The sequence below is a fragment of the Nicotiana tomentosiformis genome, chromosome 8 (genome assembly GCF_000390325.3).
Source record: "Nicotiana tomentosiformis chromosome 8, ASM39032v3, whole genome shotgun sequence".
In the NCBI taxonomy this organism is placed as follows: Eukaryota; Viridiplantae; Streptophyta; class Magnoliopsida; order Solanales; family Solanaceae; genus Nicotiana; species Nicotiana tomentosiformis.
In genome coordinates this window covers 9,178,965-9,251,053 of record NC_090819.1, presented here as the reverse complement: position 1 = coordinate 9,251,053, position 72,089 = coordinate 9,178,965, and the positions used below count along the sequence as shown (strand labels likewise).

The 72,089-nt window shown below is 38.4% G+C and overlaps 1 protein-coding gene and 1 long non-coding RNA gene across 3 annotated transcripts; both read left to right on the top strand.

The window, feature by feature from the left end:
- The first annotated feature begins 42,001 nt into the window (after positions 1–42,001).
- Positions 42,002–43,720, top strand: LOC104089835 (uncharacterized). The gene is made up of 2 exons (XR_011410185.1): positions 42,002–42,291; positions 42,960–43,720. It is a non-coding gene; the product is annotated as an uncharacterized lncRNA (long non-coding RNA).
- Positions 43,721–59,126: 15,406 nt separating this feature from the next.
- Positions 59,127–63,173, top strand: LOC104090352 (uncharacterized protein At4g15545-like). Of its 2 annotated transcripts, none has more exons than XM_009595415.4 (10): positions 59,127–59,554; positions 59,650–59,718; positions 61,267–61,320; positions 61,515–61,578; positions 61,724–61,795; positions 61,878–62,135; positions 62,390–62,435; positions 62,525–62,603; positions 62,686–62,800; positions 62,891–63,173. In XM_009595415.4, exons 1-9 carry the CDS (start codon positions 59,237–59,239, stop codon positions 62,776–62,778), a joined length of 1,053 nt encoding a protein of 350 aa, XP_009593710.1. In that variant the 5' UTR covers positions 59,127–59,236; the 3' UTR covers positions 62,779–62,800; positions 62,891–63,173. The 2 variants fall into 2 exon arrangements, with proteins under 2 accessions (XP_009593710.1, XP_009593711.1); XM_009595416.4 differs by having other exon boundaries at positions 62,902–63,042.
- The last annotated feature ends 8,916 nt before the right edge of the window (positions 63,174–72,089 follow it).

The window sequence follows — 72,089 nt, the reverse complement described above, 5'->3', positions numbered from 1 at the left end:
CTTAAAAATTAGTAAAAGCTGGAAACACAAATCCTCATAGTCTCGTACAAGAGCCAAAGCCAACACATTACAACAAGAAATACAAACATACAATAAAATCAAATAATACATCGCGGAAGAACACAAGGATTTACATATCACGGAAAAATAAAATAATCAAAGACAAGTGCAACCATAGAAAATATCAACAAAAAGAGTACTCCCGAGGTACCGCCTCGTAATCTCAAAAGTAAATATGCAACATCAACAATGCCCCCAGGCCATCACAAATCAATCCCCGACATAGCCCTCCTTGTCTCGCCACGTGTACAATAGTAAAGTGAATGCCCGCCTTGTCTCGCCACATGCGCACAATAATATTCCCACCTTGTCTTGCCACATGCGCAAACCCACATACATATATAAATAGCCCGCCTTGTCACGACGTATGTGCATAAATCAATAGTAATAATAGCACGGCAGAAACCTCGTGCAAACACCCGAACATAACTCCCACAATATAATGTGCCAATATCACATCTCATAAACTGCACCTCAAGTACTCAAATATTAAAACATAGCATAGATTGCATATCAAATGCTCAAATATTACAGTTATCACAGATTGCACCTCAAGTGCTCAAATATCACAACTTGCCACAAAAATCAACAATACCTTATTTTTCACAATAAGGAGCCCATGGCTCGACCATAATGTGCACAAAAATCTTAACAAAATATCCGAAAGTGAAAAACTCAACAAAATAATATTTCACATAAAAATCAAGGTGGCAATCACACCAAATCATCATGTAAAAATAATTTCAACAAACAAGGATCTAGGCATGACAAATAGAGAATTTAATAAGTGCCAATAATTTTCTATTTAATACATAAGGGTGTCTAAAGATTTTTAACCAATGTAATTTGCACATATAACCCAAGTACATACTCGTCACCTCGCATACATGGTTTTCAATTACACAAATTGCACATAAGACTCAATGCCTAAGGGGTAATTTTCCCACTCGAGGTTAGGCAAGATACTTACCTTTACGGAGTTAGGCCAATATTCTAAAATAGCCTTTTTGCTTGAATTGGCCTCCGGACAACTCAAATATATCCAAATTAATTGTATAACTTCATTAAAATTTATCGAAAATAATTCCGGATAATAATACGTCGACTTAAAATTTTATTCCAAAAAGTCAACAAAAGTCAACGCGGGACTCGCCCCTCGAAACCCGACATAATTTTCATGAAATCCGAACACCCATTCCGATACGACTTCAACCATACCAATTTTATCAAATTCCAATAATAACTCGACCTCCAAATCTTAATTTTTTTTTTTTGGAAGATTTTGTAAATATCTTGGTTTCTTCCATTTAAATCCGAACTAAATGATGAATATAATCATAGATTCATGAAATATAATCACCTTAGCATATAGAACACTTACCCCAACCAAGATTGTGAAAAATCCCTCCAGAATCGCCCAAATCCGAGCTCCAAAAATTCCAAAACGAAATGCCAAAAATGACCAAGTTTAATCCTTATGTTTCTGCCCAGTTTCGTACCTGCGGACCATTTTATCGCACCTGCGAGCTCGCTTTTGCGAGAAAATTCTCGCTTCTGCGAATGTCCATTGACCACTACCCTCTTTCACCTGCAGAAAAGTTCCGCTTCTGCGTCCTCGCAGGTGCGGAAAAATGTTCGCACCTTCGACCACTACCCATGCCTACTCCTTTCGCTTCAAGGAGCTCAACCTCGCATCTGCGATCGTGCAGGTGCGGAAGGTTGTCTGCATATGCAACCTTTGCCCAGTCCTACCCAGGCTGTATCTGCGACAAAATCCTCACTTCTGTGAGGTCGCACCTGCGCCCAAATTTCCGCAGGTGCGAATCCAATAGATGCTGCCATTTTCCAGCAGCTTCTTCCAAGTCCAAATAGCTCCGTTAACCTTCCGAAATCCACCCGAGGCCCCCGAGACATCAACCAATTATACCAGCATGTCCCAAAATACAATACGAACTTAGTCGAGGCTTCAAACCACATCAATTAATGCCGAAATTACGAATCGTGCATCGAATCGAATTATATGTTTTCAAATCTTCCAACTTCTATATTTTGCGCCGAAACGTATCAAATCAATCCGGAATTACTTCAAATTTTGCACACAAGTCATAATTGACGTAAGGGAGCTATTCCTATTTCCGGAATCGAAATCCGAACTCTTTATCAAAAATTCACCCTTCGGTCGGACTTTTTCAAAATCTTATATTTTCCAACTTTCGCCAAAATATGTCGAATTGTCCTACGGACTTTCAAATCAAAAGCCGAACATACGCCTATGTCCAAAATCATCATACGAAGCTATTGCCATCATCTAAATCCCATTCCGGGGTCGTTTTCTCAAAAGTCAACTCCCCTATTAACTCTTTCCATTTAAGCTTCAAAATGAGAATTTTTCTTTAAATTAAATTCCGAATCTTCCGAAAATCAAACTCGACCATACACGCGGGTCATAATACATATTGCGAAGCTTCTCAAGACCTTAAGTCACTGAACGAGGCGTAAATTCTTAAAACAAAAAGTCAGGTCGTTACAAGAGTACAGTCATTCAATTAAGAACATCAAAATAAGAATATATTAATTGAACATGTGAATGCAAAATTTAACTATTAATAGAGATATATTAATTCAACTCAACTACTAATACAAATACGTGAAGGAAAATTCAACTACTAATACAAAAGAATTTTGCTCAAAGAAAGAGAACATGAGAATCCTTAATTTGATGATCAAAATATAAAATTTTAGCCTCTTTCATTGAAGTACTCAGGTTTATAATTTGAAATAAAAAATAATTTATATGAGATAAAATTGCGTGTAGTTTATATAGTATTCCTAAACCGAAAAGTTGTGCAAAGTGCTCGATGTTACCTATTATTTTTATAAAGAATTAATCTATCAAAATTTTCGTAACTGAAAAGGTTCCCTAATCCTAAAGAGAATCTAATATTCCTAACCAAAACTTTTTTAGTTTTAATTGAATATGCAAGGAGAAATTTAATACTCCACGAAACTTTCCTAGAACGAAAATTTCCTACTTTTAGTTGAAATTATTTGAAATTCCATAATTAAAGGAATTGAAAATTTTAAGTTTTATATATTAAGAAAATAATTAATGAGTTTAATAGTTGTTAATGAGCTTAAATATAAGAAAAATAATGAAATGACTATTTTATCCAATGTGAACTCTATTTTAAAAGGACAAAAAAGGCGAACGATATTTCGTTAAGGGCCTTCGTGCTTTTAACATAATATAGATTACTAACTCACCCTTAATGTGGTATAGAATAATACTCAATAATGCGATTTTTTAGTTGTTGGTGTAGACAATAAATTTGTGTCGAGAAAATAAAATCAAGACCGAAAATATCGCAACAATCGTAGTATTTTATTTTAAATAATTGAGTGTTACAATCTCTATGAATCCTCTGATTATTCTCTTCAATAGTAAATAAATTTAAGGGCCTTTGAGCTTGATCTTGAATATATAGTTATTGCCACGAATGGTGATCTTGTCCTTAAGCTTGAGCTTGATTGCTTGTACTTGACCTTGATTTATTCTTCGTTCTTGAGCTTGAACTTGATTTCTTGAACTTGAACTTGATTGCTTGAAGCTTGAAACTTGTAGAGAAATTTGCGGCGTTTGATCCACGAGCTCTCTCTTGCTTCTTGTTATAACTTCTGGTGTCTTTTTTGGGATATGAAGACCCCTATTTATAGTTGTGGGAGGGAAGAGTTATGATAAGAACAAACTCTTTCCGACCAATCAAATTGAAGGATGACAAGGCCGCATTTGATTGGCCAGAACATGTCACTTGCATACGTGGCGCGGTTTCATTGGCCTTTTAATATGACTTGGCATGCCTTGTTATTTTGACACGTGGCATGATCCTATATGCTCTTCCGTTTGACTTGGCGTGCCACGTCATTTGACACGTGACACCAAATTGGGCCTCTAGGATGATGACATCTTGGGCTTAATGGAGTGGGCTCATCACTTTAGCCCAATTAAATGGACTAGCCCAATCGATTAAGGCTTATTTATTTAATCCATATATATTGGGCTTATAATTAATCCAATTATATTAGTCCAATAAATTTATTTGCACTGATATATCTTAAATTTTAAAATATAATCCCAATTATTTTACGGATTTAATTTCAATAAAATTTATATGCCTACAAATGCCCCCTACTTCAAGACTCGTTAAGATCTTTAAACTTTTGAAGACTAGGCTTGAAGTATTTAGGTAACAAATGTCTTTATTTATTTTACCCATTTTTTCAAACATCCAATTTATCTTCACGTAAAAAGAATAATTGAAAAGAATCCAAACTATAACTTTGAGATTCTAATTGAAATTCACGTGAGATATTACTGAAAGAATCAAAAATATAATTTACTTCTTGCCTTCCGAATTAGATGGACTTCTGAGACTTTGCCGCTTATTACTTTTGGCCTTATACGGTTTAGTCAAAATCCGTAAGTGTCCAAATTGATTAGAAGCCTTCTGCTTGTAGCTTTCTTCATTAGAATTGAATTAGGAGAACAAGTCCATGTTGGAATCTAAAAATCTCTAATCCCACATCGCAATTGACCCATCAACTGGCATCTTTGAAGAATCTATAAATAGGAACGTGCCTTCCCTTCAATTGGTACCAGTCGCAGCTCGCTAGCCTGTCCAAGTGAATTGTTGTCAGATATTGTTATTATTATTTTTTGCGTTTTTTTTTTTTTTTTTTTTTTTTTGTAGGTCAAACGAGAAAGATGTGTTCTTGTTTAACGAGATGATTCATGCATGAAGAAGACGATTTTACGGTGTGAAAGGATTTACATTCATCCCCACCCGAATATCGGAGAGATTATTAAAGAGATTACTCTCAATATGGCTCGACTACCGGAGAGATTACTCTCAAAATGACCCGACTATCGGAGTGATTACTCTCAATGTGGCCCGACTACCAGAGAGATTACTCTCAATGTGGCTCGACTACCGGAGAGATTACTATCAAAATGACCCGACTATCTAAAAGATTACTCTCGATGTGGCCCGACTATCAGAGAGATTACTCTCAAGGTAGCCTGACTATCGGAGAGATTACTCTCAATATGGCTCGACTACCGGAGAGATTACTCTCAAAATGACCCGACTATCGGAGAGATTACTCTCAATATGGCTCGACTACCAGAGAGATTATTGGAAAATATAGTTTTTTTAAGGACAAACCCATGAAGAGACCAACTTGAGGTGCAAAGGGACTCATATGTCCACCTTAAGATTGAAAAATTATAGTTTCTTTTTAAGGAAAAACCCACGAAGAGGCTAACTTAAGGTGCAAAGGGACTTATATGCCCACCTTAAGATTGGAAAGTTATAGTTTCCTTTTAAGGACAAACCCACGAAGAGGCCAACTTATGGTGTAAAGGGATTATATGTCCACCTTAAGATTGGAAAGTTATAGTTTCCTTTTAAAGACAAACCCACGAAGAGGCCAACTTAAGGTGCAGAGAGACTTATATGTCAACCTTAAGATTGGAAAGTAATAGTTTCCTTTTAAAGACAAACCCACGAAGAGGCCAACTTAAGGTGCAAAAAGACTTATATGTCCACCTTAAGATTGGAAAATTATAAAGCTTCAACTCGAAGACTTCGTGGACTTGACAACATTGACTTGAAAATTTGGAAACTTTGAAGATGTGACGGACTTTGCAAACTACAACTTGAAGAGTGGCAAACGTGAAGACTTCAACTTGAAGAGTGGCGAACGTGAAGACTTCAACTTGAAGACCGACAGACTTGAAGATTTCAACTTGGAGACTGACGGACTTGAAGACTTCAACTTGGAGACTTGGATGGTTTAAGCATTTCAACTTGAAGAGCAGCAAATTTGAAGACCGGGGGACTTAACGATTTGGTGAACATAAAGACATAGTAAATCCCTGAACTTCAGTGCAAATACTTGGTAGCCTCTTAAAAGACTATAATCGCCCTATTGAAGACACTGGTTTATCATGAAGGCTTGCCCCCTCTAAGTCATATGAGATCCAAAGTTAAAAAGAAGAATGAAATTTCAGCCTGATTTTCAAGTGTCGTTTGAATGAATTACTTCCATCATACTTCATTTGGACAACGACTAGGGCAATATGTATCTTTTGAACTTATGTGACTGAACTCAGAATGAAACTCTAAGCTGCCTACGTACCTCGGTGAAGAGGATCAAGTCATACCGTAGTTCAGAATGGGTGATTTGTTTTTATATATTTTATTTTTTTATTTGTTTTTTTTTATGTCCTAACTTTTGCCTAGGCCGCCCCTTTTGAGGTTTTCAACCTAGAAGACTTTTTTTTTATGTCCTAACTTTTTGCCTAGGCCGCCCCTTTTGAGGTTTTCAACCTAGCAGACTTTGTTTTTTGGGTCGTACACAGTTTAGACTTATGCGAGACAGGAGTGTAGGAACATGCAGTTTAGGCTCATGCATTAAGGAGCGTAGCAACTTCAAGGATAATACTTCTTCAAAAACTTGCCATTGATAGGGCTGATTCTCATGCCATATGCATCAACTAGCTTGTTAGCCCCACTTGAGTAAGCTTCTTGTACGACATATGACCTATCCAATTTTGAAGTGAACTTCCCTAAAAGTTCATGGGAAGTAATTATGGGTCTTCGTATGGCAAGGACTTGATCTCCTACTTGAAAGGATCTTAGGCGAACTCTTTTATTGAAGGCGCGAGACAATCGAGCTTGATAACATTCAAGACTCTGTTGAGCTTCCAACCTCTTCTCATCAAGAGCCTCCAACTCTGCTAATCGAAGTCAAGCATTTTCTTCATCAGTGATCCCTTCTTGAATAGCCAGTCGTAATGAAGGTATTTGACGCTCGAGTGGCAAGACAGCTTCGACTCCACAAACGAGTGAATAAGGAGTCGCTTGTGTTGGCGTGCGATGAGTCGTCCTATATGCCCATAGAGCTTCTTCCATACGGTCATTCCAAACTCATTTGGATTTGGAGACGACTTTCTTTAACAAGTTGCATAGAGTTTATTGAATGCCTCAGCTAGACCATTGGCGACAACATTATACATCGAAGAGTTACATTGCTTGAAGCCAAAGAGATCAAAAATCTTGTTCATTAACCTATTATCGAATGGCTTTCCATTATTCGTAATTATGTAACGAGGAATGCCAAAGCGATATATTACGTTTACTCGAATGAAACTTACAACATTTTCCTTCTTTATCTCCTTAAGAGCAACAGCTTCAGCCCATTTTGAGAAGTAGTCAGTTGCAGCCAAGATGTATAGGTGCCCACCAGAGGACTTTGGCAGTGGTCCAACAACATCCAATCCCCAATTGTCAAACGACTAGTGTCACGACCCCAAATTCCCTCCGTAGGATGTCGTGATGGCACCTTGTCTCTAAGACTAGGTAAGCCTATCAATACGGAATAATAATAAATATGTGAAATAATTAAACTACAATTCAAACAATTTCAACTCCCAAAACCCGGTAGAAATAAGTCACAAGCTTCTAAGAATTTATTCTCAATGTCTCTATATATCAAGGTCTAAAGAAAAATAAGGAAGCAACATAAAAATAAAAGAAGGGGACTCCGGAGTCTGCAGGCGCTGACAGATATACCTCGAAGTCTCCGTGCGCAGGTAACTCAGTGATGTCTAGGCTGGTAAGAAGTACCTGAATCTGCACAAAAAGATAAGCAGAAGCGTAGTATGAGTACACCAAAGCGGTACACAGTAAGTGCCAAGCCTAACCTCGGTAGAGTAGTGACGAGGTCAGGTGAGACCCTACTGGAATATAATAATGGCATGGTAAAATATTTAACAATATAGTAAAATAAAATAAAATTAGAAATGAATCAAGTAGTGTGTCACCATTTAATTAAGCAAAATAATGGCAAATAATATCTCGTGGAAACAAAACAGAATTTCCTTTCAACTTTAAGAAAATCACAACAAATAATCAAAGCAACTGCGGCCATAAATCAATATCAACAAGGGCACTCCCGAGGTACCGCCTCGTAGTCCCAAATCATAAACAATTCACAATATCTCTTTTTCTTATTTCACCGCGGGAGCCTTCATAATTTATTTGAAAGAAAATATTTTTTTTCCGAAATAGCATCCCGCGTTTTAGCCATCCTTATCACACTGCATGACTTCTAGTAGTTCCCTACCACGCGTATCAAGTCGTCCTTATCTCACCGCATGCGTATCAATATCACAATATATCATAATTTGCACCTCAAGTGCTCAAATAATGTAACTTGCCAAAATAATTCAACAACAATATTTTTCCACAATAAAGAGCTCACGGCTCATGCCAAAATAAATCATCAATAATATTTTTCCACAATAAAGAGCTCACGGCTCCATCACAATGAGTACGAAAATCTTACAAAAATATTCAGGAACTAATAATTCAGGAAAAATAATATTTTAAAATCTTTGATACGTTGTTTCAATATCAAATTAGAAAATAAATGTCAAATATTTCATATTAATAATATTTAATTTAAAGAAAATCAACATTCAAATAATGCATAGAATAAAAGAAATCAAGTTTCAACTAAACAGGTAAAACAATTAGCAGAAAAAGGTCAAACAAATTTAAAGTATATATCTGAGATCAATGATGAAAAATATAACAATATAAAATAATTTAATAAATGCGCAGCAGTGATCTACACAATTTAAAAATATAATCTTTCATATTTAGCCTGTGTACACACTCGTCACCTCATGTACATGACTTTCAACATATTTCAATAATCACATCAATATCAATCCTAGGGGAAACTTCCCCCACACAAGATTAGACAAGTCACTTACCTCGACTTGCTCCAATTTAACCAAGTATTATGCTTTTTCCTCAATTTTTCGACTCCGATCAACTCGTATCTAGTCATAATTAAATCGATACAGTCAACAAAAATTTTAGGAATCAATTTCACAAGAAAATACTACATTTTTCAATAAAATCCGAAATTAGCTTAAAAATCGCCCGTGGGACCCATGCCTCGGAATCGGGCAAAACTCACAAAATCCGACAATCTATTCAATTACGAGTCCAACCATACCAGTTTCACTCAAATCCAACTCCGGATCGACACCGAAATCTCAAAAATTCATTTCTATGAGATATCTCAAAAATGGTGAAAACAATGATATATTCGTGTATATTGACCAAATCCGAGGTATAATCACTTACCCCAATATTTTTCCTTGAAAATATATCAAAATCGCCTCTTCTCAAGAACCAATTCGTCAAAAAGGCAAATGGGACGAAGTCCCCTGTTTTTATAACTTACAGATTTGTCAGGGAGCTCGATTTATCAGGGAGCTCGATTTGTCGGGAGGCTCGATTTGTCAGGGGGCTCGATTTTGTCAGGGAGCTCGATTTTGTCAGGGAGCTCGATTTGTCAGGGAGTCCGATTTTGACAGGCATCCCGATTTTGACAGGCAGCCCGATTTATGACAGCATTTCCAGCAGAAAAGTTGCAACAACTTTTGCAGTAGCTAAGTCCCACTTTTGATCCGTTAACCATCTGAAACTCACCCGAGGCCCTCGGGACCTCAACCCAATACACCAACAAGTCCTAAAACATCATACGAACTTATTTGAAACCTCAAATCACATCAAACAACGCTAAAATCATGAATCATGCTCCAATTTAAGTTTAATGAAACTTAGAATTTCCAACTTCTACATTCGATGTCAAAACCTATCAAATCAAGTCCGATTGACCTCAAAATTTGCACCCAAGTCATAAATGACGTAACGGAGCTGTGAAAATTTTCAGAACTGGATTCTGACCCTGATATCAAAAAGTCAACTCCCCGGTCAAACTTCCAAACTTTAAATTCCTATTTTAGCCATTTCAAGCCTAATTTCACTACGAACTTTCAAATAAAATTTCGATTACGCTCCTAAGTCCAAAATCACCACACGGAGCTATTGGAATCATCAAAACTCTATTCCGGGGTCATTTGCACATAATTCGACATCTGGTCACTATTTGAACTTAAACTTTTAATTTTTTTATCAAAATTCCGTATCTCGTACTAGGGACCTCGAAATTTGATTCCGGGCCTACGGCCAAGTCCCAATTCATGATACAGACCTACCAGAACTATCAAAACCATGATCCGAGTCCGTTTGCTTAAAATATTGACCAAAGTCAACTCAGTTGAGTTTTAAAGCTCTAATTCATATTTTAATCCATTTTTCACATAAAAACTTTCCAGAAAATTTTACGGACTGCGCACACAAGTCGAGAAATGATAAATAGTGTTTTTGAGGTCTTAGAACACAAAATTAATTATTAAATTTAAAGATGACATTTTGGGTCATCACACTCTCCACCTCTAAAACAAACGTTCGTCCTCGAACGGAGTTAGAAAAAGTACTTGAGATGGTGAATAAGTGTGGATAACGGCTCCGTATATCAAGCTCAGTCTCCCAAGTCGCCTCCTCGACCGGATGACCCCTCCATTGAACCTTCACGAAAGCAATGTTCTTTGACCTCAGCTTTCGAACCTGCCTATCTAAAATAGCCACCGGTTCCTCAACATAAGATAGATCCTTGTCCAACTGAACCGAACTGAAGTCTAACACATGAGACGGATCACTGTGATATTTTTGAAGCATAGTAACATGGAATACCGGATGAACTGCAGATAGACTAGGTGGTAGCGCAAGTCTGTAAGCCACCTCTCCAACTCTTTGAAGAATCTCAAAAGGCCCAATATACCTAGGGCTCAACTTGCCCTTCTTCCCGAATCTCATCACACCCTTCATAGGCGAAAATCGGAGCAATACCCGCTCACCAACCATGAATGCAACATCATGAACCTTCCGATCCGTATAACTCTTCTGTCTAGATTGGGCTGTACGAAGTCGATCCTAGATCAACTTAACCTTTTCCAAGGCATCCTGAACCAAGTCTGTACCCAATAGTCTAGCCTCGCCCGGTTCGAACCAACCCACTGGAGACAGACACCGCCTACCATACAAGGCTTCATACGGAGCCATCTGAATGCTTGACTGGTAACTGTTGTTGTAAGCAAACTCCGCAAGTGGTAAGAACTGATCCCAAGCACCCCTAAAATCTATCACACAAGCACAGAGCATATCCTCCAGTATCTGAATAGTGCGTTTGGACTGCCCGTCCGTCTGAGGGTGAAATATTGTACTCAACTCTACCCGAGTACCCAACTCACGCTGTACTGCCCTCCAAAACTGTGAGGTAAACTGTGTACCCCGGTAAGAGATGATAGATACTGGTACACCGTGAAATCTGACAATCTTGCGAATATATACCTGAGCCAGCTGCTCTGAAGAGTAAGTAGTAATCACAGGAATGAAATGAGCTGATTTGGTCAGCCTATCCACAATCACCCAAATTGCATCAAACTTCCGCTGAGTTCGTGGGAGCCCAACAACGAAATCCATAGTGATTTGCTCCCATTTCCATTCTGGAATCTCCAACTTCTAAATTAATCCACCCGGTCGCTGATGCTCATATTTCACATGTTGACAATTTAGACACCGAGATACATACTCCACTATGTCTTTCTTCATCCGCCTCCACCAATAGTGCTGTCTCAAGTCCTGATACATCTTTGCAGCACCCGAATGAATGGAGTACCGCAAACTGTGAGCCTCATGGAGAATCAATTCACGCAAGCCATCTACATTGGGTACACATAGCCTGCCACATCCGTAGTACACCGTCATCTCCAATAGTGACTTCCTTGGCATCACCGTGCTGAACTGTATCCTTAAGGACAAGCAAATGAGGGTCATCATACTGGCGCTCCCTGATACGATCATAAAGAGAAGACTGCGAAACCACACAAGCTAAAACTCGACCCGACTCGAAAACATCCAATCTGACAAACTGGTTGGCCAAGGCCTAAACATCCAAGGCTAAAGGCCTCTCTACTACCGGTAAATATGCTAAGCTACCCAAACATTCCGCCTTATGACTCAAGGTATCGACCACTACATTGGCCTTCCCAGGATGATAGAGAATGGTAATATCACAATCTTTAAGCAACTCTAACCACCTCCGCTGCCTCTAATTAAGATCATTCTGTTTAAACTGATATTGTAGACTTCGGTGATCGGTGTAGACCTCGCAATGGACACCATACAAATAATGCCGCCAGATCTTTAAGGCATGAATAATAGCTGCTAATTCAAGGTCATGTACAAGATAATTCCTCTCATGCACCTTTAACTGTCTGGACGCGGAGGCAATCACCCTATTGTCTTACATCAACACTACACCGAGACCAATATGCGATGCATCACAATACACAGTATAAGCCCCTGAACCTGTAGGTAATACCGATATTGGGGTTGTAGTCAAAGTTGTCTTGAGCTTTCGGAAGCTATCATCACATTCCTCGGTCCACCTGAAGGGAGCATCCTTCTGGGTCAATTTGGTCATAGATGCAGAAATAGAAGAGAAACCCTTTACAAATCGGCAATAATACCCTGCCAAACCAAGGAAACTCTGGATTTCTGTAACTGAGGAAGGTCTGGACCAATTCTGCACTGCTTCAATCTTCCTCGGATCTACCTTGATCCCCTCGCATGAAACTATATGATCCAAAAATCCCAGCGAATCAAGCCAGAATTCACACTTTGAAAATTTTGCATATAACTTCTTTTCTCTCAAAATCTGAAGCACAGTCCTCAGGTGTTGTTCATGATCTTCCCGACTCCGGGAATACACCAGAATGTCGTCAATAAACACAATGATGAAAGAATCAAGATAGGGCTAAAATACACTATTTATTAAGTGCATAAATATTGCTGGGGCGTTGGTCAGCCCAAAAGACATCAGAAGGAACTCGTAATGACCGTACCGAGACCTGAAAGCAGTCTTCGGGATATCCGGCTTCTGAATCTTCAATTGATGATAGCCTGAACGTAAGTCGATATTAGAGAACACTTTGGCACCCTGAAGTTGACCAAATAGATCATCAATACGTGGCAATGGATACCTATTCTTCACTGTAGCCTTGTTCAGCTGGCGGTAATCAATACACATCCGCATAGAACTATCCTTCTCAACCAGAAGCATCCCAAGGCGATACACTAGGCCGAATGAAACCCTTATCAAGCAACTCCTGTAACTATTCTTTTAATTCTTTCAACTCTGCTGGGGCCATACGATATGGTGGAATAGAAATGGGCTGAGTACCCGGTAATAAATCAATGCCAAAGTCAATATCTCTATCGGGTGGCATACCCGAAAGATCTGCTAGAAATAAATCAGGAAAATCCATTACTACAGGTACTGACTCCATAGTACGAGTATCAATACTAATATTTCTCACATAGGCCAGATACGCATCACACCCCTTCTCAACCATTCGTTGAGCTTTAAGAAATAAAACAACCCTGCTAGGAATATGATTCGAGGTACCTCTCCATGCTAGCCGCGGTAGACCTAGCATAGCCAACGTCATCGTCTTGGCGTAATAATCAAGAATAGTGTGATAGGGTGACAACCAGTCCATGCCCAAAATAATATTGAAATCCACCATACCGAGCAATAATAAATCAGCTCTGATCTCAAAACCGTTGATAACAATTAAACACGACCGATACACGCGGTCAACAATAATAGATTCACCCACGGGTATAGATACATAAACAGAAGAACTCAAGGAATCACGTGATTCGCCCAAATATGGGGAAAAATAAGATGACACATAAGAATAAGTGGAGCCTGGATCAAATAAGATTGATGCATCTCTATGACAGACCGAAATAAGACCTGTGAAAATAGAATCGGATGCAACGACATCTGTCCTAGCAGGAAGGGCATAATATCTGGCCCGGCCTCCCCCCTCTAGAGCGACCTCTACCTGTCTGACCTCCACCTCTAGCTGGTTGTGCAGGTGGAGTGGCAATTGGAGCAGTAATCATGGCCTGAGAAGCCTGAGGGCCCTGTGGAATAGGCGGGGCCTGAGAAATCCATGAAGGTGCACCCTTCCTAAGTCTAGGGCAATCCCTCATGATATGACGAGTGTCACCAAACACAAAACAAGCCCTCAAAGGACGTGGCTGCTGGGACTGGCTCCGACCTGATCGACTAGGCTGCCCGCTGAAAGCACCCCGTATAGGAGGTACATAAGACACTTGCGGTGCATAATATGGAACCTGAGGTCTGGGAGTAGCCGGAATACCACTGGAAGCTAGAAGTACTGAATGAATAGGACGGCTCACATAACCTCTACCATGACGGGCTGCAACTGGGGCATGAGAATTATTATATGTGCTAGAATCTCGGGGTCTCTTAGCTTCCCTCTCTTCCCTCTCCCGAATCCGCATACCTTCCAATCTCCTAACAATTGACAACACCTGTTGGTATGTGATGTCCATCTCTGGCTCTCAGGCCATACTGTATCTGAGATTAGGGGGGAGACCCTCAATAAATCTACGAACCCACTCTCGAACAGTAGCAACTAAGGTTGGTGCATGCATAGCCAAATCATTGAATCGTACCGCATACTCTGACACGGTCATAGAACCCTGGTACAGCTGCTCAAATTCTACGCGCCATGTATCTATAAGACTCTGAGGAACATGCTCCCTTAAGAACATATCTGAAAATTGAGTCCAAGTAAGTGAAGATGCCTCAGCGGGACTATCCAACTCATATGCCTGCTACCACTGGTAGGCTGCTCCTCTAAACTGGAATGTCGTAAAAGAAACCCCACTGGAATCCACAATACCCATAGTACGAAGGATACTGTGACATTCCTCTAGAAAATCCTGAGCATCCTCTGAAACTATACCGCTGAAAGTGGGAGGGTGGTACTTTTTGTACCACTCGAGCCTGAGCTGCTCCCCTTCTGAAACTGCTGGCCTAATCTCAGGCCGAACTGGAACAACTGGCTGCATTGGTATAACCTCTGAGGCATGGTCAACTTGGGCACGTGGCTCTGGAGTACGAGGGGCGGGAGTTTGTGCTCCTCCCCCGGTCTGAGATGTGGCAGGAGCAAGTGGAATTAACCCTGCCTGAGCTAAAGTGCCAAATATGCTCAAAAACCGGGCAAGCGTCTCCTGAAGTGCAGGAGTAGTAACAGGCGTATCAGGTGTCTGCTCTCCAACTGGAGCTACTGGTGGCTCTGGTGCAGCAGCTCGTGCAGGTGCTCTGACTGTACCACGTGGTCTTCCTCAGCCTCTGGCTTGGCCTCTGCCCCGACCCCGGACTCTTGCGGCTCCAACAGGGGGCGCGTGTGTCTGATCATCGGATCCAGTTGTGTGTGTCCTCACCATCTGTGAGAGAATAGAAAGACAATTGTTTAGAACTTTGAAATCAACAAAGGCGCACGATAAGGAATCAAAGAAGTGAATACTTCATAACAGTTCCATAGCCTCTCGAAGATAAGTACAGATGTCTCCGTACCGATCCGCAAGACTCTACTAAACCTGCTTATGACTCATAACACCTATGAACCTAGAGCTCTGATACCAACTTGTCACGACCCCAAATTCCCTCCGTAGGATGTCGTGATGGCACCTAGTCTCTAAGACTAGGTAAGCCTATCAATGCGGAATAATAATAAATATCTGAAATAATTAAACTACAATTCAAATAATTTCAACTCCCAAAACCCGGTAGAAATAAGTCACAAGCTTCTAAGAATTTATTCTCAATATCTCTATATATCAAGGTCTAAAGAAAAATAAGGAAGCAACATAAAAATGATAGAAGGGGACTCTGGAGTCTGCAGACGCTGACAGATATACCTCGAAGTCTCCGTGCGCAGGTAACTCACTGACGTCTAGGCTGGTAAGATGTACCTGGATCTGTACAAAAAGATGAGCAGAAGTGTAGTATGAGTACACCACAGCGGTACCCAGTAAGTGCCAAGCCTATCCTCAGTAGAGTAATAACGAGGTCAGGTGAGGCCCTACTGGAATATAATAATGGCATGATAAAATGTTTAACAATATAGTAAAATAAAATGACATTGGAAATGAATCAAGTAGTGTGTTACCATTTAATTAAGCAAAATAATGGCAAATAATATCTCGTGGAAATAAAACAGAATTTTCTTTCAACTTTAAGAAAATCACAACAAATAATCAAGGCAACGGTGGCCATATATCAATATCAACAAGGGCACTCCGAGGTACCACCTCGTAGTCCAAAATCATAAACAATTCATAATATCTCATTTTCTTATCTTACCGCGGGAGCCTTCACAAATTATTTGAAAGAAAACATTTTTTCCAAAATAGCATCCCGCGTTTTAACCATCCTTATCACACCGCATGACTTCTAGTAGTTCCTCCTACTAGCCACACGTATCAAGCCACCCTTATCTCACCGCATGCGTTTCAATACCCAGACCTTATACCACCGCATGCATATCAATATCACAATATATCATAATTTGCACCTCAAGTGCTCAAATAATGTAAGTTGCCAAAATAATTCAACAACAATATTTTTCCACAATAAAGAGCTCACGACTCATGCCAAAATAAATCATCAATAATATCTTTCCACAATAAAGAGCTCACAACCTTCAAATAATGCACAGAATAAAAGAAACCAAGTTTCAACTAAACAGGTAAAACAATTAGCAGGAAAAGGTCAAACAAATTTAAAGTATATATCTCGATCAATGATGAAGAATATAACAAGATAAAATAATTTAATAAATGCGCAGCAGTGATCTACACAATTTAAAAATATAATCTTTCATATTTAGCTCGTGTACACGACTTTCAAAATATTTCAATAATCACATCAATATCAATCCTAGGGGAAATTTCTCTCATACAAGGTTAGACAAGTCACTTACCTCGACTTGCTCCAATTTAACCAAGTATTATGCTTTTTCCTCGATTTTCCGACTCCGATCGACTCGTATCTAGTCACAATTAATTAGATACAGTCAACAAAAATTTTAGGAATCAATTTCATAAGAAAATATCATATTTTTCAATAAAATCCGAAATTAGCTCAAAAATCGCCCGAGGGTCCCACGCCTCAGAATCTGGCAAAACTCACAAATATGATAACCAATTCAATTAAGAGTCCAACCATACCAGTTTCACTCAAATCCGACGCCGGATCAACATCGAAATTTCAAAAATTCGTTTCTATGAGATTTCTAAAAGTTTCTCAAATTTCTATTTCAAAACACTAATTAAATGGTGAAAACAATGATATATTCATGTATATTTACCAAATCCGACTTAGAATCACTTAGCTCAATGTTTTTTCTTGAAAATATATCAAAATCGTCTCTCCTAAAGCTCCAATTCGTCAAAAAGGCAAATGGGACGAAGTCCCCTGTTTTTATAACTTACAGATTTGTTAGGGAGCTCGATTTGTCAGGTAGCTCGATTTTTCAGGGAGTCCGATTTGTCAGGGAGCCCGATTTATCAGAAAGCTCGATTTGTCAGGGAGCTCAATTTTGTCAAGGAGCTCGATTTGTCAGGGAGCTCGATTTTGTCAGGGAGCTCGATTTGTCAGGAGTCCGATTTTGACAGGTAGTCCGATTTTGGCAGGGAGTTCGATTTTGATAGGCAGCCCGATTTTGACAGGCAGCCCGATTTTTGACAGCATTTCCAGCAGATAAATTGCAGCAGCTTTTGCAGCAGCTAAGTCCCACTTTGATCTGTTAACCATCTGAAACTCACCCGAGGCCCTCGGGACCTCAACCCAATAAACCAACAAGTCCTAAAATATCACATGAACTTATTTGAAATCTCAAATCACATCAAACAATGCTAAAATTACGAATCATGCTCCAATTCAAGCTTAATGAAACTTAGAATTTTCAACTTCTACATTCAATGTCGAAACCTATCAAATCAAGTCCGGTTGACCTCAAATTTTGCACCCAAGTCAAAAATGACATAACAGAACTGTGAAAATTTTCAAAACTGGATTCCGACCCCGATATCAAAAAGTCAACTCTCCGGTCAAACTTCCAAACTTTAAATTTCTATTTTAGCCATTTCAAGCCTAATTTCACTACGGACTTCCAAATAAAATTATGATCATGCTCCTAAGTCCAAAATCACCACACGAAGTTGTTGGAATCATCAAAACTCTATTTCGGGGTCATTTGCATATAATTCAACATCCGGTCACTATTTGAACTTAAACTTTTAATTTTTTCATCAAAATTTCGTATCTCAGACTAGGGACCTTGGAATTTGATTCCGGGCATACGCCCATGTCCAAAATCACGATACGGACCTACCGAAACTGTCAAAACATTGATCCAAGTCCGTTTGCTCAAAATGTTGACCAAAGTCAACTCAGTTGAGTTTTAAAGTTCTAATTCACATTTTAATCCATTTTTCACCTAAATACTTTTCGAAAAATTTTACATTTCATCACCAATTAGTCAACATAGCATTCAACATTCTTGTGGAGAAAATCATCAAAAATATTCTGCATAGCCCTTTGGTAAGTGGCACCAGCATTTTTCAAGCCAAAAGGCATTACCTTGTAGCAATAGACGCCCTTGGGGTACGGAATGCAGTAAGCTCTTCATATTTTGGCGCCATGCGAATTTGGTTATAGCTCGATGAACCGTGCATAAATGACATTGCCTCGTACCCAGTAGTAGCATCGATCATCAGCTCTGGAATAGGAAGCGGGAATTTATCTTTGGGACACGCATTGTTGAGATCCCTGAAGTCGACGCACACTCGAATCTGGCCATTCTTCTTTCTTACAGGGACAATACTTAAAACCCACGTTGGGTATTTAACTTCCCGAATAAATCCAGCTTCAATGAGTTTGTTAACTTCGGTTTCAATCAGGGGAACCAAGTCCGGCCTAAAGTGCCTTTTAGCTTGCTTAATAGGACGAGCGCCATTCTTGACCGCAAGGTGATAGACTGCTACTTTAGGGTCCAAGCCAGACATTTCTTTATAACTCCAAGCAAAGACATCCCTAAACTCCTTGAGTAACTCAATATAAGTGTTTTCTTCATCAACTTCTAGTAAAGCACTTAGGTAGGTGGGTCTTGGTTCTTCATTAGTTCCAAGGTTAACTTCTTTTTAAGGCATCAATTGTTGCCTTCACCCCTTCTACAAGTTCCGGCGGAGCATCTTTTGCATCTTCATCTTCTTGAGGGCCCCCATCATTGAAGGATATGCGATAACATGGTGAAACATCCTCCAATTCTGCATTATCCTCCATTGAAGATGGAACACCATTCTCGCCTTGTACAGTAATATGATACAAAGAAACCACACTTTCTTCATCTTCGTCACGTTCCTTAGTGTAGACGACAGTATATGGATTTACCTTCAATACTTCTTTACATGAAACCACAAGTTTTGTTTGTCGCCTTATTCTAGAAGGAGCCAAACTTTGGAAATCCTTAGAGATCTTCTGGATTTTGGGCAAAGCGGGTGTTCTTATGCTTTGAAAATTTCTCTGGAACTTGTTCTTCTTCTTTAATAGACCCAATATCTCAAACACGGAAGTCCTCACAATTGATTTTTCAAGTCGATCAAAGACATAAGGCTTGTTAGAAGTGGCAGATTCACCTTCTACGATGATATAATTGTTGCTCGGCCTTCTTATGGAGATGCACACTGGTGACGGTTGCTTGTATCCCAAACCTTCACGTGGTTGCCTCGTCGCATCTTCTGATGGTAGCTTCCATAACTTTGATGGCTTATTAGGCTTGTATCCAGCTTTTGCAAATAGCCTGTAAGCTTTAGGATCAAAACCTTCATATGTTCGCTTTGTAGGGAGTGCCACATTCTGCAAACGATTTTGGGCCACAAACCTTGCAGGAGGCATTGAGGACGACTTGACTGCCTCAATTCGTTTGACCGGAAGAGTTAACCCCTTTAGCATGTTAGTTTGGAGATTAGATGATTCACCTTCATCTTTCTTCTTTTTAGGGACTTATTGGAGCGGAGGAGTTACTTTCTTGCCTTGAGACACAATGTTCCCTTTATGAGACTTATTTGGGTTGGGGTGTACCTTCTCAGCAACAGCTTTGGTTTTGCCAGTAACCACCTCAGATCTCTTAGCCGTGGACTCATCATCCTTGTCATTCATGATGTCATTAACTTTTAGGTCCTTCACAATGCGGTTCTTCAAGTAGAACTTTGTTCGGCTAAGTGTGACTCAGCCTCGGTGAATGGCTCGTCATCAACAATTATCTTCTTCTTGAATTCACCTTTGTAGTATTTCAAACATTGATGGTAGGTAGATTGAACCACTTTATTCTCATGTATCCAAGGCCTTCCAAGCAAGACGTTGTATGAAGTCTTTGCATCGATCACATGCAGCCATGCACTTGATTGCATATCTTCAATGATGATTTCCAGCCTGATCGCACCTATGGCTCTTTGCCCCCCTTGGTTGAATCCTTGGATCATCACACAACTTTCTGAGAGTTCGTTCATGGGAATACCAAGTTCTTTAACAGTGCGAATTGGCAAAATCTTCACTAAGGATCCTCCATCAACCAAAATTCGATTTACCCTTTAATCACGCATATAGCCAACCAGGTACAATGGGCGATAATGAAGAGTGTCACCTTACAAAAGATCGTCATTGGTGAACGTGACTTTTTCCTCACAAGCATTACCTTCTTGAGGAGTGTACTCAATGAGCTTTTCCGAAGATGTTGCCAACAGTAGGCCATCACGTTTTTTTCCCTTCGTCAGCGTGGCAACAAGAGGCATCGATACCCCCATGGGAAATCTTCATGCGGAACCAACTTGGTAAAAACTCCTCCAAGGTCACTGGATTTTGTGGCTTTTGAGAGTGGTGCACCTCCACTTTTTCTTTCTTTAAGTGCTTAACCGGATTCCGTCTCCTTGGTTTTTTTACCATCATTTTCCTTGTTGTTTGTTCTACCGATTCTTTTCGTGGGCTCCTTCTGTGGTACCTACGACGAGTCACCAACGTCCAATCTTCATCATCATCAGGTTGATTGACTTCAACTTTGTCATTCTCCAGTAATTCTTCATCTTTACTTTCTTTAAAACCACATAATTCATCCGGACTGAATAAGCCAAAGGTGATAATTGGTTTGCGCTTGCTTTCTCATCTTCAAGCACGATCTTCTTTTCGCGATCCAAGTACATAACTTTGTCCTTGAAGACAAAGCACTTATCCAGAGGGTGGCTTACAATTCGATGGTATTTGCAGTAATTTGGGTCATTTGTTTTCCCAGCTTTATTTGGTCGCTTCATCTCCGGAATCTCAATGAGATTTAACTCGATGAGTTCTTCAAAAATAGCTGGCACATCAGAATCCAGAAATGGGTACTCTTTCTCTTGCACTTCTTTTAGAGTCAACTTTCCACTTGGCTTATCTTGAAAAAAAGTGGATTTCATACTCTGCTTCTTGCTCACCTTCGTCGTGAACTTTACAGGTGATGTGTTGACATTCATAGCTTCTTTGCTTTCAGGCTTGGGTACGAACTTGCCCCACTTCCTGACTTCTTGCTTGTCGTTCCCTTTACAAGGTTAATAGATGGGCGGCCTTTCATTTCCAGCGGAGACCATGCTCAATTCCATGTCATGGGCACGAGTTGCAAGTTCTTCAAATGTGCTAGGCTTGATACCTTGCAAGATGTAGAGCAATCCCCAATGCATGCCTTGGATGCACATCTCTATGCTAGAAGCTTCACTTAGCCTGTCTTTACAGTTGAGGCTTACGTTCCTCCAACGATTGATAAAGTCGATAACTGGTTCACCCTTCCGTTGACGAGTATTTGTGAGTTCCACCATTTTCACAATGCGACTTGTGCTATAAAAGCGATTGAGGAACTCTTGCTCTAGTTGATCCCAACTATCAATAGATCCCGCCGCGAGGTACGTATACCAATCAAAAGCATTTCCTTTTAGTGAGCGGACAAACTGCTTGACGAGGTAATCTCCATAAGTCCCAGCATTGTTGCATGTCTCAACAAAGTGCGACACATGTTGCTTTGGATTTCCTTTGCCATCAAACTGTTGAAATTTTGGAGGTTGATAACCAGCAGGCATCTTTAACATATCGATCCTTACAATATATAGTTTTGCGTATGTGAGAGAGGACTTGGTGACAACTTCGTACTTGCTTTTTATAGTTCCTTCAATAAACTCCTTCAGTTGATCGATTGGAATCATCCCTTCAGATGAGACTGGAATTTCCTTAGTGGATGCAACTTGTTGTGGGGGAGGATCAATCTCTTGAACTTCTGGGAGTTTGCCAGGTGCATGGGTAGATTTTTCTTCTATCAAGATTCCCACCCTATATGTTAGCTTTTAGATTCTAGCATCATGATTTTGCATGCACTTTGCCAAGCCAGCGATTGCTTCCGTCAAGTTTTCCAACTGCTCCTTCACAGATGAAGTGTTTGTCACCATGGCTTGCATGATTGTCGTGGACGATGGAGAGTAGCATGGATTTTCACACAGATTGATCCTTGATTGGCTCACGCTATGTGGTGTAAGTGGGGAGGATCCATCACTTGAAGCATCATCATCTTCCTTCACAGCAGAGTGCTTGGATCCGGAGAGGTCAAGCAGAGCAAGCGTTTTTTTGATCTTTTCAGCAACATTGCTTCCTCCTTCGGCTGCGTTTGTGAAAGATCTTTCTCCTTTTGAGGAGACTCATGGGGTGCTTGTTGTCCTAACGAGCCTGCTTTGCTCCTCGTAACTGGTCCAAAGCTTCCAAAAGTAACATCGAGGATGCTTTCCACATTAGCATAGAACCTGGAATTAGCAGCCTTGGTGGAAGTTGAACTGGAGTTGATTTTCTTTGAAGCCATTTCAATGTTGTTAAACTTTGGTGATTTGAAAAGATTAGATGAGAGGTAGAGATTGCCCCAGTGGGCATGCGAGAATTTATAGACAATAAATTTGCATCGAGAAAATAAAATCAAGACCGAAAATATCGCAACAATCGTAGTAATTTATTTCAAATAATTGAGTGTTACAATCTGTATGAATCCTCTGATTCTTCTCTTCAATAGTAAATCAATTCAAGGACCTTTGAGCTTGATCTTGAATATGTAGTTGTTGTCACGAATGATGATCTTGTTCTTGAGCTTGAGCTTGATTGCTTGTACTTGACCTTGATTTATTCTTCGTTCGTGAGCTTGAACTTAATTTCTTGAACTTGAACATGATTGCTTGAAGCTTGAAACTTATAAAGAAATTTGCGGCGTTTGATCCACGAGCTCTCTCTTGCTTCTTGTTATAACTTCTGGTATCTTTTCTGGGTTATGAAGACTCATATTTATAGTTGTGGGAGGAAAGAGTTATAATAAGAATAAACTCTTTTCGACCAATCAAATTGAAGAGTGACAAGGCCGTATTTGATTGGCCAGAACATGTCACTTGCACACGTGGCGCGGTTTCATTGGCCTTTTAATGTGGCTTGGCATGCCTTGTCATTTTGACACGTGGCATGATCTTATTGGCTCTTCCGTTTGACTTGGCGTGCCACATCATTTGACATGTGGCACCAAATTGGGCCTCTAGGAAGATGACATCTTAGGCTTAATGGAGTGAACTCATCACTTTAGCCCAATTAAATGAACTAGCCCAATGGATTAAGGTTTATTTATTTAATCCATATATATTGGGCTTATAATTAATCCAATTATATTAGTCTAATAAATTTATTTGAACTGATATATCTTGAATTTTAAAATATAGTCCCAATTATTTTACGGATTTAATTCCAATAAAATTTATATGCCTACAGTTGGATTGCTAATCCCGGATTCAAAAACTCAACCAAATGCGCGATAGAATAATTTTGTATTTAATTTCGAGATTATTATCCCTTATCCTACGTACCAAACGACCACTTTGGATATCCAATCATATTTCATGGTAAATGACGATGCATCTTACTCCCTCTGGTGCTTTTAAATGTCGTTTTTGGCTCATCAATTAAGAAATTTATTTAATAACATTAATTATAGAGATTATTTAATTAAATTACCATTTATCTCTTTAAAATAAGTATTAATTATAGAGAGGTCTTTAAAGAATTGTATTGTTCATTTATTGGATTCTAAATGTTACTGTCATTCTTTTCAAAGGCAGTTTGGAAGTTTCATACATAGATTCAACCATAAATCTTAGTATATCGGTGATTGACACAATAATGGGGCTGACTTAGTGATCGTGCAGCAACATCTGTGCCGTGCTTAAAGAAGCAGTACGTATTAATGGACAAATTAACCAAGCAAAGGAAAAAGGAAACGTAACGTGGGAATTTGTTGTAGAACAATAATGTCAAAAGTTAATTCAGCCCCTGTTAAAGCCCACTCTCGAGCAAACAAAAGTCAAATAAAGATGATTGATCATATGCAAATTAAACTACATCCGATTATTATTGAAACCTTAAGAGGAATCATATCTTGAGGGAGTTGCATTACAAAATATTGCATTATTAACGTAATCTTTTGTAACAATCCGGTCGGTCGTTTTGAGTATCATAACCCCGATCCTTCATTTACTGCACAATTTATGCTTTACAATTGTTTTATTACTTACCGGGTTAGTTGGTTCGGGACCGGAAGGATTTCGGAGTGAAATGAGACACTTAGTCTCATAATTGAAAACTTAAATTGGAGAAGTTAACCGGATGTCGACTAATATGTAAACGACCTCGGAATTGAATTATGATGATTCCAATAGCTCTGTATGGTGATTTTGGACTTAGGAGAGTGTCCAAAAAATTATTTGGATGTCTGTAGTGGATTAGACTTGAAATGGCGAAAGTAGAATTTTTGGAAAGTTTGACCGGGGGGGTTGACTTTTTGATATCGGGGTAGGAATTTGATTCTGGAAATTAAAATATCTCTGTTATGTCATTTATGACTTGTGTGCAAAATTTGAGGTCAATCGGACTTCATTTGATAGGTTCCGGCGTCGTTTGTAGAAATTTGAAATTTCAAAGTTCATTAGGCTTGAATTGGGATATGATTCGTAGTTTTAGCGCTGTTTGAGATGATTTGAGGGTTCGACTAAGTTCGTATGATATTTTGGGACTTAATGGTATGTTTGGTTGATGTCCCGGGGGGCTTGGGTGAGTTTCAGGAGGTTAACGAGTTATTTTCGGACTTAGCATGTTGGCTGAAGATTGCTCGTGTGTTTCTTCTAGTTTCCTCTTACGCGTTCAGGAGAGTGGTCTCGCGTTCGCAAAGGGTGTTTGTAGGTTGAAGAATTTTGTTCTTCGCGTTCGCAAAGAAGAGGACGCGAATGCGAAGGTTTGGACTGAGGAAGCATCACGTTCGCGGGGTAGTGGTCGTGTTCGCGGGGAGTGGGGTGTCAAAGCTTCGCCTTCCTGAAGTTGGGTTCGCGTTCGCGTAGAAGGGTGAAACAAACTTAGGCACCAGGCCCTAAGGCATCACATTCACAGTTAAGTGGACGCGTTCGCATAGGCCAAGATAGGCAAGGCATCGCATTCGCGAGGTGAGGTTCGCGTAAGAGAATTTCCCGGGTAGTCGAGTTTGTGCTTCGCGAACGCGAGGCTCTTTCCGCGTTCGCGATAAAGGCATATCGGGGCAAAATTAAAAGTTCCAAAACGGGGGTTTTGAGTTCATAACACAAAATCAAATTGGGAGCTCGTAGAAGGAGATTTTTGGAGAGATTCTTATGTGGGGTTTTGGGGTAAGTGATTCTTATCTAGTTTTGGTTAATTTTCATGATTTATGCCTTTGAATCCATCATTTAATAGGTGAATTAAGTTGAAAAGTTTAGAAAACCCTCTTGGTTTAATTTGAAAATTTGAGAGTCGAGTTGAGGTCGAATTTTGGTAAAATTGGTATGGTTAGACTCGTGGTTGAATGGGCTTTCGGATTTTGTAACTTTTGTTGGGTTCCGAGACATGGGCCCCACGAGCGATTTTTGAGTTAAATTTTGAATTTTATTAAAAAATTAGTATTTTCTTATAGAATTAATTCCAATAAATTTTATTGACTGAATCGAATTATTTGTGGCTAGATTTGAGGCGTTTGGAGGCCAATTCACGAGTCAAAGGCTTAGGGGAAGAAGAATTACACGGTTTGAGGTAAGTAATAGTTCTATATTTGGTCCTGAGGGTATGAAACCTCGGATTATGTGTTATGTGATTGGTTTTGAGGTGACGCACATGCTAGGTGACGGGCGTGTGGGCGTGCACTGTAGAAATTATGACTTGGTCAAATTCCATGGAACTGTGTAGTTGAATAATCTATTGATACCAGTACATTCTCTATGTGTTAGAGAAAATTGAGCTGAGAGTCGTATTAAAAATCATGCTTAGACATATGGTGGTATTATTGGTACCCACTGGGGTCATTTATGTGGTTGAACTATATGTTCAAATTGTAATTTCATACTTAGTCATGTTTATTCATTTCATATCATATCTCAATCTCTATTGCTATTTATTAATACATCCTATTATCATTTTTGGGCTGATTATCATAATTTCTGAGAGCCCGAGAGACTAGAGAGGTTGATGACTAAGTGAGGCCGAGTGCCTAATTGTGAGAATATTTATGGGATTGGACTGCACGTCGCAACATGGTTCATTGATTTATGCCATGATTGGCTTGGTATAGCGCTTGGGTTGAAGGAGCCCCTCCGGAGTCTTTACACATCCCAGTGAGCGCAGGTACCTACTGAGTGCGAGTGACGAGTGACTCTTACTCTGAGAGGATGCATTGATTTCATTATTTGCTGCATTTCAGGTGTCATATATCACTATTTTGGAAATTTCGGAAAAACATTATTTTATGTTTCAGTCAAATTTGATATGAAATTACTGTGAAATTTTAAATGTTGAACTTGAGAGCATGCCTACCATTTTATGTTGGAAAGTGCTGTATTTGGACTTAACTGAGAAGCTCGTCACTACTTTCAGTTCCTTATTTATTATTGTTACATACTGAGTTGGTTGTACTTATACTAAACCCTGCACTTCGTGTGCAGATCCAGGTGATCCCAAAGACAGTGGGTGTTGATTCTTTCACACATTTGATTATCCGGAGATTCAAAGGTAGCTGCCAAGTTTCGCAAATCTTGTCTCTCCTTCCCTATCCTTTTAATTGATGTATTTGGTCTCAGATTATAATAGATCGTGTTTTCCAGACTTGTAATGTATAGATGCTCATGTACTCAATGACACCAGGTTTTGGGAGGGTTTGTATTGGTATTTGCGAGATTTTTGGTATTGTATTAAACATTTTATTTTCAAACTTAAGGGAAATCGTGGGTTATTAATGTTTTCGACTTGCACGCGCCATCATCACATGTTACGATTTTTGGGTCTTAACAAGTTGGTATCAGAGCCTATGTTACATAGGTCTCACGAGTCATGACCAGGTTTAGTAGAGTCTTGCGGATCGGTACGAAAACATCTGTACTTATCTTCATGAGGCTGCCGAACCATTAGGAAAATTTTACTTTCTTGTATTCTGTCGTGCGAATTTGTTGATTCCGGAAACTAAATTTCTTTTATTCTATTCTCTGAGAAATGGTAAGGACACGTACTACCGGATCGGACGGTCAGCCACCAGTACCACTAGTTAGGGCCGCGAGAGGCCGAGGTAGAGGTCGAGGTATAACTCGTACACCAGTTGGAGCAGCACCTGTAGTACTACCTACCACCAGTTGTTCCAGCTCAGGAGCAGATTCCAGATATAGCTGAGCCGACAGGACCAGCTCAGGCATCAGCTGTGCCCATTGAGATTCTAGGCCTTCAGGAGACTTTGGCCCATATATTGACAGTTTGCACTGGCCTTGCTCAGGTGGTTTCGTCTCAGGCCGCACCAGCCACTTCTTAGGTCAGGGAGGTACTCACACTTTTGTTGCCCGTACTCCATAGTAGGTAGTGCAGGGAGTTCAAATACCAGGGGCACTACCAGCCTAGCCGACTGCAGCTGCTCAGGCCTTGGTAGTCCCCGTTATGGCAGAAGATGAGCATAGAAGAATTGAGAGATTTGGGAGGCTTCGACCTCCATCATTTAGCAGTGCTGAGATAGAGGATGCTCGGGACTTTCTGGATAAGTGCCAACGGATGCTTTAGACAGCATGTATTCTAGAGACCAATGGGGTCTCATTCACAACTTTTCAGTTTTTTGGAGTAGCCTTCAGATGGTGGGAGGCTTATGAGAGGCGTAGGCCGGTTGGTGCAGTACCACTTATATGGCAGGAGTTATCTGTTCTTTTTTTGTAGAAGTTCGTGCCACAGTCTTGCATAGAGGAATTGCGCAGACAGTTTGAGCAGTTACGTCAGGATGGTATGTCTGTGATGCAGTACGAGATGAGATTTTCTGTGTTGGCTCATCACGCCGTTTGGTTGGTTCCCACTAATAGGAAGAGGATTATGAGGTTCATTGATGGACTCACATATCAGCTACGGTTACTTATGACTCGGGAGAGAGTATATGGTGTTACTTTTGATGAGGTAGTTGACATTGCTCAGCAGATAGAGATGGTCCGTAGTCAGGAACGTGGAGAGAGGGAGGCCTAGAGACCTCGTGGTCCAGGTGATTTCAGTGGTGTTCCTTCAGGGGGTCAGTTTTACTACGGTAGGAGTCGTTCTTTCAGACACGCTCAGACGGGTCGTCCAGTTCACCGTGGTGCGTCATTCGGCCATGTTTCATATAGTTCTCACATGCGGATGTTCTCCTGCAACCAAGGAACTGCACCTGCAACCCTCGCCGCTCCTGCGCACAGACCAACCACAGAAGCGAGGCCGCTTCTGCGCAATTACCTTCGCATTTGCGAACCCAGCTTGGGCTGCCAAATCAAGCATTTGTGCTCCTTCACCTGCACGTGCGAGTCTGCACGTGCGGTCTCCCCACCGCAGATGCGACAACACCGGAAACCAGAAACTTTAACAAATACACCAGTCCAATTTTCTATCTGTTAAGCATCCAAAATACATCCGAGGTCCTCCGGGACCTCTACCAAATATATCAACAAGTTCTAAAAAACCATACGAACTTAATCGAGCCCTCAAATCACATCAAATAGTGCTAAAAATATGAATCACCCTCTAATTCAAGCTTAATGAACTTTAAAACTTCAAACTTCTACAACCGATATCGAAACCTATCATATCGCGTCCGATTGACCTCAATTTTTGCACACAAGTCATAATTGATATTACGGACCTACTCCAACCGCCAGAATCAGAATCTGACCCCGATATCAAAAAGTCAACTACCGGTCAAAATCTCCAAAAAAATGAATTTCGCCAATTCAAGCCAAAATCATCTACAAACCTCCAAAACACAATCCGGACACGCCCCTAAGTCCAAAATCACCCAATAGAGCTAACGGAATTGACGTAACTCCATTCCCAACTACGGTCAAAATCCTAAGACTTAAGCTTCTATTTAGGGACTAAGTGTCCCAATTCACTCTGAAATCACAACAACAACCTCCCGGCAAGTCAGATAAGCAGAAAAAGATACAGGGAAAGCAGTAAACAGGGGATCGGGGCTATAACTCTCAAAATGATTGGTCGGGTCGTTACATACTCCCCCTCTTAAAACAATCGTTCATCCTCGAATGAGCATATAGACATACCTACAGTGGTGAAAAGATGAGGATAGCGGTTGCGCATATCATGCTCGGTCTCCCAAGTTGCCTCCTCGACCAGCTGGCCCCTCCACTGAACCTTCACGGAAGCAATGTTCTTCGACCTCAGCTTTCGAACCTGCCTGTCCAAAATATCCACTAGCTCCTTAACATAAGATAGATCCTTTTCTAACTGAACTGAGCTAAAATCCAGTACATGAGACGAATCACCATGATACTTCAGGAGCATAGAAACATGGAATACCGGATGAACTCCTGCTAAACTATGAGGTAAGGCAAGCTCATAAGCAACCCCCCTAACATGCCGCAACACCTCAAAGGGACCAATGAACCTTGGGCTTAGCTTGCCTTTCTTCCCAAACCTCATAATGCCATCATAGGCGAAATACGGAGCAAGACCCACTCTCCAACCATGAAGGCAATATTGCGTACCTTTCGATCCGCATAACTTTTCTGTCTGGACTGGGCTGTGCGAAGTCAATCCTGAATCACCTTCACCTTATTCAGGGCATCCCAAACCAAGTCTGTACCCAATAATCTAACCTCGCCCGGCTCGAACCAACCCACTGGAGACCGACACCGCCTACCATACAGAGCCTCATACGGTGCAATATGGATGCTCGACTGATAACTGTTGTTGTAGGCAAACTCCCAAGTGACAAGAACTAATCCCAAGAACCTCCAAAATCTATCACACACGCACATAGCATATCCTTTAATATCTGAATAGTGCGCTCGGACTGCCGGTCTGTTTGAGGGTGAAATGCTACGTTCAGCTCCTCTTGAGTACCCCAACTCATGTTGTACAGTACTCCAGAACCGTGATGTAAACTGCGTACCCCAGTCAGAGATGATAGATACCAGTACGCCATGAAGCCTAATGATCTCGCGTATATAAATTCGAGCCAGCTGCTCGGAAGAATAGGTAGTCATCACAGGAAGGAAATGAGCTGACTTGGTCAGTCTATCCACAATCACCCAAACTGCATCAAACCTCCGCTGAGTCTGTGGGAGTCCAACAACGAAATCCATAGTGATCCGCTCCCATTTCTACTCCGGAATCTCTAATTTCTGAAGTAACCCACCTGGCAACTGATGCTCATACTTCCCGTGCTGGCAATTTAGGCACCGATCTACATACTCCACTATGTCCTTTTTCATCCTCCTCCACCAGTAATGTTGCTTCAAGTCCTGGTACATCTTCGCGACACCTGGATGAATGGAGTACCGCGAGTTGTGATCCTCCTAGAGAATCAACTCACGCAAACCATCTACATTGGGCACACATAGCCTGCCATGCATCCTCAATGCACCATCATCCCCAATATTTACCTCCTTAGCATCACTGTGTTGGACCGTGTCCTTAAGGACAAGCAGATGGGGGTCATCATATTGATGCTCCCTGATACGATCATAAAGAGAAGACTAATAGACCACACAAGCCAATACTCGGCTCGGCTCAGAAATATCCAATCTCACAAACAAGATGGCTAAGGCCTGAATATTCAATGCCAATGGCCTCTCTACTGCTGGTAGATATGCTAAACTCCCTAAACTCTTTGCTCGGCGACTCAAAGCATCGACCACCACATTGGCCTTCCCCGGATGGTACAAAATGGTGATATCATAGTCCTTGAATAGCTCCAACCACCTCCGCTGACGCAAGTTAAGATATTTTTGCTTGAGCAGATACTGCAAACTCCGATAATCGGCTTAAAGCTCACAAGGGAAACCGTATAAATAGTGCCTCCAAATCTTCAAGGCATGAAAAATAGCTGTTAACTCAAGGTCGTAGATAGGATTCTCTATAGCTGAGGATGGTCTGAGCCAACTTTGTACTACTTCAATCTTCTTTGGATCTACCTGGATCACATCACTCGATACTACATGACCCAAGAATGCCACTGAGTCTAGCCAAAACTCACACTTTGAAAATTTTGCATATAACTTCTTTTCTCTCAAGGTCTGAAGCGCAGTCCTCAGGTGCTTCTCATGATCCTCCCGAGTCCGAGAGTACACTAGAATGTTGTCAATTAAGACAATAAAGAATGAGTCATGATAGGGCACGAACACACTATGCATCAAGTGCATAAAAGAGGCTGGGGCATTGGTCAGCCCAAAAGACATCACAAGGAACTCGTAATGACCATACCGAGTGTTGAAAGCAGTCTTCGGGGTATCTGGCTCCCGAATCTTCAGCGGATGATAGCCTGAACGTAAGTCAATCGTGGAAAACACTTTGGCACCCTGTAACTGATCAACTAAGTCATCAATACGAGGCAATGGATATATGTTCTTCACTGTAACTTTGTTCAGCTGGCGATAATCAATGCACATACTCATAGAACCATCATTTTTCTTCACAAATAAGACCGGAGCACCCCAAGGTAACACACTAGGCCGAATGAAGCCCTTATAAAGCAATTCCTATAATTGCTCTTTCAATTCCTTCAACTCGGGAGGAGCCATACGATATGGAGGAATAGAGATGGGCTGAGTGCCCGACAACAAATCAATGCCAAAATCAAAATATCTGTCGGGCGGCATGCCCGGAAGATCAGCTGAAAAAATATCTGGAAAATCCCTCACTACTGGGACTGACTAAACTGTAGGGGTATCAATACTGGCATCTCTCACATAAGCTAGATACATGCCACACCCCTTCTCAACTATTCGTTGAGCTTTAAAAATGAAATAACTTTGCTGGGAGTATACTCTAGGTTACCACTCCACTCAAACCGCGGTAATCCTAGCATAGCTAGTGTCACGGTCTTAGCATGAAAATCAAGAATAGCATAATGGGGCGACAACCAGTTCATACCCAAAATAATATCAAAATCCACCATACTGAGCAATAATAAATCAGCTCTGGTCTCAAAACTACTCATAACAATCAAACACGACCGATACACACGGTCAACAATAATAGAATCACCCACAGGTGTAGATACATAAACAGAAGAACTTAAGGAATCATGGGATAAGCCCAAGTACGGGGCAAAATAAGATGACACATAGGAATAAGTGGAGCCTGGATCAAATAAAACCAACGCGTCTCTATGACAGACCAGAACAATACCTATAATGACAGAGTCGGAAGTAACTGCCTCTGTACGAGCCGAGAGAGCATAATATCTGGCCTGGCCTCCCCCTCTAGGGCGACTTCGATCTCACCGACCTCCACTTCGAGCTGGCTGATCAGGTGGGGCGGTAGCTGGTGCTGGAATCATAGCCTAAGGACCCGGTGGAGCACGCGGTGGCTGAGAAGTCTGTGGAGGTGCACCCCTCTTAAGTCTGGGGCAATCCCTCACCATATGGCGAGTGTCTCCACACTCAAAATAAGCTCTCAGAGAGCGTGGCTGATGTGACTGGCTCGAGCCAAGTCTGCTGGACTGACTGCTAAAAGCACCCCGTACAGGAGGTGCACTAGATACTGGCAGTGCATAATAAGGCTCCTGGGCCTAGAAGGGACCGGAATACCACTGGCGGTTGGAAGAGCTGAATGAACGGAGCGACTCCCAAAGCCCCTACAATGGCGAACTGCAGCTCGGGCACGAGTACCGCTATAAGTGCCATACTCTCGAGACCTCTTGGCCTCCCTCTCCTCTCTCTCCCAAGCAAGCATACCCTCCAATCTCCCAGCAATACTTACAACCTGGTGGTAAGAAATATCCATCTCCAACTCTCGGTCCATGCTAAGCCTGATACTGGGGTGGAGTCCCTCAATAAACCGACGAACCCTCTCTCGAACTGTGGCAACCAAGGCTGGTGCATGTCGGGCCAAATCACTGAAGCGAACTACATACTCTGATATAGTCATAGCACCCTGGCGCAACTGCTCAAACTCCGCACGCCATGCATCCCGAGACTCTAAGAAACATACTCCCTCAAAAGCATGTCCGAGAACTGAGTCCATGTAAGTGAATTTGCCTCAGCCGGACTACTCAACTCATAAGCACGCCACCACTGATAGACTGCTCTTCTAAGATGGAATACAGTAAAAGAAACCCCACTCAACTGCACTACACCCATAGTACGGAGAATACTGTGAAACTCCTATAGAAAACCCTGGGCATCCTCTGACGCCAATCCACTGAAGGTAGGAGGGTGGTACTTCTTGTACCTCTCAAGTCTGAGCTGCTTTGCCTCAGAAACTGCTGCCCTAACCTCGAGCTGAGATGGAGCTACTGGCTGCATCGGTAAAATCTTTGGAACCTAGTCGACTTGAACCCGCTGCTCTGGAGTACCGGCGACGGGAGTCTGTGCTCCTCCCCCGGCCTGAGATGTGGCAGGTGCAAGTGGAATCAATCCAGCCTGAGCTAAGGTGCTGAACATGCTTATGAACTGGGCTAGAGTCTCCTAGAGAGCTTGTACAACAACATGTACCACAGGTGCCTGCCCTCCAATTGGAGCTACTGGGGGCTCCTCAGTCGCAGCTCGCGCGGGTGCTTTAGCTGCACCGCGTGGACGTCCTTGGCCTCTACCCCGGCCCCGACCTCTCACGGTCTCTAGCAGGGGGAGCGGGTTCCTGGTCATCAGATCCGCCTGTATGTGTCCTCACCATCTGTGAGAGAATAAAATACAAAAGTTTAGAAATTTGAAGTCAACAATTTTCACACGACAAGGAATCAAGGAGCGTAATTTTTTCTAACAGTTCCATAGCCTCCTGAAGATAAATACAGACGTCTCTGTACCTATCCGCGAGACTCTAATAAACAGGCTTGTGACTCACGACACCTATGAACCTAGAGCTCTGATACAAACTTGTCACGACCCAATTCTCTCTCCGTAAGATGTCGTGACAGCACCTAGTCTCTACGACAAGGTAAGCCTAACAAAATGCGGAAATAACAAAAATGGAAGTAAAACTTAACAACTAACTGCAACAAATAATTAATATGTCGCTCGGCATGTACAATAACCAACACTCTAGTAATACACAGTATTCCCAAAATTCGAAACATCATAAGTCACAAGCTACAGAAGAAAACTAGTATCTCTGTAGACCAGAGTCTAATAAAGGAAGTACTGAAGGTAAATGACATAGAAGGGAATAGAGGGGGACTCCGAGGTCTGCGGACGCGGAAGATGTACCTTGAAGTTTCCGTACAACAGCAAGCACTCTCAGCTAGTAACGGGGCTGATAAGAAGTACCTGGATCTGCACACAAAACATGTGCAGAAGAGTAGCATGAATACACCACAATGGTACCCAGTAAGTGCCAAGCCTAACCTCGGTCGAGTAGTGACGAGGTCAGGTCAGGACCACTGGTAAATAATAAATAAGGCAGGAGAATATACAGTATAATAAGAGACTAGAATTTAACAAAAGGAAACACAACAAGGCAACAGTACAACACATAGGGGTAAACAACAGGGGATCTCCCGAGATATCGTCTCGTAGTCCCAAAATAAATATACAGGGAGAACTCCCGAGGAACCGCCTCGTAGTCTCAAAAGTAAATGTGCAGGGAAAACTCCCGAGTAACCGCCTCGTAGTCTTAATAGTAAATGTGCAGGGAGAACTCTCGAGAAACCGCCTCGTAGTCTCAAAAATAAACACACAACTTAAACCGATAAATACAATTGTTAACAACAAGATTTCTACAGTTATACTGATAAAGAACAAGGAAAAACATGAATCAACTAGGCATGCTTCACAGAGTTCAAATAAGCAGTTAAAGCATGTAGACATGCGATATTAGACTAAACATGATAACTACACATATTGGAATAGCTCAATTAAGAATTAAAAACATACTAATACTCATTTAAACGGTATAACTCAAATTAAAGGAAAAACAGGTTACTACTCAGTAAAATAAATTGGGTTTTACAACAAATAGCTCGTGTACGTACTCGTCACACCACGTACACGACGCTCACATATCACAACAGTACCAAATCCTAAGGAAATTTTTCCCACACAAGGTTAGGCAAGCCACTTACCTCGAACCAAGCTCAACCAATCGGTAGCAATGCCCTTTCCACGAATATCCGACTCTGAATGGCCCAAATCTAGCCAAAATCAATTACATATCATAAGTACAACTATTAGAAATTAGTCTAATAAATGAAATCAAAGCTAAAGAAAGAATTTAGAAAATCGCCCCAAAAAGTCGACTCGGGCCCACGTCTCGGAATCGGGTAAAAATTACAAAATATGAACACTCATTCACTCACGAGCTTATTCGTACCAAAATTATCCAAATCCGATATCAAAACTCAAAAACTTATTTGAAGAACTTTCCAACTTCCTCTCTCCCCCTCCCCCCTCCCCACACACAAATTTCTCAACCAAATCCCAAATTAAAAGATGAAATTAGTGATAGATTAGTGGAATATAACCATAAATAGGTTAAGAATCGTTACCCAAAAGCTTCCTCTGAAAATTTTCCCAATTATCGCCCAAATCCGAGCTCTCAAAGTCCCAAAATTGGAAATGGAATAAAACCCTTGAACTTGGCCTTTTCTGCCTAGCGATTTCGCATCTGCGGGCCTATAATCGCACCTGCGATGCCGCACCTGCGACGCCGCACCTGCAAAAATTTCATCGCAGGTGCGGACTTAGCTTTAGTCCCTGGGTCCGCATCTGCGAGAGAAGCATCGCACCTGCGGATGCGCTCCTGCGACCAAGGAACCGCACCTGCGACCCTCGCCGTTCCTGTGCACAGACCAACCGCAGAAGCGAGGCTGCTTCTGCACAATTACCTCCGCACCTGCGAACCCAGCTTAGGCTGCCAAATCCCGCATCTGCGCTCCTTCATTCGCATGTGCGAGTTCGCACCTGCGGTCTCCCCACCGCATGTGCAAAAACACCAGAAACCAGAAACTTCAACAAATACACCAGTCCAATTTTCGATCCGTTAAGCATCTGAAATACACCTGAGGCCCCCCGGGACCTCAACCAAACATACCAACAAGTCCTAAAACACCATACGAACTTAGTCGAGCCCTCAAATCACATCAAATAACGCTAAAAACACGAATTACCCTCTGATTCAAACTTAATGGACTTTGAAAGTTCAAACTTCTACAACCGATGCCGAAGCCTATCAAATCGCGTCTGATTGACCTCAAATTTTGCACACAAGTCATAATTGACATTACGGACCTGCTCCAATCTCCAGAATCGAAATCCGCCCCGATATCAAAAAGTCCACTACCGGTCAAAATCTCCAAAAATTCGACTTTCGCCAATTCAAGTCAAAATCATCTACAGACCTCCAAAACACAATTTGGACACGCTCCTAAGTCCAAAATCACCCAACGGAGCTAACGGAACCGACGTAACTCCATTCCGGATTCGTCTTCACACAGTCCCGACTACGGTCAAAATCCTAAGAATTAAGCTTCCGTTTAGGGACTAAGTGTCCCAATTCACTCTGAAACCACAATAACAACCTCCCGACAAGTCACATAAGCATAAAAAGATACGAGGAAAGCAGTAAACAGGGGATCAGGGCTATAACTCTCAAAACGACCGGTCGGGTCGTTATAACTAAGTCCGCGCATTTTATTCCAGTTGGTACTAATTATTCTTCGGAGCGGTTGGCTGAGATTTATATCCGCGAGATTGTTCGCTACTAATATTTGTGTTAGGGTAGACTGTCTACATCACACCTTTTGGGATATGACTTTTCCTCCTACTCTGCGTGAATATGGGATACATTGTGCACCGGGCTGCTCTTTCTTTAAAAAAAAATGAAATATATAAACGGCTCATATAAGTTGTCCCAATAATCAACTAAACATCTCAACTGAGCCTATTTTCAGTTAAACACTTCAAGTGACAATAAATGTATCACGTAAATACCCGATCTAGTCAACCCGCACAGCGTGTAATACACATTCGAAGACTATTTTAAGAACCAATTAATATTTGACACGTGGCTAACAATGAGAATTAAAATTAATAAAAACAAAAAAAAAAGTAATAATGCGTCAAAGCTAGTAATGACAAGCCCACACGTGTAAATAAAAAGCTAAAACAAAACCATATTTAATTTGAAAAGAAAAGAGGATCTCTCACCCTTCGTCCAAACTCTATGCCCCACCCCCCAACTCCCACCTCACTTCTCTTCTTCTTCCAAGCCCTCCCCCACCACCCGTACCCCTGTTGTTCTTCTCCTTTGCTTACCCCCATTTTCCCCTCTTCACCTTTGTCTTGAGCTTGTCACTAAGATGACTATTTATTCAAGAATTTATGTTGTAATTCAAACAAAACAACAATAACCCATTTCTTTTTATTCAGTTTTTTTTGTTTTTGATTTAATTACTTTTTTTAGCAGCTATTGAAATACACAACTCATCTGGGACGAAAATTGAGTGTAAACCAAAATATTTTCCGCTGAAAAAGAGTGAAATCTCCATTTTTTCTGCTGAGAAATAGTGCAAGTCAAAATAATTTAGTTTTCAGCATCAATTTTTATTTTTTAAAATATTTTTGCCTTTGAAATAGGTCTAATGATTAAGGTGGCAGTGAATGGAGTTTAGTGGCGTTTTTGGGTGTGTGTACATATATTAAATTGTGCGTAAATGGTGGATAAGGAGAGGGTCGGCCATGGAAGTAGGGAAAGAGAAGAGAAGTGTTCTAGGCCACAAAAAGACACGCGCTAAAACTTTTGGTAGAACACACGCATATGCCAGGTCAACTAAGGGAACTTAAAAGGATTATTTACCTTTTATTTATGTATTTCGCCTTTAAAAAATATCAATCAATATTCATTTTAATTAGAAAAGAAATCCACAAAGATATTGTTATAGTAAATCCATTGCAGCTTTCAAAATTCTTCTACTTCCCATACCCACGGCCACACTTTTGATTAATGACGAAAGGATCTCATTTATTACAGTAGTATACTTGTGGGTGGTCATTAAAATGATTATTTTTTCGCTCAAAAGTAGAGAGGTATATGTATACAATTGAATATACAAAGTGGGAGAGGTTTCAATTTTATTTTATTTTTTTTGGTACACTAGAAAATTCAAATCCCTTCACTAGGAAACATTAAATGTAGCATTCAAAGAGTTATGACTTATGACTAGTCTTCACTCTTCACCAAGGGAAAAGTCGCAGTTTTCTGGGAAGTTAATTCAATTTTGAATCATTAATGCCGATATTAAAAGCCATTTAATGCGAATCTTCAGAACATTGTTTGATTATATAGTTGCCTAAATTTTTGAATGTGAGTTTCAGCAAATTTTGAAAATGAGTTTCAAATTTGAAAAATGGGTTTTATCTCTTTTTCTAGTAAATAATATTTTTCTCTCATAAAATTATAATATTTGTTCAAATATAATTTCAATTTTAAATAACTTTTTTCAATTTGACTTCAAAAACTATTTTTTTTCAAATCTCATATTTTTTATATCCAAACGCATACTTAAGGACTCTTTTTCTCTTGGACCTTAAGCCAGAGGGGAATTACCGAATTAGGCACCGTACACCTTATTCGTGTCTTTAGCTTTACCTAGCATTTAATTTCTTAATTAATTGAGACAGCAAAAGTGAGGTGAAGTTAATTCCTCGCCTGCTCAGCCGATTAAATCCGGATTCGCGTCGGAAAGTCTTACATTGAGGGTAAAGTGCTCCCTAACAAAGGTGATTCCATACCGAGAAACTCGAATCCGAGAACTTTGATTAAGGATAAAGAAATACTTACCACTCCACCACAACCCTTATTGGTTGCTCATGTATTCATGTTAATCCATATCCACACACAAACAAATCTAAAGTTCTGCCTTTACCCTCATTCCCCTGCCAAAAAGTACAAAAACTTCACTCTTTTCCTCACTGCAATTCTGAACAATGCGAACTCCTAACTTTCTTGCTCGACTTTATGAGTTTTTCTTTTAACTTGTTGGGATCAGAAAATAAGTTATCTCAAGATTATAATGATGGAATTATAACATGTCAAAATAATAATAATAGAATTATTTTATGAATATATTTTTATTGGTACGTGTTCGGTTCATTGAACTAAACATGGGATATACGAGGTATAATATAAATATGTATTTGGTGTATCTTAGATAAGTTGGATAGACTTTCATTTTCAATTTTAACCGTTTAATGGCTTGGGGGAAGAGCTTTGGAGAAAGACATCTCTGTTATTTTAGTGTATTTAGGGGATTATTATCTCACCATTAATGTGGTATAGAATAATACTCAATTATGCGATTACTTAGTCGTCGAATTGCTAATCACGGATTCAAAAACTTAACCAAACGCGCGATAGAATAATTCTGCATTTAATTTCGAGATTATTAGCTTAGGAAACGACCCCTTTGGATACCCAATCATATTTCATGGTAAATGACGATACATCTTACTCCCTCTGGTGCTTTTAAATGTCGTTTTTGGCTCATCTATTGAGAAATTTATTTAATAACATTAATTATAGAGATTATTTAATTAAATTACCATTTATCTCTTTAAAATAAGTATTTATTATAGAGAGAGTCTTTAAAGAATTGTATTGTTCATTTATTGGATTCTAAATGTTACTGTCATTCTTTTCAAAGGCAGTTTGGAAGTTTCGTACATAGATTCAACCATAAATCTTAGTATATCGGTGATTGACACAATAATGGGTCTGACTTAGTGATCGTGCAGCAACATCTGCGCCGTGCTTAAAGAAGCAGTACGTATTAATGGACAAATTAACCAAAGGAAAAAAGGAAACGTAACATGGGAATTAGTTGTAGAACAATAATGTCAAAAGTTAACTCACCCCTTATTAAAGCCCACTCTCGAGCAAACAAAAGTCAAATAAAGATGATTGCTCATATGCAAATTAAACTACATCCAATTATTATTGAAACCTTAGGAGGAATCATATCTTCAGGGAGTTGCATTACAAAATATTGCATTATTAATGTAATCTTGATACAATATATAATTGTAGTTGGAACGGTCGGCAGCTGCTTAGTCTCATCCGTCTTAGATTGAAAATATTGGACAAAAAAGGAAAACAAGTTGTCCAGCCTTTCAAGCCCTACCAAATAAAGGACATGCGTTGTTGGCTGCTTTAACTTCACTTTTGCTCAACGTCGATCCTGCCGATTCAGGAGTTTAGGCCCAAGCGATAGTAGTTTCCTATTTGGGGTTGGCACACGTAGGCCTGATATCAGAGGTTGGTTATCGCATTCGGTAAGCATTCTGCTAGCTGATGTTTTAACCATGAATATATGATATATATGTGTCTGCACATATAATGTTATCACTATAGTTAATTAATAAGTGTTACTCCCTCCGTTTCACTTTAGACGAGTTAGTTTGATTCGGCACAGAGTTTAAGAAAAAAAAGATTTTTGAAATTTGTGTTCTTAAAAGTTTAAGGGGTAAAAGTTTTGTGTGGCCATGACATTTGTGTAGTGATAAAAGTTTCTCGTTAAGGATAAAATAAAATGTTTAAAATTAAATTATTTTCAATTGTAGAAATATGTTATTATTTTTAGAACAGACTAATAAGAAAAGTGCGTCACCTAAATTGAAACAGAAGGAGTGTATATTTTCATCCAAAATTATTACTTAACCATGATATCTCTTAATAATTTTATACATATACAAGTTTTTATCCAAAACTAATGGGAGATATATTAATTTATTGTTACTTCGAAAGGAAAAGAGTAGTACTTAGTAGTTGTAGTAATTACTACTACAAATGAACATTAAATGGAGCTACGTAAAGGAGCTAAAAGGTCTAAGGAGTAGTAATGGAAAAATGTGCATGCAATAAATTACAACTGCGTTGTAGTGTCATTATTAGCTTTTAATGCCGCCATTACTAACACCCCCCCCCCCCCACCCCCAAACTCATATCAATTCTGAATCCACTTGTATAATACTATATACTTCCTCCCGTCCAATTTACTCGTCTAAATGAATTATATATTTTACCATAATATCCATAATAATAATTATATTTTAAAAAAGTTTGAGAAATTATTTGAAGAATGGGTAGTTAACGATAAAAATAACAGGAGAAAAAATTGGCTTCTTTTGATTTGCTAAAATTGATAAATAAAAATAAAAATATATTTTTAGTATAGTAGATAAGTAAAAGTAAACGGGGAGTACCAAAAATACTATAATTAAATTCACCCCAATTATGACTATTACTACTGTATTCAGAGGGGGACCCAAATTCGGCGGTCGCCGGGGCTATCATGACACCCAATATAAATTTATCATTGCTAATAATAATTGGTACGGGGACTTATGCTAAAGTGATTATTTTTTTAAAACATTTATATATAAAGTTTTTCTCGAAGTAATTTCAATCAACTTAACATGTGCGTCCCCTCTGACTATATTATAAACTCATTATTATCCCTTTTATGCATAACGGGCGGGCTCCATTTACTTCTTTCTTCCCGTTTATTTATTAGCCATTTTCCCAACTCTTCTTTTTGTCTTTCTGTTTCAATATTCTTTCAAACCCCTTCTCTCTTCTGTCCTTCTACATACTTACAATATTTTTCTTAAAAAAATATATCTTTTCTTTGGTTAAGTTATGGCAGTAGAATCAACGGCCCTGATCACTCGGAACTTGCTCGGCGGATGTTCAACCCTTGATTCAAAGGAGTTGGACCTCGACTTGCAGGTTCCTTCTGGCTGGGAAAAGCGCCTCGACTTGAAGGTATTTTTTCTCCGTTTATCAGTTTGATTAATATTTTAAAATATATTTTTTAATCATATTAACATGAGAAAAATTGTAACTTATCGAACTTTTTGTATAGTTTTTAAATATTTAAATTTTAATTTTAAATTACTGAGTTGAATTAATCCAATTTAGCTTTAAAGTTGAGTCAATTTGACTTTCGATAAAAAGAAAATGTATCGTCTAAATTGAACAAGAGAGAGTACAAATGAAGGCGATGAATAACATCTGTTTGTGTCTTTGTTTATATGGAACAAAAACAACATAGTGAAAGAGAAACCTAGATTATGGTTACATAAATTTCGTATAACTGACCTTAATTATTTTGTTAAAGGTGTACTGTGTAGTTGAATGATGGAGTATGTGTTAAGTCTTGATTTTGTTTTTTTTCCTTTTCTTTTTCATGGACTTAACGTGTATAATTCTCTTCTTTGTTTCTTTTGCATTAACGTACCGCTTCGGTAAATATTTGTCGTACGTACTTAGTGATGGAATTTTGCTAGAGGTATTTATTACAAGCATTTATCAAGTACGAAAAAATAACAAAAATATTTGCAGTAATCAATCATTTAATTTTATAGTTTTATTTATATGGTTGGATTATGAATAATTAATGATATTGATATGGTGAAATTAATTTGCAACAGTCAGGAAAAGTGTATCTACAAAGGAAAAGTTGTTCAAATTATTTCTCATCAATGAATAAGCAACCAAAATATCAAACAGTTGGAAAGTTTCAAGATCTCAACTTTCCTCTCAGTCTATTTGAGGATACTAAGTTAGACCTAAAACTACTATCGTCGTCGTCGTCATCGGGTTATAATCATAGTGTGTGCACCCTTGAAAAAGTAAAATTTGCTTTAGAAAGGGCAGAGAAGGAATCATTAAAGAGGAAGCGCTCCGTACCAGAATCAGTAGTACTCAGGTCTATCACATCATCTCCTACTTCAAATTCTTCAATATCATCAATCAAGGATACAGATATTACTAATCAGTACGACATGAATTCATTTGCTTCTGGTTGTCCAAGTTGTCTCCTTTACGTGCTGATATCAAGGACCAATCCAAGATGTCCGCGATGCGATACAATTGTTCCAATATTGCCTGTGCTAAGCATGAAAAAACCTCGTATTGACCTTAACATATCCATGTAAACCTGAGTTAGACGATTTTTGTAAAGATATATAGAGAGAGATACATTGTCTTGTAAGTTACAGAACACGATATATTTATATACTCGTAAGATATGGTAGCAAAGAGATTGAAGTTCCTTCTTTGATAAAGTGGTTGTCTTATATGCAGAAATCTTTTGTTCATGTCCGCAACAGTGGCGGAACTACCTTATATTGTGTACGTTGGTAAAAAGAAAATTTTATATGTATATATACTATGTATTGACTTCCCTTAATTTTTTGGTAAGTTTACTTTTATATATTTTGACACTTCTTAATGAAAATTCTAGCTCCGTCACTGATCCGCACTTTTATTTTTTAAAATATTTGGTATATATGGATGTATACTTGATCATTATTCAGATCATTGGTACGAATGCAACTCTGTTTATATCCTCCTATTATAATTATGATGGTGACAATTGACAATGTAATTTAGCCATGTAGGCATTAAAAATAGCGAACAATGGCGGACGTAGGAATTCGGCTAAGGGGTTCAAAAGACAAAAAGTTAAAAAAGATCATGGCTAGTGGGAATTGAATTAGCGATCTTACTAAGGTTTTGAACCACTCTGACCATATGGAGCTATACTTTCGGGTGTGTTAAGGGGATTTAAAATATAATAGGCACAAAACAGATTTTGCCTTATATGTAGCGAAGGGGTTGGGGTGAACCTCCTTCCGCCCCCCTAAATCTGCCCCTTGCATCGAATGCATTGAGTTCTCGCTATATATGCATAGGGTCTTAGAAAGAAAGAGTCGGATCACATTGGTTTATTATAAAGTGTGCATTATATTTTAGAAGAGGCTGTTGTTTAATCTCACTTCTCATGATCTCCTAATATCACACAGCTACAAAGTTGTGTGTGTTATTATAAAGTGTTATCCCAAAGTTGTCCGTCTATAACTGTATCTTTGAAATACTGGCTATAAGGTTCAAGCTGTCATTTGCAAAAGTAGACATAAAATCATGAAACGGGGCATTAAGAGCTAATGGATGGATGTCGGTATTAAATGCGTGAGCTACTTCATGTAGAACATAAATTTAATGTAAAGTTAGCTGAAAATTGGCCTTTACCTAAGCTTTAATGAGGAAATTAAATGTTGAAAAGGGTCACAATGTGCTGATAATAGTTTTTATGCTTTAATGGTTAGTACTCCCTCCCGTTCATAATAAATGACTTTTTGACATTTTTTCTTCCGTTCAAAATAAGTGATCTTTTACATAATAAAGAAGTAATTAACTTTATTTTTTCAAAATACCTATTTTTTTCTAGGAGTTACTATTTTTTTAAGGGTGTGCCAAAGGCCAAAAGGTAGTGGCGGAGCCAGAATTTTCGTTAAGGGATATCAAAATATATAAAAGTAAATGTACCAGAAAATTAAGAGGAGTCAATACATAGTATATTTACATATAATTTATTTTTTTACCTAACTACACAGTATATTTTTCACGCGAATGGGTGTTAATAAGGTGACTCTACCACTGCCAAAAGGTCACTTATTATGGATCGGAGGGAGTAATACTTAAAGTGTCCGTGCATAGCATGAATATGGATGCTCAGAACTTACCCTTGCTTAGTACTTGGAACCTATCATGTTCTTAGCATAGTTATTTGGAACCTAACTGTGCTCTGTACGGCTATTTGGAACCTATGCATACTTAGCAAGGCTACTTGAAACTATTCTTGCTCCCCACGGTACTTGGAGCCTACCTATGGTCAGCATGATCACTTAGAACTTAGCTAGTCGTGATCAACAATGTAACTTGAAACCAGCAACCTCATCGGAGGGCTAAAGTAAAATCTTAATAAGAGGCCTTAATATATATATATATATATATATATATATATATAATTTAATGAACATCGTTTTAAAAAAAATTAGACAAGTGATGATGTGGAATTAAAAAAAATGAGAACTTAATTTTATAAAATACAGAAAATTAAATGAATTTAACGTTGATTGCATCACAATTGAAATGAGAGAAAACATAAGTGACTCCTTTTTTTTTAGTAAGTCCCTTTCTATATTTGGTAACAATTCAACTTTAGATTTTTCTTTTTACCATTAATGAGATGATTTCTAACCCAAAAACTTCTATGATTTATTTAAGATTACAAGTTTCAAAAGCCTTCCTTTATTTCATAAAATCCATGTCCAGTCAAATACTTTCATACAAATTGGGACGGAGAGAGTATAATTTATGTTAGGAAAATAAATAATAAGTTAGATTATTAGATATAGTTACGTGACCAACTACTGAATAGAGAAATATAATTAAGTAAAAAAAATAAAATAAGATTGACAGAAAACTATTTTAGTTATATTAATTAGAGGAAGAAATCGAGTTATTAAAAATTAATATGACAATAAAGAAATAAATTTATCAATAATAAAAGATAATTATATAAATAATATATTACTATATATAGAAAAATACTAATAATTTTGGGGCCCTTAAATATTTGGGGCCTAAAGCAAGTGTTTCACTTGCTTTAGGGTTGGGCCGCCCCTGCTTGAAACCTAGTTGCATGTGCGCATCACAACCATTTCGAACATACCTGTGTTCAGTACAACCACTTGGAACCTAGTTGTACTCAACACACTACTAAAAATCTGCTAAAAATCGATCAACTATTTCCGACCAACGTTGGTCGGTCAAAAAATACGACCAAAAACAGTCCAGATTGGACGAAAACTGGGGAAAAAAACATTTACATTTTTTTTAAACTAAATACCGACCAACGTTGGTCGGTAAATTGGTCAACGAATTGACCAAGCTGGCCAGACAAGAAAATTTTGGATTACCGACCAACGTTGGTCGGTAATCTAGATCCAATTTTTTAAATTTTAATAATTATTTTATTATTTAAAATATTTTATAATATTTAAGAATTTATATTTAAAATTACCGACCAACGTTGGTCGGTTAAAGAATTTAAATTTTTAAAAAAAAACGATCAAAGTTGGTCGGTTTTTGGTCAAACGGTCAGCACTTAATGTACCGACCAAAATTACCGATCAACTTTGGTCGGTAATTCTAAAATCAGAGAAGTAAAAAACGGGGGAAACCCTCATTTCTCTGAAATTTTTCCCTCTTATTCACTCTAAACCTTCATTCCCCTTTCTCCTTCTCCCAAACCTCCCCCTCACCGTCCAGCCCTCCCCCTCGCCGTCCAGTTCTCACCCTCGCCGTCGCCGCTGCCACTGCCACTGCCACCCCTCGATCTCCTTCTCCATCTCCTAAAAATTCTAGGTTTGAATTACAACCCATTTATTTATTATTTCCAGGTTTTGTTAATTAGTTATGAATTAGTTTCAATTGATTAGTGTTTCAATTATTTAAACATTGTATTTTATTGAGGATTAGGGTTTAGGTCTTGTTTTAATTAGTTTTGTTAATTAGTTTTATTAACTAATTAGTTTTGTTAATTAGTCAATTATTTATGAATTAGTTTAGCTTAGGGTATGGGTTGAATTTCTTTAGTTTGGTTAGTTTATGTTTAAACTCGTAGGATATGAATTGAAATTTTAGTTTTTGGGATTTGTTCTTGTGAATTGAACTTTTAGGATATGAATTGAACTTTTAAGATATGAATTGGACCTTTTGGATATGAATTAAACTTTTAGGGTATAAATTGGTGTAATTAGAAAAATATAATTATCTTGAATTAACTAAAAAAGATATAATTAATTTATAATTGTAGAATAAATTAATTTGTTGTTGTGAATCGAACTTTTAGGGTTTGGGTTGAATTTCTTTAGTTTAGTTAGTTTATGTTTAAACTCGTAGGATATGAATTGAAATTTTAGTTTTTAGGATTTGTTCTTGTGAATTGAACTTTTAGGATATGAATTGAACTTTTAAGATATGAATTGGACCTTTTGGATATGAATTAAACTTTTAGGATATAAATTGGTGTAATTAGAAAAAAATAATTATCTTGAATTAACTAAAAAGATATAATTAATTTATAATTGTAGAATAAATTAATTTGTTCTTGTGAATCGAACTTTTAGGGTATGGGTTGAATTTCTTTAGTTTAGTTAGTTTATATTTAAACTCGTAGGATATGAATTGAAATTTTAGTTTTTAGGATTTGTTCTTGTGAATTGAACTTTTAGGATATGAATTGAACTTTTAAGATATGAATTGGATCTTTTGGATATGAATTAAACTTTTAGGATATAAATTGGTGTAATTAGGAAAAAATAATTATCTTGAATTAACTAAAAAAGATATAATTAATTTATAATTGTAGAATAAATTAATTTATTCTTGTTTTATTTGTATAGATGGAACATCGTACTTGGATGTACAATAGAAATTATCCTAATCGGCGGGGATTGCGGGAGGATTTTGTAGAAGGGGTTGATGACTTTATTAGACATGCAATGTCACTTCCACCATACCAAAGTGAAGGAGTAATTAGGTGCCCTTGTGTCAGGTGCGATTGTATGAAGTTTAAAAAATCGGAGGAAGTTAAGCTTCATCTTTATAGGAAGGGGTTTATAGAGAATTACTTTGTGTGGACTAATCATGGAGAGATCGATGGTAGCCGTGGGATATTTCATAACATGGTTGTTGGTGAAAGTAGTAGGTCGGTGGAGAATACAAATCTTGATTCTAGAATTCAGGATATGGTTGCGGATGCTTTTGGGAGTGAGCCCAATGAAAATGTTGAACAAACTCCTAATGATGATGCAAAATGTTTTTATGAACAGTTAGAGGAAGCTAGTCGTCCACTACATGAAGGAAGTCCGCACTCTGAGCTGTCTGTTGTAGTTAGATTACTAAGTATCAAATCTAATTGGAATATTTCTCAAGCAGCCATGGACTGTTTCATTGACCTTATGAGTGAACTAGTTGATCCTAATATCAACTTACCTGGTGATTTCTATAAGGCGAAGAGATTGGTTTCTAAGTTAGGACTTTCGTCAATGAGAATTGATTGTTGTGAAGATGGTTGCATGTTATATTATAAAGATGATGCAACTTTAGACAGTTGTAAATTTTGCGAAAAGCCTCGTTTCAAGAGGCTTTCCAGCGGGAATATGGTCGCTGTCAAGGCAATGCATTATTTACCTCTTATACCTAGGTTAAAGAGGTTATATGCGTCGATGAGTTCTGCTCCTCATATGAGATGGCATTTTAAAAATAGAAGACCACCTGGTGTTATGTGTCATCCTTCAGATGGAGAAGTTTGGAAGCACTTTGATAGGACATATCCAGATTTTGCTAGTGAACCAAGAAACATTCGGTTAGGTCTATGTGCCGATGGCCTCACGCCTTTTTCTATATCTGCGACACCATATTCATGTTGGCCTGTCTTTCTTACACCTTATAATCTACCACCTGAGTTGTGTATGACTAGTCCATATATATTCTTAAATTGTATTATTCCCGGTCCACGTAATCCAAAAAGTTTGATTGATGTATATTTACAACCTTTGATTGATGAGCTAAAACAATTGTGGTATGATGGTATTGAAACATATGACATATCAACCAAGCAGAATTTTAATATGCGTGCTAATTTAATGTGGACTATTAATGATTTTCCTGCGTATGGAATGTTGTCTGGGTGGATGACTGCTGGGAAGCTAGCTTGTCCTTACTGCATGGAAAATAGTAAAGTGTTCACTTTGAAACATGGCCGAAAGCAATCATGGTTTGATTATCACCGTCAATTCTTGCCTGATGATCATGAGTTTAGAAGGATGAAAAATGCATTCAAAAAGAATAAAGTGGAATATGATTCTCCACCTCCGATACTTTCAGGTGAGGAAATTTGGGAGAGGGTCCAGAACTTCAGTAAAGTTACTGAGGCTCCACCTTATAGATTCCCCGGATATGGTGTTAATCATAATTGGACGAAACAGAGTATATTTTGGGAGTTGCCTTATTGGAAGGATAATCTTCTCCGACACAACTTTGATGTCATGCATATTGAGAAGAATTATTTTGATAATTTATTCAACACAGTGATGGATGTTAAAGGTAAGACAAAAGATAACCCGAAGGCTAGAATGGACTTACAAGAATATTGCAAGCGGCCTGAATTATACTTGCAGACAACAAACAATGGTAAGGTGTTCAAGCCCAAAGCAAGTTACACATTCACTTTGGAGGAAAGACGACAAATTTGTGATTGGGTTACGAAATTAAAGATGCCTGAGGGTTATGCGTCGAATCTTGGAAAAAAAGTAGATATGGAGGTAGGGAAGTTGAGCCATTTGAAAAGTCATGACTGCCATGTTTTCATGGAGACCTTAGTGCCTATTGCATTTTGTGGTTTGCCTGAAAGAATCTGGAAACCCATCACAGAGATTAGTTTGTTTTTCAAAGACTTGTGTTCTACCACATTAAGGGAAGAAAACCTACTTCGGATGGACCAGAACATCCGTGTAATTTCTAGTAAGATGGAAAAAATATTCCCATGTGGTTTCTTTAATGTGATGGAACACCTTCCAATACACCTTGTACACGAGGCACGACTTGGAGGGCATGTTCAATGCAGATGGATGTATCCCTTTGAGAGGTAATATTATAAGTTTGATGTAATATTTTTTTTTATTTGAATGTTCTTGGCTAACATGAGATTATGTAGGACAATTGGCAAATGCAAACAATTTGTTAAGCAGAGGAATAAGATTGAAGGATCTATATGCGAAGCCTATCTTGCAAAGAAAACTGCACATTTTTGTTCTTATTATTTTGAGAGTAACGTGCCATGTTCTAGGAATAGGCACACGGTCGAATGTGTGAATGATCCATTATATCCACCAATGTCCATATTCAATCAACCAGGCCGATGTTCTAAGGATGTTAGAAAGAGAAGTTTGAGTGATATGGAGTACAAGTCAGCTACACTTCATGTGTTGCTAAATTGTCCCGAAGTTGTACCATTTCTCAAGTAAGTATTGATTTATTAGTTATCAAAATATAAAATTTACTGTGACTACATATTGATGCAACTACTAAAAATATTTGATATGTCACAGTCACTTCGTGGGTCAATTTGGCTATGATGCTGTATATACGAGATTTGATACGTGGTTCAAACAGTTTGTAAGTGTGTGTGTGTATATATATATATATATATATATATATATATATATATATATATATATATACATACACACATATGTAGTGAATGTATAAAAATTAATTCATAAGTTGTGCTAACTTATGACTTTTTTTAACTCTATGTAGGTAAATAATTCAAATAATGGTGTAAATCAATTTTTGAAAGATATATCTTGGGGACCTGGGCTTCAGGTCACAACAATGTCTAAGTACGTAGTGAATGGTTATAAGTTTCATACAGAGAATTGCTCTAAAAATAAAAATAGCAACAACAGCGGGGTGTGAGTTCAAGGTGGTGATGGCAACCAAGTTGGAGATATTGATTATTATGGTGTGGTCAAAGAAATATTACAACTAGAATATACAGGTTTGCCATATAAGAAATTGATACTCTTTAGATGCAAGTGGTTTGACCCAAATCCAACAAGAGGTACAAGAGTACACAACCAATACAACATAATTGAGGTTAATCATACAAGGGAGTATGATCGCTATGATCCTTTCATAATTGCACATAACGTTACGCAAGTATATTATGCTCCTTATCCATTGCGGCGGAATAAGTCCGATTGGTGGGTTGTAATAAAAACTAAGCATGTAGGTAGGGTGAAAGTCGAGAATGTGTTAGATGTTGCATATCAAAACGATATCTCCAATATTCACCAAATAGTGGACGATCAGTTAGAAAATGATTTGGAACATCCTGAACGCATATTGGAAGAAGTTGATATAAATGAAGTAACAATTATAGAAAATGAGGACGAAGAATCAACTGATGAAGCTCAAACAAGTGAGGACGAAGAATTCTCGGACGAGGAACAATACGTCGATGAGGATTAAAAAGTTAGTTTTTTAAAGCACTCTCATTTTATAGCTAGTTTCTTATATGTTTCAATCTAAATGTGTATTATATTATGCAGATGGCAAGCAAGGGTCAAGGTAACAATGACCCTACTAGTTCTCGGGGTCGAGACAAGGGTAGGAAGGGAAAGAGGAGGGTAGAAAATAATACTCCCTCTTGTCCACCCTTTTCAGAGATGCCTATGTCTTATCCTCCACCACACGGCTATACTGAGCTGCCACAGAATCACGAGCCATACACCTTCATTCAGACACCCAGTCTTCCATCACAGGGCCACAGGACTATACGTCCGACATACAGTCCAGCTGCCTCACAGCCATCTGCATCACATCCACATGGATCACATCTCTACATATCACAGCCACATGGATCGCAGCCACTCGGGTCACAGCCACTCGGGTCACAGCCATCGGTATCACATCCACTTGGGTCGCGTCCAGCTATGTCGCAGTCACAGGGATCGCAACCATCTTCATCATCGACTCCATCTATTGCAGGCCTTCACCTAGGAGGCATTAGCTCTGACCCGCCTACACCGTCTTCACATGCCTCTGATACACGTGCTTCGGATGGTGATGACAAGGTAGTGCATTATGATCGATATGGCAGGATCATCATAGTCCCTGAGGGTGATGGGTAAGTGTTATTCATTATTTTTGCGTCTATTGATTTGTAACATTTTTACTAAGATATTAATGTGTTTTTATTGTTAAATTGCAGGTTCAGGCCGGGTAATAAGACTGCGAGGATAATCACCAATGCCATCAGAAAGCTTTATGATGGCCCTTATGCGACTTGGACTGATTGCCCATTCTCACTGAAGGAGCAAATTTTCAATCAATTTAAGGTATAAATGTTCTTTTAAACAATTTAATAATTTATATTTATGATGTTTCCATCTAATATTTAACTTTTGAAATACAGAGCAAGTGTGTATGGGAAGACCGCTATAGCGCGGAAGTGGCTACAAATTTCATCATAAAGCTCGCAAGAGATTGGCGGATGCTTTCTCGGATGCTAGAAAGAAGAACAAGAGGCCTGGCTGGTTACTTGAGAATTTGTGGAATGATTTGTAAAAATGACTTACCGCGGAGTTCTTAGAGAGGAGCAAAAAAGGAAAGAAAGCTCGCGCATCCGAGAAGGGAGGCTCCTTGCACACTGGAGGTACGATCAGCCTAGGGACAATAAAAAGAAGATTGGTACGTAATTGCTTAAATTATTTTACTTTTCTAAGTATATCTATTCTGTTTATTAACTAAATTAATTTATTTTCAGGAAAAGAAGTATGGGTGTCCAATGAGTCATGATGAGCTATTCAAGGAGATACATGTTGTGAAGAAGAAAAAAGAGGGGGATCAAGATAGGTGGGTCGAGGACCGGGCCTCGACTGCATATGTAAGCTTTCAATTTTATTTAAGTATTATAATTTACTTTTATAAAAAACTTAAAATACTGATTTAATTTAAAATAATATAGGGTCGCTATCAAAGTAACGTGGAGGAATTCATCCGTAGTCATCCAGCTGGTGAATCGGGTGAGCCAACCCAACCTTCGGACGAGGATGCTGAAAGAATATGGTTGGAGTCTGTTGGCGGTCCAAAATGGGGGAAGGTATACGGGCTTCCTACTAAAAACTTCCATCGCTATAAGTGTGGAATGCGAGGAATAGGGACTTCCTCGCAAGGCGAGCAACTTAATAGGGAGAGCCTCTCCGCTATGCGGGAGACAGTGACAAAGCTCACATCAGAGCTAGAAGCGGCCAAGGAAAGAGAAAGGCTTAGAGATGCTCAATTCCTTGGCATGCAAGCTCAGATCAGAACTCTCCTATCTAGTGGAGCTTTTCCGTTGCCCCGATCTCGTGAGTCATCTCCAGAGGGTCGACCTCCACGTGATCGTTCCTCCCGCCCTGCTCGTGATCGTTCCTCCCATCCTCCCCGTGATCGTGCTTCCCGTCCTCCACAAGACCGTTTTTTATATCGTCTTGTAGATGAAAGTTCATCAGACGGTGATGATGATGTTGTACAAAACACCCCTTGACTTTTATATACTTTGAACTAGACAAATAGAACCAGTTTTGAACTAGTTGTAATTAGTTTTAACTTGATTTTGGATTTTTATGTTCAATTGAACTTTAATTTGTTAGTTTTAAAGTATTTATTGAATGTTTTGGTTGTTGTTGTTGTTGTGTTGTTGTTGTTGTTGTGTTTTTGTTGTTGTTGTTGTTGTTGTTGTTGTTGTTGTATTGTTGTATTGGTATGCTGGCAGGTGGTTTAGCTGCCAAAATAGGCATTTTATGCCAAAATTAAACCCAGAAAAACCGACCAAAGTTGCTCGGTTTTTAATAAAAAAGATAAATTATTTCAAAATACCGACCAAAGTTGGTCGGTTAATGAACATTGAATTCCCAGAATTCAACACTACCGTCCAACTTTGGTCGGTATTTTGTTTGCATTGTTGAGATTACCGACTATAGTTGTTCGGTAATGTTTAATTTTAATTATTTTTAAAAAATATATATTTTCAATTACCGACCAAAGTTGGTCGGTTCTTTTTAATTTTAATAATTAATAAAAAAATATAATTTAGTTAAACCGACCAACTTTGGTCGGTAAAATTAAATTAATAAAATATATTTCGGACCAAAGTTGGTCGATAAGTAATTAAACTTGTCAGATGGTCGGTAAGCCATTCCTACCATCAAAACACCATCCACACCGTAATGGTCGCGTTTTGGTCGGTAATTTGCCATAACCGACCAACGTTGGTCGATATTTTTGGTCGGTTTTTAGCGAATTTCTAGTAGTGACACGGCCACTTGGAACCAGTCATGCTTAATCAATATGGTGCCTGAAACCTACCCGTGCTCAGTATGACTGCTTGAAACCTACCCGTGCTCAGCACGGCCACTTGGAACCTTCTCTTGCTAACACTTAATTAGAACCTAATCATGTGCTTAGCACAACTACATGGAACCTACCCGTGTTCAACACTGTCCTTGGAACTTACTACTAGGGCTCAGCACAATTACTTAAAACCTACCGTGCTCAACACTACTGCTTGGAGTAGTACTACTAGTATAATTATAATAATACCAACCAAAATGTAATAAACGAGTCCTATATCTTGCATCTTCCAGTGCCGCCACCTACTTTCTTAGAAGAGCTAAAGTTTTTATAATAATAATAATAAAGTGTCCCACAATAATTAAGGCCATTAGGTAATTAGTGCTTATCATCTGGTCTTAAAGGAACTAAGCTAAGGGCGTCTACTCTCCTCTTCAATAAAATAGGAAGAGAGCCATAAATTTTTGTTGACTAACAAATACAAAATGATGAAGAATATTAAAAGATCAGTGGAGTAAATATGAAACAATGAGAATAAACAGAGAGTTAGTCTACTTTTTGATGCGTATAAAAAGTTGAGTATGACGAAATTAAAGTTAGATTATATATTAAAGTCTCTAGTTTAATAGTCACTGCATATCTACAATTCTACATATTAATGTTGCAGTTTCCAATTGCGTGTGCTAGTGGAATTGACCTTTCTCTTCTTCTTCTCCATATATTTTGTACATATGAAGTTGGAGTATAATAAAGGCATTCTGGTTCAAAAATTAAATGGTTGAAAAGAGTATGCACCTAAATTTTGTCAAAAATGAAGCTGATTCATCAGCTCATATTAACTATGGCATTTACTCTACCTTTTTTCAATTTTTTTATATCGTTGAATATTAGATGCATGAATCTTTTTTCAAGTCAATAATGTGCGTTACATATGCGCGTAGTCTAGGGAAAACTACGAACATATAAGCTCTAGAACTAGAATTACGCCATGCACCGGGGGTGGATCGTCAGAGTCAGAGGCGGAGCCACAATTTAAAGTTTATGAGTTCGGGATTCTAAATTTTTTAAGTTACTATGGTTCTAAATTAAATTTGTACATATCCAATGAATTTTTTAAGATAAATATACATGATTTGGACCAAACTTACTGGGTTCAACGGAACCTGTAGCTTTTTACTCTCCGTCCGCCCTAGTTAGACTAGAGTATGGGTTACGTACGTGTTTAGATGAATTCAATAATTTTGATCTGAATTTTATATTTATTTTAAGAAATTCTTTTTTCTATACAAGTTAATATTAATTTAGATTTCAATAACTCGATCAAAAAAACCAAAAATCCAAACTTATAAATTTCAAATTCTAACTTTGGCGCCTGCTCGCAACAGGTATGAAACTGCAAGGGGAAGTAGTAAATGACTGAAAAGGCTCTTGACCAAAGTCGTAAGTTAATTCCGTCAAATGCTGCATTATATAAATCTGTGATATACTGCGATATATCTTAATCTTATGTATCGTTCATTCAAGTTGGGCATTTAATGCCCTCATTCATTTGGATACCTAACTGGCGAACACATTAAACAAAAACTTTTATTATTGGCCTAACCTAAATTTAATATTTTATTTGGTTGCTCACCCACCCTCCTTCCACTTTGACTCTCCTTATGTATATTCACAACAAATGTCTTCCATGTATATTGAGACGGCAAACAATGGGTTCAATTGACCTATCCCTTTAATAATTACTCTCCCGTCCACAATAAGTGAGTTTTTGAATGTTTTCACGCAGATTAAAAAATTTACCTTTTAACATTAATAAACAATGAAATTGACCATATTAACTTTTACTATCTCTTTACATAAACACTCCTAACACATACTTCAACATTATTTACTCTAAGGATAATGTAAGAAAAAAATAATTAATTAATTCTTGAAATCTGGAAAAATCACTGATTTTGGACCACAAAACGGGCCAAAAATCACTTATTGTGGACCGGAGGGAGTAGTTTAAAATAGAGTATATTTACTCTGATTTTACTGACATTGAATTCTGAATCTGTCTCTGATGAATATATATAAATATTAGGTGTGTCAAATGGGCGGATGAGACTGATTTTGGGCTGGTCAAAATAAACTGAGTCAATAAATGGACGGATCGATTGACCCGCCCAAAAGTTACTTGGGCTGAAATGGGCTGAGTCAGGATGGGATCAAATTTGGACCATAGCCCAATCCGCCCAACTCTTATCAAGCTTTAATTAATATATGTTATTGTCTTGTGAATTGTTTTATTATCAAATATGAGTTTTTTTTCTTTTGTTTTGGTCATATATAGTATATCAAACTAAAAAAATATCTTAAAGATATTTTAACAAAGTTACTCACGAATCAATTTGGACTAAAACCAGCCAAACTTTAGATGGACTGAGAGAAGTTAGGTCAAGATGAACTGAATTCAATAAATGAGCGGGTCAATGACCATTCCAATCCTGAGCGAGTTGTATAGGTCAAATTCGTTTGGGTTTAAATTGCCACCCCGAATATTAAATATTATCCATTACCTACTAACATGCATTTGTACAGTCAACAATGTATGCCATTCGTTAAGGCACGTACCCAGCTCGATGAGGTTGCGATCTTGTCCCAATGATTGTTTCGTATGTTTACTTCTATCAAATCAATTACTCGTGTTTTGCTATATTTTCTTGGGTTTTTACTCGCTCGTTTGTCTTTTGACAACACATTATAAGACCAGCATATATAATACTTCGTTTATATGTAGTAGTGTAAACCAAGTGTAATAAAATAGGTCAGTATGCATTGCCGAAGACATCTCGACAAGAAATCTATTTTCTGGCGCCGCATGAACATTGTGAAATTTGAGACAAAACAATTTTGGTAAAATGATATTGTATAACCGCTTTCAAAATAATAGCTAAAAAAAATATTTTTTTTGTATATTTTTAAATAGTTTCTAATGTGGGCTAAAAGTAAAAAAAAAAAAATGCGGCCTAAAAGTAAAAAAAAAACCCAAAAACTTTAGTCAAAAACTGAAACTTTAGTAAAAAACTTCAAGCAAAGGAACTTTATTTCAAATTCGGTTTTGCCTTAAATAGGGGTCCTCAAAGTGGCTATCGGTGCACTTCTTACAATGAGAAGCTATATTCTATATATTTGCGCTCCACTTGGACTATTGCTTAGCCCATAAGGATTAGGCCGTGAATTGCAGAAATATGACACCATAGGAAGTGGTCTTAAAGTTTTGTTCCTCCTTATCTCGTGGGCGAATCTTCAAGGTCAAAAGTTTTTTCACGGGGCAAAACTTGAAAATTCGCCCATTGGATAAGCGTGGTCAAAAGTTCAAGACCGCCAAATTCAAAGGCCATTCTTGTAAATCATCCAATTTTAAGTAGCAAACTTGATTCTTGAAGACCTTTCTCTAATTTACCCCACAATAAAGAGACCATTTTGTTTTCATGAAATTTCTTTATACATGTCTATCTGTATTACAAGTCATAGTACTGCTAATGTCATGATTTGCTATGTATAAGAATAGTATTGAGTGTATAACTAATACAAGTATTACTTATACATAGAATGCAAAATACTACCAAACAAGGAATTAGTAATACCAATGCTAATACATATATTATTTTCTCTAATAGATCCTACCGAACGACCTCTAAAAGCTTTAGGCTATAACGTTAACAACTCATGACAATTAGGCTATATTAGTCAATTGTCTTTTGCTATCAACTTTCTCCACTTTCTTGCCTCAAATGGGTTTTGAACTAACAAATTCATTGAAAATAATGGTGTCCCATCAAATCATGAACGCCATGACATCTAGGAAGGGAATTGGTATATATTGATATCCTCACGTTCTGTGGAGACTTGCACTTTTATATTAGAAAAATAAAATAATATTAGGACTCTTTGAGAATATTGTAAAGATTTGGGTTAATTTGGACGGGTTGGATTACAACCAATTGTTTAGTCCATCTTAACACAAATGAACTTTGAGTAGAGTTGGACAATGACCTATTTAATGTGTCGATCAGCCCATCATGACCAGCCCAAATACAACCCAAACAACCCAAACTTATTTTGCTATCGCCTCTAGCAAAGGGCAGGTTAAATTCATATTTTACGGTGTAGAAATGACACCAGGTAGTCATTCTAAAGGGCTGCTATTTAGGAATTGGCCAGTGCGTCATGAATTTCAGTTTTGCAGTTTAATTTTTTAGGACATAAATGTCCTGAAATTAAGATTTTTAGTTTAAAATTTCAGTACAAAAATAAATACATGCTAATCTCTAAATAGCATCCCTAAAAATAATACTCCCTCTGTTTCAATTTATATGAACCTATTTTATTTTTAGTCCGTGCCAAAAAGAATGATCTCTTTCCTTATTTGGAAACACTTTACCTTTATGAAATGATTTATAGCCACACAAAATATATGTGCCTCATTTTACACCACAAGTTCAAAAATTTTCTCTCTTTTCTTAAACTTCGTGCCCAGTCAAATGATTTCACATAAATTGAAACGGAAGGAATACATGTGTACTTGCCCTTTTTACCGTCGGTTAATTTTATCTTTCACTTTTTGATAGGTAAAATATCAATTTACTAGCGGGTTTTGCTTAGTAAGCCAGGGCCCAAAGCGTACCAAACAGAAAATGACGTTTACGCTTTGGAGGGAAAATCTAAAAAGAATTTCAAACCCCAGACATTAAGACAAACCACCGCAAAACATGTCCCATTTGTTCTTTTAGTACTCACAAATTAATTTTTTAAGCCATATATAAATTGAAACAAAAATAGGTCAAAACAGAATCTTTAATTTAATTAACTCCTTAATTACCCATTTCTCTGCTCCTTTTCCATTGTATTCTCTGAAATCCAAACCCTTGTTCAACAATCCAAATTAGGGTTTGGTGAAATTGGGAGAATGTCACTGTCACAGAGCAGCAGTAGCGACAGTAGTCGAAGTGCTGCGGCGGCGGCGGGGGGACCGGACTTTCATCTTTCCGATGAAATACTATCGGTTATTCCGACGGACCCGTACGAGCAGTTGGATTTAGCTAGGAAGATTACTTCCATGGCCATAGCTTCTCGCGTTACGAAGCTGGAGTCGGAAATGGGGAGGCTTCGGCAGAAACTTCATGATAAGGATCGGGTTATCGTTGACCTCCAGGATAAAGTCTCTAAGCTCGAGCAGGCTTGTCAGGAAACAGAATTACGGTTAAAAATCACTTGCGAAGATAATGTAAGCTTTATATTAGCTTTGCCTTTCATTTCTACCTCTTGCATTTGTTTGAAATGAAAAGGCCTTAATCTTCCTTATTTTTTGGTGAATAAAAGGTGAAGCTTTCGAAGGAGAGGGATTCATTCGCTTTGACAGCGAAGAAAATGGGTCGAGATTTAGCAAAGGTGATAAATTTGCTACTGTTTCCTTGTTATATATATCTAAGGTTTTTACCCCGGCGGAGGCAAAAAACACTTATTGATTTCTTCCCATGTGCCTAAGCCTTGATAGGCTTTGTTTGTGTGAGGCAGCAGGTAGCCCGTGGAATTGTCGAGGTTGGCGCAAGCTTGCCTGGATACCACTGCTATAAAGAAAAGGGTTTTATTGTTGTATTCTCCTGCTGGATTATTGGAATTTGTCTTTTGGATATAGAAAAATATCTTATTTATACGGTGTTTGACTGTACATTGAGCTTAACATGTTAGTTTGGCGTATATTTTATATTAATTATAGTGAAGAGAGCGTTATCGTAATAACTGAAAAGCTCATTTGATTGAAATAACATCACATCAAGATTTAAAGTTTGTGTACGTAAATAAATTTGAATTCTTTGTTGAAAGTTACAAAGTACACTATAATTATATGATTGTTGTCAAACATTTTGGGATGTCCTAAAATAAAAACATTTTCATGTAAACTGGGACAACGGAAGATTGTTTTCTGGGTAATATATACCAACTCTTTGGAAGATATATTTGCTTTTCAAATAGATTAATGTGAAACCTGTCACTGACAACTAGTAGATTGATTTTCTATACTGTTGTACCCCTAAAGTTATTTTTACTAGGTTCTCTCATGAAAGCAAGATTTGATACATCGAGTTCCACCTAGTTGGTTGAACTTTGAAGTTCCGTTTTTCAATGTGTTGGACTACCTCCCCCTTTTTGATATGCATTACTGAAAGCACTCTTTTCTTTTTGTATGAAATTTGAAGTTACCCTAACTAGGTTATACAAGCTTAGAGCTTTTGATAAATTCAGAGTGTCTCAACAGGCTGAAGTTTCCGTCTTGAGCTAAAAGCATAGGCTCAACAATATGGAGAGTGGGCATGGGTTATGAGAAAAGGCTCAACAGCTTAAGAAACATCTGTGGATCAAAGAGAATAGGTTACAATTGGACTATTGGACTAGATAATTGCTATCAATTATACTTCTGCTATGTATGAAACCACGTGCAAAGGGTTTGATTAACACTTTGGTCATTCTCTTAGAGATCATTAATTACAATAGAGTAAGAAATGGGCATAAATTGACTTATATAATTAGGAATGTCCATCTTTGAGATAGAGTGATTCAGGTCATGTTACGCTCTTCCTAAATGCAGCCAGGTTCAAAGATTGGTGTGGGGGCTGATAGACCTTTCTACTAACAATGGCTCAATTGTTGTTTTAGTTCATGTTGATTACCCATGTCAGCTTCCATATCTCTACTTTGTGATTAGAAAGCGGTCTCGCCTTTTGATTGTCTTAGTACTTCATCGAAAGCCGCTTCTGACGACAGAGTCAACACATAATAGGAGAAAGAGATTTATCAATGTACCCTTAACCTGACAAAAGTTGTTTCCATGGCTCGATTGTTTGACTAAAAACACCTGTTATAGCTTCTGCCTCTGCTATATCATTTATTTAATACTTTGATTGCAACATCATAAACTTGCTTTCTTTATTTTGATAGTTGGAGACTTTTAAAAGGCAATTGGTGCAGTCTCTGAGTGATGAGAATTCATCGGTAAGATTTTAGAATCTTAATCTGTTAGCAATTCATTTTTTGAAAATCATGAAGAGGGTAACTTAAACTTTCTATAAGAATTTTGTGTCGAAAGTCAATTTTCCGATTGCTTGTACCAGTAGAGCAAGAGCTTTTTCTTTTTCAATCTTGTGCTTCTGCTGATTAAATTGCGAATCTTGTTTCTGCATCTTTAGCAAGCTGAAACTGTTGATATCGGCACTTACGACCAATCGGCCCATAAAGCCTATTCCGTAAAGGGTAAGTCTTGGCTTCATGTTCTGTGTATTCCCTCTGATGTTTCCATCCGATCATGTTCAAGATTTATGTCACAGTTTGGATGCCTCAAGATATGGAGTTCTGTCTTTGATGTTCTAAATTTGGTCTTGATAATTATATCATGCAGAGGAGGTGAACAGCTATGCAGTACACCATTCTTATGGCGGTCCTGTAGACAGCACAGTAATTAATGATGATGGTATTCACACATTACTTTGTCTGCTTATAATATCAAAATGTAGCAAAGCTGTTTAACTTTTATTTCATTTTCTTGGATCCAGCCTCAAAGCGAGCTGTGCAAAGATTTTCCATGACACCTTACATAACACCGCGTCTTACTCCAACTGGAACTCCCAAAATAATTTCCACTAGTGTATCTCCTAGAAGATATTCTGTTGTGGGTTCTCCTCAGAGGACATCCGGCACCAACTCTCCAACAAACCCTCAATATGACGGACGAGGTTCAATGTCATCTTTTTTTCCATCAAGTCAACAGTCATCAGCAGCTAACTCCCCTCCTAAGGCACGCCCATTGCCAGGTTTCTGACGACTCATTTTTCAATTTTTCTTTTTGAGCTGTGCAAATTTTACTGCTATCTGTTGTATTGCACTTCTGTTGTATTTATTAAGTCATTCTTGCTTGAAAAATAAAATGGTGATTTTGACATAAATGTAGGTCAACTGCAGATCAGCCAACGTTTTTCAATTTATATATCCATTTTTGACAAATCATGTTACTGACTGGTTTACATATGATCCCTCTGATCCGTTTTTCCTTATTGTGAATTACCAGCTCAAACTCCTCGAATTGATGGGAAGGAGTTTTTCCGTCAAGCTAGGTGGATGGCTACACTACTTTCTGTCAGTTTAAGTTTTTTCAGTAAGGAAGAATCTTTCACCTGACAGTATCTGCATATTGTTGATGCAGGAGTCGTCTATCCTATGAACAGTTCAGTGCATTTCTCGCCAACATTAAGGAATTAAACGCACACAAGCAATCTCGTGAGGTGATAAACGTAATTAGTTGCTTTTACATCCTATGAAGTCCTCCTATTTGTCTACTCATTATCTTAATGCTTTCTCCTATAGGAAACTTTGAAAAAAGCAGAAGAGATTTTCGGAACGGATAACAAAGATCTTTATCTGTCATTCCAAGGTTTGCTTAGCCGTAGTAGTCGGTGAAAGCAACGGAGTAAACACACGGGTATATGTTATTTACCATCTTGTTTTTGCTCATAAAATTTATGGAACCATTCATGTTTGGTGTCTGATTGTTTTTGCATGTGTATAAAAGTTGATTTTCAGAGATATGGTCCAACTTGATACAAGCACTTCAAACCGAATCAGCACTAAGAGACCTTTGCTGCAGAAAAGCTCTCAGGAAATGCAGTCAATAAGGACTGATGCAAGAGTATGTTCTAGCTGATGAATGATTGATATCAAGTTTCATTTATTCACAATTTCATGGACACATTCTGTAAATTATTGCCTTTTTTCTACATCATAGCCCCACATCAGAAAGCAGTGGGAGCAGGAAATGATAATTAATTGAATGAGTTCCTTCTCTTGATCCCCAACCCGTTTGCCAGACACACACACCCACTCTCACAGAAAATCTGCTCTGCAGCAATCTTATATCTAACATATATGCCCCTAATTTCTCAACATATAGCCCAAATATTAGTCCCATGACAACATGCACACATGATGGTCTTTGACATATTTCGGAAACAGCCTTTTAAAAACAAAATATACACAAAATTGCTATTAATACAATTGCAACCTGTTCTCAGTTGTGACTTGTGAATAATTTTCATTTTGCTCTCAGTTGTGACTTGTGAATAATTTTCATTTTGCTAATAGTCTAAGCATTAATTTTGCTAAGATAATGCACTCTCTATATACTAGTTCATTTTTTAAAATTAAAATTAAAATATCTTTGCCTTTTAAAACACTGATAATAGTAATACACTCGGAATTCATGCCCGGGACGTTTTATATCATGATCTCGCTTGATATAGAATGTTGGCCTAAAATGTTTCAATCTTGGAATTTTATGTTGGTCTAAAATGAAGGAAAAAGGGTCAAATATACCCCTCTACTTTTAGATAGTACATTTAAATTCTGTTATACTATCCATCATTTTAATTAAGTTACTGATTATTCTTTTTGATCCACTATTTTCAAAATAATTAGCATTTACCTGCTCTTAATTGGAGAAAAATATTAAATAATACAACTGTTAATAAACAAAATATAGTTATTTGAAAAATCTAAATTAGGTAGCTTGTCTAAATTCTAAAAGTATTTACAATATCCCAATTTTAATGAATTCATTGCACCAGATGTATGGGGACTTTGCAAGTATTAGTGCTTGAAGTTGAAGTTCCTTGGAGACTTTACATTGTCGAACTCAACTTTGCTTTAATCAAATGCCTACACATTGTGTACTCTTAAGTTAGTCGATCGAACTCTATACTAACCAGACAGTGACAAAATATATTTGAATATAATACATGTATATACATGGTGATCAGCTGCATATAATTCACAATAAATAGACCCACTGAATTCTACAGTGTGCATATGGTTGAACATAAAAAAAAATTAAACCAATTCCAAACTCATTATTACAAGAAAAGAAGTGGGTGCATTGGTAATTAAAAATATTCATGAATAATTTATATGGTCTAGTAGATTTAGCATTCACATTAATAGTAATTTCTGAAAATAGTGGAGCAAGAAGAATAACAGTGATTTAAATAAAAGTAATTTGGGAGATTTTGGATTACTTAATACATCAAAGGGTAATTTTTAAATGTTTGCTGATGATAGGGGTTAATTTGGCCAGATAGTATAACGGTAGGGATAAATTTGGCCGGATAGTATAACGAAGGTTAAATGTAGACAATATTCGAAAATAGAGGGGTATATTTGGCCCTTTTCCTTAAAATGAATCATTCTCAAAATAAAATTTCATCTCCTGGACGTATTATATCATGGTCTTGATCGATATAAATGTTTACTTTTAGCTGACTCTGAGATAAGCTTTGCCAAACATTTTGTTAGAATTGCTTTGCATATGGTTTGAGCTCTTACTCAAGTTGTATTTTCCGCATTTATAAAGACTAGTATCTATGAATATGCAATAATGGCACGTGATGGTTTAAACATTTATTTACAGTGGCGGACCCACGATTTTGTGCAAGCAGGTTCAATCTTAGAAGTATATAAATTTAGTCGAAAAATAGTAGTTGTCAAGTGGGTTCAAATAAAATATTTATGCAAAATTTACACAGCTTTAATCCTAATTTATACACATACACAGTATTATTTTTTTGTGAAGCGGGTTCGGTTGAACCCGCTAGCCACCACTTGGGTCCGCCACTGTTTATTTATATAAACGAACAACAAAATTTAATTAATGAGAGAAATTTGATGTATAATAATATAACAATCATCTAAATGCCGAAAAATATTAGTATAATACGTGAATTCAAAATGAGAGAACATCATCAGAACTTACACAAATGATTAATTTAGTCATATTAGTAAGATAATTATGTATTACAGTTTAAAAGTATTTAATGTGATGGTATCTTATCGAACAATTCTTTGTAGACGATGTTTTTGTGTGTGTATGTTTCCTTCTAATGCTTTGGTTGCTTTGCCATAACCAAAACTCTTGTTGTTGATATTGATATCCCTCTTGAAAGTGCAACATATAGTTATTCGTATAAGAAAACTTATTGCGGTAAATATAGTCCAATATTTAGGATGTTTGTCCTTGTGTTTTATTTATTATAATTGCAAAACATAAACATACTGAAAATTATTTTCACACAAATTTAAAGAGTTATTATTTAGTTTCAGAAGATGAAAGTTGAATTTAGGGATAAAAATATACTTAGAAGCACATTGACCAGTATCATAATTTTTGCACGTATGATGTTATTGTCAAAACTTGTATATACTATATGTGTGTGATTACATTAGCTATTCGGTGGATCTAAGTTTTTCAGTAGGACGACTGGCGTATTTCTTTTTCAAAATTAACCTATATACAATAGAATATCAATTTAACTTAGTCTATTACATATACAGTGAACGTAAGTAATAATAAACTTGACAACTTACGTTCACTGTATATGTAACAGACTAAGTTAAATTGATATTCTATTGTAAGTTATAATAAACTTGACAACACCAACAAGGGTTGTGGTGAAGTGGTAAGTACTCCTTCATCCTTAACTAGAGGTTTCGGGTTCGAGTCCCTGGGTAAGGAGTTGCCTTTGTTAGGGAGTGCTTTACCTCCCAACGTGGGACTTTCCGGTGCGAATTCGGATTTAGTCAGACCTCAATGTAGGTACCGGACCCCGGATGGGAAACCAAAAAAAAAAAAATTACAACTTGTATGGTAGAAGGTCATTTGGTATTAAAGTATTTAAGTATTCTTTTTGGCAGTAATTATTGGTATCATCTTTGGATGAGTCAAAAACTGAAAATATTTTATTTATACCATAAACTTTGCTATCAACCTTTTATTTAGTTGATCAACATATTCATTTCTGCTAGCGAAGATAGCTTTTTAATTTCTATCATACAATTTGCAAATTGTGTACTAATCTAATGATAGAAATATTTCTTTTATAAAAGTGTCACAACCTCAAATCCTAACCTGTCGTGATTGCGCCTATTTCAATACTATGCAAGCCGAAAATCTCAATGAACCACAAATTCTCTTAAGTCTAAAAATATAATATTTTAAATACAATATATAATCCCACAAATACTGATACGAATACTTTCCCAAACCTGGTGCCACTGAGTACATAAGCATCTAATATGAATACAAGTCTGAAAAATATAGTCTATAATAGTCTAAGACCAAATACAGTAAACAAAGAGATAGAGAAGGAGAGACAAGGTCTGCAGAACACGGCAGCTACCTCAAAATCTCCTGAAAATCAACCACGTAAAAGGATCAACACCCGCTATGTACGAAAATATCTGGATCTGCACACAAAGTGCAGGGTGTAGTATGAGTACAACCAACTCAGCGAGTAACAATAATAAATAAGGAACTGAAAATAGAAACGAGCTACACAGTTATGGTTCATTTCCAGTAATTTCAGTAAAGAATATACATGCTATCAAATCTGGCAGTTTAATGTCAAGTCAATTTTTATACAGTTCCTGTTCATGTAATCCGTAGATAAAAATCTTTCAGAGATTTCACAGCAATGACAGATAGCAACTAAGTGCAACAACAAATGAAAATCAAGTACAACCTCTGAGGACAACAGTCACTCACTAGGCTCCCAGCCCTCATCGCTCACTCTCAATGGGTACCCGCACTCACTGGGGTGTACAGACTCCGAAGGGGCTCCTATAGCCCAAGCGCTATAATCTACATGGACAACTCACGTGCCATAATATAAATATCTGGATCCGCACGGCCAACTCACGTGTTGCATGGCAAACTCACGTGCTATAGTATAATATAAGGATCCGCACAGCCAACTCACGTGCTATAGTATAATATAAAGATCTGCACGGCCAACTCACGTGCTGCACGGACAACTCACGTTCTATGATATCAATATCTCACAATCAGCCCCTCGGCCTCTCTCAGTCATAAATCTCTCCAGTCTCTCGGGCTTTCATTAATCATGAAATCAGCCCAAACAACAATGATATGATGTATCAATAATAATAACAGAGACTGAGATAAAATGTGCAAGTAAAAACTGAGACTGGGTACATATAGCATTTAGCAGGCAATTCAACAAGTACGCGACCTTTGTGGGTCCCAATAGTACTATCACATGATTTCTAACATGATTTACAGTCAAATCTTATCAACACATAGAGAGCATATAGCTAACAACAAATTATTCAACTTTATAATTTTTCCGGGACGGACCAAGTCAAAATCTCCTCGGTGCACGCCCACACACCCGTCACCTAGCATGTGCGTCACCTCCAAAATAATCACATGATACCAAAATCCGGGGTTTCATACCCTCAGGACCAGATTTAAAACTATTACTTATCTCAAAACGTGAAACTCTTTACTCTGCTATGACTTTGCCTCGCAAATCGGCCTCTGAAATGCCTCGAATCTGGAGTCTCAAATAATTCGTTTCAGTCAATAAAATTTATTGGAATTAATTCCATGAAAAAATACTAAATTTTCATAAAAATCCGAAATTTTGCTCAAAAATCGTCTGTGGGGCCCACGTCTCGGAACTCGACAAAAGTTATAAAATCCAAAAGCCCATTCAACCACGAGTCTACCCATACGAATTTTACCAAATTCTAACCTCAACTCGACCCTCAAATCTACAAATCTTATTTTCAAATTTCTAAGTTTTAATCTCCGTTTTACACCTCAAAATCGTGTAATCTAGTCGGATTATTCGATGATAATTCAATATTATGGAGTAGAAATGATCACAAGGGACTTACCTCAAGTTTTCCTTGAAAATATATCAAAAATCGCCTCTTATCAAGCTCCAATTTGTCAAAAATGGCGAATGGGATGAAGTCCATATTTTTATAATTCTGCCCAAACAATCTCGGTTCTGCCTCGATCTTGGCCTTCGATCGAGGTCCTCGATCCTAGGCCTTGATCCTGGGCCTCGATCCTGGTCCTCGATCCTAGGCCTCGATCCTAGCCCTCGATCCTAGACCTCGATCGTGACTTCGATCCTGATCCTCGATCATGGCCCTCGACCCTGGCCTTCGATCATGTCTTCGACCCTGGCTTCGATCGTGGCTCTCGAACCTGGGCTCGATGTAGGCTCACATCTGGGCTCGATTCTAAGAAATTTCTGGGCTCGAATCTGGCAGAAGAAATTTCCAACATAAGGAAATTGCAGCAACTGTTGTAGTTCAATTGTTGATCTGTTAACCATCTGAAACTCACCCGGGGCCCTCGGGACCTCAACTAAATATACCAACAAGTCCTAAAATATCATACGAACTTAGTCGGAGAGGTGGCTTATAAGCTTGCCTTACCACCCAGCTTGTCGAGTGTGCATCCAGTGTTTCATGTTTTCATGCTCCGAAAGTATATTGGAGATCCGTCCCATGTTTTGAATTTCAGCACGGTTCAGTTAGAGGATGATATGACTTATGATGTGGAGTCGGTGGCTATTTTGGATCGGGAGGTTCGAAGGTTGAGGTCAAAGGATATAGCTTCAGTGAAGGTGCAATGGAGAGGTCAGCATGTGGAGGAGGCCACTTGGGAGATCGAGCGGGAGATGCGGAGCAGATATCCACGCCTATTCGAGACTCCAGGTATGTTTCTAGACCCGTTCGAGGACGAACGGATGTTTAAGAGGGGGGTTGTAACGACCCGGTCTGTCGTTTCGAGAGTTATAACCCTGTTTTCCCCATTCCTACTTCTTTTTGTGTTATTCAGCTATATTATGTTATATCGGGTTAGTTGGTTCGAGTCCGGAAGGAACTTGGGGTGAAATGAGATACTTAGTCTCATAATTAAAAATTTTAAGTTAGAAAAGTGGACCGGATCTGGACCTATATGTAAACGACCTCGGATTTGAATTTTGATAATTTCAATAGCTCCGTATGGTAATTTTGGGCTTAGGAGCGTGTCCGGAATATTATTTGGGAGTCCGTAGAGGAATTAGGCTTGAAATGCCGAAAGTTTTATTTGTGAGAAGTTTGATCGGGGGGTTGACTTTTTGATATCGGGGTCAGAATCCGATTCTGAAAATTGAAATACCTCTGTTATGTCTCTTGTGTGCAAAATTTGAGGTCAATCGGACGTGATTTGATAGGTTCCGGAGTTGTTTGTAGAAATTCCAACGTTCATTAGGCTTGAATTGGGGTGTAATTCATGGTTTTAGCGTTGTTTGAAGTGATTTGAGGATTAAACTAAGTTCGTATAATGTTTTAAGACTTGTTGGTATATTTGGTTGAGGTCCCGAGGGCCTCGGGTGAGTTTCGGATGGTTAACGGATCAAAAATTGAACTAGAACAGCTGTTGCAATTTCCTTCTGTTGGAAATTGCTTCTGCCCAGAAATCGAGCCCAGATCGAGCTCAGGGTCGAGGGCCATGATCGAAGCATAGAGTCGAGGGCCACGATCGAAGGCACGATCGAGCTCCGGATCGAGAACCAGGATCGAGGACCTCGATCGAAGGCCAAGATCGAGGCAGAATCGAGGATGTCTGGGCAGAATTATAAAAACAGGGACTTCGTCCCATTTGCTATTTTTGACGAATTGGAGCTTGGGGAGAGGCGATTTTTGATATATTTTCAAGGAAAACTTGAGGTAAGTCCCTTGTGATCATTTCTACTCCATAATATTGAATTATCATCGAGTAATCCGACTAGATTTCATGATTTTGAGGTGTAAATCAGAGATTGAAACTTAGAAATTTGGAAATAAGATTTGTAGATTTGAGGGTCGAGTTGAGGTCGGATTTTGGTAAAATTGGTATGGGTAGACTCGTGGTTGGATGGGCTTTCGGATTTTGTAACTTTTGTCGGGTTTCAAGACGTGGGCCTCACAGGCGAATTTTGAGCCAATTTCGGGTTTTGGTCTAATTTTGAAGCTTTTCTTGTGGAATTCATTCCATTAGCGTATATTGATGGTATTATACTGATTGTGAATAGATTTGGAGCATTTGGAGGCCGAGTCCAGAGGCAAGAGCATTGCGGGGTAGAGATTTTACCGGTTTGTGGTAAGTAACGATTGTAAATCTAGTCCTGAGGGTATGAAACCCCGAATTTTTTATTATTCTACTATTTTTAGTGGCGTACATGCTAGGTGACAGGCGTGTGGGCATGCACTCTTGGGGATTTATGACTTGGTCCGCCCCGTAGCAACTGTAAAGTTGCACACTTTGTTAAAACCATTAATACTTATATGATTTATAAAGATTTTATGTAAATTGGGTTGAATGCCATGTTTGGGCCTTGCGCCAATGCTGTTTGGACCCTTAGTGGCTGTTTCGTATCATCCTCTCACTGTTTTCGATTAAAAAATCTATACTCAGTCATGTTTATACTTGTTTATTGCATAACTCAGTTTTATGACTCTATTTTGATGCATATAAATATTTTGGGCCGAATGTCCTGTTTTACTGAAATGCCCGAGTGGCTTGATTTGTGAGGATGAGTGTGGATCGGGGATGCCCGCCTGCAGCATAGTTGTGACTGAGTGAGGTCGAGGGCCTGATTGGTGAGGATGAGTGTGGATCGGGGCTGCCCGCCTGCAGCATACTTTATTATTATCGCACGTGAGTTGTCCGTGCAGATTATAGCGCTTGGGCTGAAGGAGCCCCTCCGGAGTCTGTACACACCCCCAGTGAGCGCAGGTACCTACTGAGTGCGAGTGCCGAGTGCCGAGTGCTGAGTGACTGGGAGGCAAGAGTGATTGTGAGGTATGCCCGAGTGGCAAGAGTGATTGTGAGGTATGCCCGAGTGGCACGAGTGACTGTGAGGTCTGCCCGAGTGGTTGTTTATGATTTCATCATTTTTGCTCACCTTTGCATTGGGCCTTTGTTTGAAAAACTATTGGAAAAATAAAAAATAATTTTTATTGGAACTGGGTTTAAACGAGATGTTTGATTCAAATCCTGATTTTTAAGAGCATGTGGTATTTTACTGAGATTTTCTGATATGAACGTTATATGCTTCATTGCTCGTCACTACTGCTCAGTCTTTATTTATTGTTGTTACTTACTGAGTTAGCGTACTTACGTTATTCCTCGCACCTTGTGTGCAGATCCAGGTGTGGATGGACACGGTAGCGGTTATTGAGTGTTTTGGTTGCAGATTTTCTTGGAGATAGCAAGGTAGCTGTTTGGCGATCGCAGCCCCTGCTCTTCTCCCTCTTATCTTCCTCTAGTAGTATTTAGCTATTTTTTCAGGCTGAGTTAGCCTTGATATTGTTAGACAGATTATAGTAGATGCTCATGACTAGTGACATCCCGATGTCGGGCTTTTCTTTTCCGCACTTCTATTTTTCTTTGATTTGAATTCTTTAAATGGAGGTTTTTATGTTAAATAACCTTGAAATTTTCTTTGAAATGAAATTATCATTTTGTTTTGGAAATGAGTCGGCTTGCCTAGTTCCACGATAGGCGTCATCATGACAGGGGGTTAGTTTTGGGTCGTGACACTGACATTTGCAAGTCATACATGATAAAAATATTATTTCGATTTCGCCGGAGGCATCTACAAAGCATAATCTCACTATACCAGAGTCGACTCTTTATAATATAATCTTGAAAGCTTGTTCTTGTTCAGGATTTAGCTTTGATTATGCTTCCTCAAATACTTGTATGACATTTTGATTTTTAATACTCTACAAACTTTTTTTACTTTGTGTTCTAATTTTTTTAATATCTATCGCTCTTTTTATGGAATAAATTTATGTACCCTAAGATTTTTCTTAGCTTGAAAATAAATAATTTTACTCATTTGATGCTAAAAAATAATTGAATTGGATTCTCT

Coding starts and splice junctions, on each gene's coding strand:
- LOC104090352 (XM_009595415.4), top strand. CDS start 59,237: ATGTCACTGTCACAGAGCAGCAGTAGCGACAGTAGTCGAAGTGCTGCG. Junction 59,555..59,649: donor AAATCACTTGCGAAGATAAT/GTAAGCTTTATA, acceptor GGTGAATAAAAG/GTGAAGCTTTCGAAGGAGAG. Junction 61,321..61,514: donor TGAGTGATGAGAATTCATCG/GTAAGATTTTAG, acceptor CTGCATCTTTAG/CAAGCTGAAACTGTTGATAT.